The sequence below is a fragment of the Malaclemys terrapin genome, chromosome 9, assembly GCF_027887155.1.
Source record: "Malaclemys terrapin pileata isolate rMalTer1 chromosome 9, rMalTer1.hap1, whole genome shotgun sequence".
Taxonomy (NCBI): Eukaryota; Metazoa; Chordata; order Testudines; family Emydidae; genus Malaclemys; species Malaclemys terrapin.
The window spans coordinates 46,968,994-47,032,621 of record NC_071513.1 but is presented as its reverse complement, the minus strand read 5'-3'; the positions used below and the strand labels follow the sequence as shown (position 1 = coordinate 47,032,621).

The 63,628-nt window shown below is 49.0% G+C and overlaps 1 protein-coding gene across 1 annotated transcript; it reads left to right on the top strand.

Moving 5' to 3' along the window:
- Positions 1–33,161: 33,161 nt before the first annotated feature.
- Positions 33,162–58,474, top strand: LOC128843791 (transmembrane protein 47-like). Its single transcript, XM_054040900.1, has 3 exons — positions 33,162–33,454; positions 55,753–55,893; positions 57,683–58,474. The coding sequence occupies exons 1-3, from the start codon at positions 33,259–33,261 to the stop codon at positions 57,862–57,864; spliced, it is 519 nt and encodes a 172-aa protein (XP_053896875.1). The 5' UTR covers positions 33,162–33,258; the 3' UTR covers positions 57,865–58,474.
- The last annotated feature ends 5,154 nt before the right edge of the window (positions 58,475–63,628 follow it).

The window sequence follows — 63,628 nt, the reverse complement described above, 5'->3', positions numbered from 1 at the left end:
TGGCTTGTGTATGTTACCATTCCTGATGTCCGATTTGTGTCCATTTATTCTTTTGCGGAGGGACTGTCCGGTTTGGCCAATGTACATGGCAGAGGGGCATTGCTGGCACATGATGGCATATATGACATTAGTGGATGTGCAGGTGAATGAGCCCCTGATGGTGTGGCTGATGTGGTTGGGTCCTCTGATGCTGTTGCCAGAGTAGATATGGGGACAGAGTAGGCAACGAGGTTTGCTACAGGGATAGGTTCCTGGGTTGGTGTTTCTGTGGTGTGGTGTGTAGTTGCTGGTGAGTATTTGCTTCAGGTTGGGGGGTTGTCTGTAAGCGAGGACTGGCCTGCCTCCCAAGGTCTGTGAGAGTGAGGGATCATTTTCCAGGATAGGTTGTAGATCATGGATAATGCGCTGGAGAGGTTTTAGCTGGGGGCTGTATGTGATGGCCAGTGGTGTTCTGTTATTGTCCTTGTTGGGCCTGTCCTGTAGTAGGTGATTTCTGGGTACCCGTCTTGCTCTGTCAATCTGTTTTCCTCACTTCCCCAGGTGGGTATTGTAGTTTTACGAATGCTTGATAAAGATCTTGTAGGTGTTTGTCTCTGTCTGAGGGGTTGGAGCAAATTCGGTTGTATCTTAGGGCGTGGCTGTAGACAATGGATCGTATGATGTGTCTTGGATGGAAGCTGGAGGCATGTAGGTACGTATAGCGGTCAGTAGGTTTCCGGTATAGGGTGGTGTTTGTGACCATCACTTATTTGTACTGTAGTGTCCAGGAAGTGGATCTCTTGTGTGGACTGGTCCAGGCTGAGGTTGATGGTGGGGTGGAAATTGTTGAAGTCCAGGTGGAATTCTTCAAGGGCCTCCTTTCCGTGGGTCCATATGATGAAGATGTCATCAATGTAGCGCAAGTAGAGGAGGGGCACTAGGGGACGAGATGCACATTTCACTTCTCTACAGAGGAAAAAGGACTGTAAGCTATCTAAACTAATACCTGCCACTGGGGGCTATAACAATGGTACCCTCAACTCATCTAACAACATTGTCAATCTTTCCAACCACACACTTAGCCCAGCAGAAGAGTCTGTCCTATCTCGGGGACTCTCTTTCTGTCCCACCATCCCCACGAACATGATACAGTTCTGCGGTGATTTGGAAGCCTACTTTCGTCGTCTCCGACTCAAGGAATATTTTCAACGCACCACTGAACAGTGCACTGACCCACAGGAACCTTCCTACCAACACTACAAGAAGAAGAACTCTGCGTGGACTCCTCCTGATGGTCGAAATGACAGACTGGACCTCTACATAGAGTGTTTCCGCAGACGTGCACAGGCTGAAATTGTGGACAAACAACATCACTTGTCCCATAACCTCAGCCGTACAGAACGCAATGCCATCCACAGCCTCAGAAACAACTCTGACATTATCATCAAAGGGGCTGACAAAGGAGGTGCTGTAGTCATAATGAACAGGTCAGATTATGAACAGGAGGCTGCCAGGCAACTCTCCAAGACCACATTCTACAGGCCACTATCCTCTGATCCTACCGAGGAATACCAAAAGAAACTACACCATCTGCTCAAGAAACTCCCAGCTACAGTACGGGAACAAATCTACATGGACACACCCCCAGAACCCCGACCAGGGGTATTCTATCTGCTACCCAAGATCCATAAACCCGGAAACCCTGGACGCCCCATCATCTCAGGCATTGGTACTCTGACAGCAGGATTATCTGGCTATTTGGACACTCTCCTCAGACCCTATGCTACCAGCACTCCCAGCTATCTTCGAGACACCACCGACTTCCTGAGGAAACTACAGTGCATTGACGTTCTTCCTGAAAACACCATCCTGGCCACCATGGATGTAGAAGCACTTTATACCAATATTCCACATGAGGATGGACTACAAGCTGTCAGGAACAGTATCCCTGATGAGGCCACAGCAAGCCTGGTGGCTGAGCTTTGTGACTTTGTCCTCACCCACAACCACTTCAGATTTGGGGACAACTTATACCTTCAAGTCAGTGGCACTGCTATGGGTACCCGCATGGCCCCACAGTATGCCAACATTTTTATGGCTGACTTAGAACAACGCTTCCTCAGCTCTCGTCCCCTAGTGCCCCTCCTCTACTTGCGCTACATTGATGACATCTTCATCATATGGACCCACGGAAAGGAGGCCCTTGAAGAATTCCACCTGGACTTCAACAATTTCCACCCCACCATCAACCTCAGCCTGGACCAGTCCACACAAGAGATCCACTTCCTGGACACTACAGTACAAATAAGTGATGGTCACAAACACCACCCTATACCGGAAACCTACTGACCGCTATACGTACCTACATGCCTCCAGCTTCCATCCAAGACACATCATACGATCCATTGTCTACAGCCAAGCCCTAAGATACAACCGAATTTGCTCCAACCCCTCAGACAGAGACAAACACCTACAAGATCTTTATCAAGCATTCGTAAAACTACAATACCCACCTGGGGAAGTGAGGAAACAGATTGACAGAGCAAGACGGGTACCCAGAAATCACCTACTACAGGACAGGCCCAACAAGGACAATAACAGAACACCACTGGCCATCACATACAGCCCCCAGCTAAAACCTCTCCAGCGCATTATCCACGATCTACAACCTATCCTGGAAAATGATCCCTCACTCTCACAGACCTTGGGAGGCAGGCCAGTCCTCGCTTACAGACAACCCCCCAACCTGAAGCAAATACTCACCAGCAACTACACACCACACCACAGAAACACCAACCCAGGAACCTATCCCTGTAGCAAACCTCGTTGCCTACTCTGGCAACAGCATCAGAGGACCCAACCACATCAGCCACACCATCAGGGGCTCATTCACCTGCACATCCACTAATGTCATATATGCCATCATGTGCCAGCAATGCCCCTCTGCCATGTACATTGGCCAAACCGGACAGTCCCTCCGCAAAAGAATAAATGGACACAAATCGGACATCAGGAATGGTAACATACACAAGCCAGTAAGTGAACACTTCAATCTCCCTGGTCATTCTATCACAGATTTAAAAGTCACTGTCCTTGAACAAAAAAACTTCAGAAACAGACTTCAAAGAGAAACAGCAGAACTAAAATTCATTTGCAAATTCAACACCATTAATCTGGGCTTGAATAGGGATTGGGAGTGGCTGGCTCACTTCAGAAGCAGCTTTTCCTCTCCTGGAATTGACACCTCCTCATCTATTATTGGGAGTGGACTACATCCACCCTGATTGAATTGGCCTTGTCAACACTGGTTCTCCACTTGGAGAGCAGGGAGTTACTTCACATGTGTCAGTATATAATGCCTGCATCTGTAGCTTTCACTCTATGCATCCGAAGAAGTGAGGTTTTTACTCACGAAAGCTTATGCCCAAATAAATCTGTTAGTCTTTAAGGTGCCACCAGACTCTTTGTTGTTTTTGTAGATACAGACTAACACGGCTACCCCCTGATAATAGGAATTGTCAGGAATTTATAGCAGCTACTTGGTTGAAAATAATTCCTCATTGACGTGGTTTTGACATGCTGAGTGCCTTGGCATTTCAGGGAGGAGAATCACAATAAACATCCTCCAAAGGCTTTCAAGACTTTGCTTAGTCTGTCCTCTGAGCCCAAGAGCCTCTCAAACCAGAGAATGAGTTTGTGCCTGCACGTCTCTAATGGAGGGATTATAAATAAGGCTGCGTGTCTGTCACAGAGGTCACAGATTCCATGACTTTCTGTGATCTCCGTGACTTCTGCAGCGGTCACTGCGGCTGGCTCCGGGGCTGCCTGAGCAGATCAGGCAGCCCTTGGGCTAGCAGCACCAGCCACTGCTGAGTCAGTTTAGGTGTGGGAAGGGGTTGGGGTAGGGACTTGAGGTGCGGGGTGGTGCTTACCTTGGGGTTGGGGGGCTCCCTGGAAGTGGCCAGCATTTCCTTGCAGCTCCTAGGCGGAGGGGCCAGGGGGCTCTTCGCGCTGTCCATGCTCCCCAGCTCTGCCCCCACAGCTCCCATTGGCTGCGGTTCCCGGCCAATGGGAGCTGCGGAGTTGGAGCTTGTGGTGGGGGCAGCACGGGGAGCCCCCCTAGCCTTCCCTTATGCTAGGAGCTGCAGGAACACACAGCGCCTGGTAGGGAGCCTGCTAGCCCCACCAACCCTTCTCAAGCACCAGCAGGTATCCCAGGTTGTGTGCCGTGCCCCTCCGCCGTCTTCTTCCCAGCAACAGTGTGGGTCCTGGGCCACCCCCTCCCAGCACCCGTGGCACCCCCAGACCCTCCCCAAGAGCACCCTCAGCCTGAGTTTTAGTTATATAGTACAAGTCATGGACATATCACGGGCCATGAATTTTTGTTTACTGACCGTGACCTGTCCATGACTTACTAAAAATACCCGTGACTAAAATATAGCCTTAATTATAAATCAAGACACAGCTTTGTGGGTACAATGTGGTGCGAATGATCTAATTGTGAACCACCTACTTCCTGTATTTTCAGTTTGGTTTGAATCAGCAGATGGAGTTTTTTCACTAGCTGGCGTTTGGTAGGAGCCATGAATGCTTCAGTCAATGGGACTAGCTTCCTACCTTGTTGAAGCCTGACCAGGTTATCTCTGCTATACCCCTTCTATGCTACTCCATTAGTCATGAGTAAACCAATCTCTAAGCTATACTACTGGAGTGGGATGCTGAAATGCAGCTTCTGGTAACTTGCCACTAATTTCATGATTGTCCACATGTGCTAGAATGCTTTACACTTGCATGGTAACTACTGTGGGTGAGTGTTTTACAAACACTAATAGTGAGCTGCAAAAGATTTTTTTAAAATTTGAATTTATGGCCTGGTGTGTGCATTTATTTAATGATACAAATGCAAGGTCAAGGCCTCCTTTATCCAAAATGTCATTGAATTTAAATTGGTGTTAAAAACAAATTCAAAGGCCCAGATCCTCAAGTACTGTAAATCAGTATAGCTCCATTAACGTACTCCCTGATGAGGAAATGGCCCAGTGAGTTTGAACAGTGTGAGAGGGAAGAGACTTGTAATTTGTCAGGTTTCCCTCCCTTGGGGATTCTGTTTCCCTTGTAGTGGCTCTCCAATCATGCTCTTCCAGCCTGGCCCCCGTCTGGATTTTTAATTAAGGCAGTGGTGTGGTGTAATGATTTTTTTTTTTTTTTTTATGGGTAAACTAACCTCCATACTCACCAAATGAGAAGTAAACTCTGTTTACCCTAGTTTATCCTTGACCATGCTACTGCTATAAGGGCTTGTCTATATGGACAGTGCAGCAAGCTGGGATGTAAATCGATTTGGCACCAGCCTGCTGCGCACTGACTGTCCCTGTGCCCCTACTGCTCTGCACTAGGAGTTCCCTAGCACACTTTGATCTACCCCGCTTAGAGATGGGAGTAGGGCAGCGTACACGAGGGGACCTTTTTAGTGTGCAGTAGTGGGATCCACACACACAGTTAGTGTGTGGCAAATTTGCATCTCACTTGCTCACTGTTCATCTAGACAAACCCCTAATGAACAAGCACAGCTCCCCACCCACACCTTTCAGGGCTTCATGCAGTAGGAAGAGGCACTTTTTAAAAATTAGTTTGCTGTAAATCTTGAAGCCCCTCCTCAGCCCTAGCTCTTAGGTAGATATCAGGAAGCCCATTTTCAAGGTGTGCAGCAGGAGAGAATGGCTTACTCTTTTTCCCACAGCAAATGAGGGCCAGAGTTGTTAATTATATACAAATGTCCTGACTCCAGTCTTCTGCTGTAAGCAGTAGCCTATAGACATGTCATTGTCCAGTACTTGAAGGCTAACAGAGGTTGTTTGCAGTCAGAGCTGGTGAATGTTAGGTTGCTTGTTTCTACATCTGTTTATCTGCTGGCACCCACCCAAGGACAGAATGAGCCTGGCCGGGGCTGCTGAGCTCCAGTGATGATCACCCTCGGGGTGCATTGCTGGAGGAACATGGAACAAAAGGTGCCCCCTCACTTTGCCTGGAGAGTATCATTTGACTTGGAGGCTGCGGTGGCAATGACCTTATATAAAGGAAGAGGGCCATTACTCCTTCTGAAAGGAGTATGATCTTTATAATGGCTGGGCAGAGCACTAGCTGTATTCCTGAACCATGACATTTCTTGAGCTGGTGGAATATTTTCTGACATTTTATCATCAGAAAATACTAATTCAGTGGAATTGACACATTCACAGGAGTGTGTCTATTCCATCAGACCTTGCAATGGAAAGCATGTGGGCAGACTTGCTGGCTCCCCAGCCAACGTGGGCAGTGGGTTCCACAGGTTCTCTGGAATCCCTGGGCAGCTGGATTCCTCAGCTGGTGGGTTCCCCAAGTTGCCCATCAGAGAGGGCTTCCCGGACAAACAACTTCCCACCTCCTCTACTGCTTCCCACAGGAAATTTTCCAATTAATATTTTTGTTCCAGTTCAGGATGGATTTTTTTTTTCAGACATGCATAATTTTCTGAGAGAAGGAAATCCCAGTTCTAGTAATTTCTGTACAAGTAGCTGTGGGGGTTGGCAGGGGTAAATTGCTGCATTTGGAATAAAAGATTCTTTCCGCTAGCTAGGAATATACACAACTCTCCTCTCTCTTTTCAGGGCTCTGCTCTGAAGCATCTCACTCTGCAGTTGAGGGATAATTGCACTGCTTTCCAAGAACCGGCACTAGAAGAGCAGACCCCAGCAAACTCAAAAAAGGATAAAAGTCCTTCAAATTGTAGTTATTAATAATTACCACTGCTCAGAAGGACATCATCATGTTGTGTACGTTCTATGGAGAAGTGTTTTTCTACAGAGCCCCCTGCTGAGACACTTGGGATACTGCACAATATAAAACAACCTCCGCCCCCCCCCCCCCCGCAAAAAACCCACCCACTTAAAATATATACAGCATGAATATATCAGTAGCTTTTAACTAGGCAGAATGTGATTTTTTTTTCTTTGATGTTTATTTTTAATCATTTTTATAGATTTAAAAACTCACAATTACAAGAAACTATGGGAAGGGTCAGATAATAACAATGACAAGAGACACTGAGATTCCATAAGTTAAAGCCTTGTAACCATTAAAACCCAAATTGGCAACATCTCATGTCAAAATATACAAAGTCAATATCCTTAAATCAAACTCTAATAAGTTCTCAAGCTGTATTTTTCTTACTTCATACAGCTGTAAATGTTGATTATTAGTGGAAATATTTTTGCCTGTTTTGTGTGTATGGTGAAATTGATGCTTAGTGACATTTACTGAGGAAAAAAATCGAATCTTTCCAAGCCTATTTATAAAGCGGGGGAATGGTAGTGGAGTTAATGCAGTCGGTAAAAGTGTCAGGTGGGTGTATACTAAAAATACACATGGAAAAGAAAGCCTTGATTGGGGAATGAGATGCTTTAAAGTTGGGTTCTGTCCTCACCCAGTGCAAACAAGTACCTTCCATGAATGTTTGGCTTGGCAGAGGGGGAAGGTGTCAGTATCTTTTGCAACAGCTGAGAGCAGTTGTAAAGACTCAATTATTTAATTCCCTGTGACAGCATAAAAGGATAGTGAAATCTATAGAACAGCCAGGGGAAGGCCAGATGTCAGATTTCCTCTTCTGGAAAAGGAGAGAGAATCTCCCTGCCATTCAGCTATGAAAAGGGTCCTTGTCCTATCTCACCACTTAGTACAGCAGGAGGTCCTGACCCATGACCCTTCTTGGAGGTCAGGTGCAAAGTGGTCATAGGGGTCTGTGTCTGCTGCTCCTAGGGGTTATATGACTGTTGTGAAAACCCTTTCTCTTCATTCTACCACAGCCACAATCTCTGTGTCAGTTTTCTGGCTAAAACATAGCTCAGTTCCATCTAATTTCCAAATACCTGATCTTCAGAAACCAGGCTAGAAACGTTGCTTATGGATGGTCGTGAATGAATGGAATGGTGGCAGAGGTGCTGAGCATCCAGAACTCCCATTGATTTCCATTGGAGTGGGGCAGGCTCTGCACTTCTGAAAATCAGGCCCTGAATGTTTAAAGTGTACTTTGTGAGCTCAACAGTGTCAAAAGGCTGGATCAATAGCACTGAAGACTGAGCCCCAGATCGTAAGAGTGGCCATACTGGTTCAGACCAATGGTCCATCCAGCCCAATGTCCTGTCTCCTGACAACAGCAAACGCAGGGTGCTTCAGAGGGAATGAACAGAATAGGCCAATTTATCAGGTGATCCATCCCATTGTCCACTCCCAGCTTTGGGCAATCAGAGAGGCTTAAGGACACCCAGAGCATGGTGTTGCATTCCTGATCATCTTGACTAATAGCCATTGATGGACCTATTGGCTAATGTCTGTGAAAAAGCAGCATCTTTTCCTGGAGGCCACCAAGGATATGGACACTTCAGGCGTGAAGCTCCTGCCATCTTCTTGGGGCCCTACATTTTTCCACTCCTGCCCAGATGACAAAGCACTGCAAAGATCTAAGTATCCAGCGTGGCCAGGAGGAGGAATTAAGTGGCAAATCAGCAGATGATGATGTTCTTCATGGATCAAGAGCTTGAGAAGCATCCCACAAAAGGTAACAGAGATAGAAGGAGTTAGGCTTACGGGCTGCACCATAGAGCATCACTACAGGGCTAGGACTGAAAACAAAAGGCTGAAATATAGCCTAGACTCTCCTCAACATGCAACGTGAGTGGCAGGGATCACTGGGCCTGTGTGTCCAGAAGAGTTTTAGAACATTGATAGGGCAGCAAATTCTGGGAGGCCTCAGGTACAGTTCAGAGAGAATCCAAGACTTCTTTTAAAAAACAAGAAATCAAACCCACTGTAATCCTTTTCTCTTGGGGGGGAGGCAGAATCTCTCCTAAACCCACTCATAGGAGTCCTCAGCAACTTCTAAACAGAGGCACAAAGCTGCTGAGCACCTTCAATTCCTATTGAAATCTATGGGATTTATTGGGCCAAACACAGAGGTCCAGATCCTTGGAAGGTATTTAGGCACCTAACTCCCATTGAAAGCAAGCCCCAAATCTTCAATCTGAGCTCTGTTGCAAAGCAAGCCCCACTTCCTGATCACGTCCCCCGTTAGACACAGCAGAGGGTCTCCTATGACCCCAGTGGGACAGGGCACTAAGGCTTGGTCTACACTAAACCCCCAAATCGAACTAAGGTACGCAACTTCAGCTACGTGAATAACGTAGCTGAAGTCGACGTACCTTAGTTCGAACTTACTGCCGTCCAGACCCGGCAGGCAGGCTCCCCCGTCGACTCCGCGTACTCCTCGCAGCGAGCAGGATTACCGGAGTCGACGGGGAGCACTTCTGAGTTTGATTTATCGCGTCCAGACTAGACGCGATAAATCAAACCCAGAAGTTCGATTGCCTGCCGCCGAACCAGCGCGGTAAGTATAGACAAGCCCTAAGTCCCCCTCACCAAGCCCAGTTCTGCTGGCATTTAAATCAATGGCCAGGAGATCAGTCCACAGGAGGAAACTAGGTTGAGTCATTTGGTTAGCCACGCAGGCAGGCCTCTCCCACGTCCAGGCAGCACTAGTGATCAGATGATCACACCAAGTTTCACAGGACAGGGATGATTTATTAATACAGCTGCTCCTACCAGAGAAAGGGAGCAGCTGGCAGGGTGTTTGCCGTGAGGGCCCTTCAGCTTTTGAATTCTTCCTCCCCCACCATTTCCTTCCCCCAATTTGAAATAGGCCTAATTAATTGACTTTCCTGACACACTGCAAGGCCCATTTGCTTTCCCTGGATGCAAGGACTCTGGCAAGAGGTGTTGCTGATTGTATTCTCTCTCGGCTCTGGTCTGTTTGTGCGGAATGACTGGCAAACAGGTTTTAAATATTACAAAGCTTTCAGTTTGCTAGTGACACTTATGCTGCTGCATTTTGTAAAATCCTTTCTTTACGATAAAGTATAGTAGCTTAAACTTGGCCCTGGATAAGTGGCAGCTATTCTTCTTGACTTGACTTAACTGGAAAAGTTGCACCCTTCCTGCCTACTAACTGTTCCTCTTTTTTTGACCTGAGCAGCTAGTCCAAGTTTGGGGAGGGTGCCAACTGGGAGTAGAAATTGGTGATAGAACTGGGATAGAAATTGTTTTTTTGGATGCAATCTTCTTTTTTTACAAAGAATGTACAAAGCCCTGTGTCTCTGAGTACAGAAGGAATCAAATAGCAGGAAACAGCTTTTTTCACTCTCAGCACTAGGAGCTTCAGCCTGCATCTCTGACCCAAAACCTCTTCACAGTTTTCTTCCAGTCATCCACTCTGCTTTCAGTGGCTTCTTCAGTCTGTATCTCTCTCTTTTCCGCCATCTTTTTCAGCATGTTCTCTCCCACCCCACTTGGTCACAATACCCACTCTGCTCACCTGGTGCTAGTTTCTGGGCAGATTCTATTACACTTTGTTTTAAGTGTGGCCCCTTAATTGTCTCCTACAACTCACTTAAATGCGGGACTGTGTCAGGTTAAAGAGTTTTTTAACTCCACCCATAACAAGGTTTCACCCAGCTCATAACATATGCTTTTAGGTGCTATTAGAAATAATCAGTTGAGTTCCTGGCTCACAGCTCTGTGCTTAGAGCTTATTTTCCCCTCTCTAAGTTACTGTGTGATGGGAGGAAGTTAAATGTAGTCTCAGGACAGTTAGGCCAGCAATCCATACCAATATACTTGAGCTCTTGTCAAATGCATCTCAAAACAGTCACTCAAGTAGCTTAGTTCCAAAATGTTCCTTGCATTTTAATGCAATGCTAGTGACAGAAAGTCCTTTACATTCTAACAACCTGGGAATGGGTGTTCTTGGGGGTTTTAGTTCTTCTACCAGGTTAGAGCATAGGGTAATAAAACTAATCTATGATTCTATAACAAACAAGAGAACTCTGGGATCTGGCTATTGAATGCTCGGTTCTTGATCTGCCTAAAACATGTACTAACACTAATCCAACTTTGCCTCTAAAGACAAGACCATAGCCTGAGGTGCTCTGGACACCTGCCAGAAAAGTTGCATTTGTCTCTAGTTTCTTCCTATTTATTGTTACCATCGAGACATTGTCAGTTTCCACTCTACTTGCAGACCAAAGTCTGCATCCATCTGCAACCAAACCAGCAGCAAGTGAGATCTTACACCACAGGGACAGATCTATTTCTATTAGGGCAGTTCAGAAGGGCCATGCTCAGCTGTCCATTTTTAACCTAGAGTCAGTATTGCCACCTTCAGTAATCAGAAATCATGTGACTGGCTTAAACGATCACAAGATCATAAAACAATAATTGTTGGGTTCTTTTTATTTGCCTTCTGGCTTTTGCATCTTTAGGGCTCATGTTTCCAGGCTCTTCAATGCACCCCTGAGGGCAAGAAACCTAATTATTTACATTTTCTTTTTAAGCAGGATTCTCCCATAACCGGTTGACTTCAGGAGCTGGGCTTTTCATGATACTTCATGTTCTGTGACCTATGATAAAATCTTGCAAGCTGACAACACAGGCTGCTTTCCAGATACTGCAAACTAAACGGCCAGAATGCAGTTTGAATCGACTGTGGGGGATGGGGGAGGTGTGACATTGCAGTCTATATAATTTTATAAAAATATGCTAATGAGTGAATATAATGTAACTGGAATATGCTTCATGCAAAAGGTCTCTTGTAAGGTATCATTACAAAGCTTATAATCTACTGAGTGTGATCACCCTATTTGTATAAATGTACCACTCTTGTATCTGAAACTAGAAATATGAAATATAACTCTGAGGGCCTATTGTAATTATGCAAAGTGTGGGCCATTAATGGTGGTTTGGAATCTTGATGACTCCCATTAACCAGGACAATTGTCTGCAGATGGATGTGTTTTATACCTGTGAGTCTTCCTGTGTATCTGTGTGCTGGCAAGTGGGCAATGAAGTCTTGCAGTGACATGTGATCATGTCACCTGAACTGGAATCCATCTTTAACCTGGTGTCTTTCCATTGAGAAGGAGGGGGTGGAAACCCAGAGAGGGACAAAGGATTCCTGCCTTATGCAAAAGATATATAAAGGGGTGGAACAGACCAAAGGAAGAGAGGAGCCATCATGAAGAACAGGGCCGGCTTGAGGCCGATTCCCTGGAATCGGGTCCTGCACCTAAGATGCCCCATGCCCGCGCCTAAGAGGGCCCCACACTCTAAAGAAGAGCGCCTAACTTAGGCGCCTTTTTAATTTTTTTTACTTACCCGGCGGTGGTCCAGGTCTTTGGCAGCACGTCGGCGGCGGGTCCTTCACTCGCTCCGGGTCTTCGGTGGCATTTCGGTGGTGGGTCCTTCAGTGCCACGGAAGACCCAGAGTGAGTGAGGGACCTGCCGCTAATGTGCCACCGAAGACCCAGACCGCCGCCAGGTATTTGAATCGGGCCCTGCACTTACTAAAGCCGGCCCTGATGAAGAATCCCCTATCTACCACCTGAGCTGGAACAAGAGCTGTACCAGGGGAAAGAATTGTGCCCAGGCCTGGAAGGTATCCAGTCTGAGTTTTATACAGGGTAAAACGGATTTATTTGGGTTTAGACCCCATTGGGAGTTGGGCACCTGAGTGTTAAAGACGGGAACACTTCTGTTAGCTGTTTTCAGGTAAACCTGCAGCTTTTGGGGCAAGTAATTCAGACCCTGGGTCTTTGTTGGAGCAGACAGAAGTGTCTGGCTCAGCAAGACAGGTTGCTGGGGTCCAGAGCTGGCAGGGAAAACAGGGGTAGAAGTAGTCTTGCACATCGGGTGGCAGCTCCCAAGGGGGTTTCTGTGATCCAACCCATCACAGGAGGATCAGACTCTCATCTGTGAGATTCATTCACCTTCTCCTGTGCTACTAACGCCTTTGCTGCTGGCTCTTGCATTCCCATCATGCTCTTGCTGGATCAATCAGCACTAAAGCTAGTGTCCTGAGCTGGGACCTTTGAACAGAATGATTTTCTGTCCATTTCATAGGGACATTAGTTAATCTGCTCATGGCTCAGCGAGCCCTGAGATGCACCCTCCTGGATTAATCTGCCCATGAGGAAGGCCACAAATATAATCTTTCACCCCCTTGCTCCTTCGCCTCTGTCTTCCAATAGATCACTTCATGTGCATGTGAGCCCCATGTTGGCTGATTGCATAGCTCCCTGCCTCATGGGGAAGGCTTGGGGGGGGGAGGCAGTCTGTTAATGTCTGAGACTGCTTTGGGGCCAAGCTAGCATACAACTGCATGGGAGGGGAAGGGAGAGAGACACTGACACCCGGTCTGGTGCCAGCACTTTACTGAAATATGCCAAAGTCTAACAGGACTAAAACCATCCTTTTAATCCACTGAGATCCTAGATATTCCTGAATTCTTCTTTGAGTGATTGCTCATGTGCATTCCACAATAGGTGTGTGTGCTCGCCACGTGCACCAGTGCTGGAAGTTTTTCCCTTAATAGTACTGGTAGGGGAGTGCCCCAGCGACGCCTGGAGTGGCGCTGCCATGGTGCGGTATAAGGGGAGCTGCGCGCTCTCACCATCCTCAGTTCCTTCTTGCCGCCAGTGAAGGTGCTTTGGAACTGCTCTGCTCCAGCTCTGCTGTAGCTTTCCCTCTTTGCACTTTCTTAGTTCGTAGTTAGTACGTACCTGTAGTTACGGAAAAAAAAAAAGTTTAGTTAGAATAGTTAAGTGCGCCCATGTTGGGGCATGCCCTGCGCCCTGGGCTTTAAGTCGTGCAACACTTGCAAACGGCCTATGCCCATGAGTGAGCCAAACGCAGACTGTTTATGCAGTCTGGGGGAAACCCACCTCAGCGACCGCTGCAAAATTTGCAGATCCTTCAAACCTCGGACCAAGAAGGAGCGGGACATATGGCTCCGAGCCATTTTGATGGAGTCGGCCCTGACCCCGACACTACTGCACCGCTCCGAGTCGGCACCGAGCACCGCTGCATCGGTGCATGGCGACCCAACGGTGCCCTCCAGCAGTCGGCACTGCTCCCTGTCCACGGGACCCTCTAAAAAGGCGAAGAAGAAGTCTTCTCCGCCAAGGCACCGGGGCAAGACTCGGGGAGAGACTAGACCCGTGTTGGGCAGCTCTCGATCCCCATCGGCCTCACGGCCTCCAATTGAAGTCGAGCCGAGTAACCCGGCCCACTCCAAGCTGACCTCCCCAGATGCCAGAGGCCACATTTGGATGCCCTCCATGCCAGAGGCCCTGCAGGCAGCTCAAGACATTATGTCTCTACCAGTACTGGTTGCACCGACGTCAGCGGCTCCCTGGTCCAAAGGCAAGCCGCCACTCGGACCCCCACAGTCACTGCCTGAACAGTACCACTCACAGTCGAGGGAAGGTTCCCAACGCTGTTCTCCATACGGTGACCGTCCCACGTGCAGCCCGCGCTGGTCCCCGTCAACCCCACCAGGTTGTCTGGCTCGGTGTCGAGCAGCAAGGGTTCCAGGCACCATGCTGCCTCAAGGGAACACAGACCTCGCAATGAGAGCGTGCCTCGCCGAGACCGGGACAGACAGCACCGGAGGTTGTTATCTCAGAGCCCCTGTAGCCCCTTGTGGTCCGGACGTCGATGCAGCTCCCGCTCTTCATCCCATTCAAGGTCTCCACCATGGCACCGCTCCCGCAGCACCAGGCGTAGATCGCCAGCACCCTGCCGTTGCAAATCCGCCCGTCGGAGTCGTTCACAGAGCAGCTGCTACAGACGATACTCCCGCTCCTCCACTCCGGGATCACTGTCTTGTGTTTGCAAAAAGAACAGGAGTACTTGTGGCACCTTAGAGACTAACAAATTTATTAGAGCATAATAGTTTCACTCTATATGCATCCAAAGAAGTGGGCTGTAGCCCACGAAAGCTTATGCTCTAATAAATTTGTTAGTCTCTAAGGAGCCACAAGTACTCCTGTTCTTTTTGTGGGTACAGACTAACACGGCTGCTACTCTGAAACCTGTCTTGTGTTTGGCACCGCTCCCGACGCCGTCACTCGTCCCTGTCCCGGGATAGCGGTAGATGGTATGCTAGTCTGGCCTCCCTTCGAAGTCAACAGTCGGTGGGCCAGGCGAGTCAGGCGGGGTAGTCCACTCTGGGCTCCCTGGCCAGTGCCCTGGTACCAATGGGCCCCATGGGCCCCGACGTAGCCCCCGGTGGTGGCTCGCTCGGTGGCCGGAGCCTCGGAAAGACCGTTGGCCTCCCTCTCTTAGCCTCCCAAAAAGGGTCAGCGGAGCGCTCATTCCCAGTCCCACACCTAGAAGGAGACCAAGTGGTGGGGACACAGAACACCGCACCCCCCATCCTTATCCTCATCCTCCCCTGATGAGGCAATCACGGCTCCTCCTTCTCCCGTCCCATAGTAGGACACGAAATCCCATCAGGAACTGTTGAAAAGGGTGGCATCAAGCCTCAACCTACAAGCTGAGGAGGTGGAGAAACCCTCGGACTCCCTCTTCAATGTCCTCTTGGCTTCAGCACCAGCCATGGTGGCTCTCCTCCTCCATGAAGGGGTGGCAAAGGTCTCGAACGCCCTGTGGCAAACCCCAGCTTCCTTGCCCCCCATCTCTAAGAGGGCAGAATGGAAGTATTTCGTGCCCGCCAAGGGGCATGAATATCTGTATACCCACCCCGCCCCCAACTCTCTAGTGGTCGAGGCTGTTAACCATAGAGAACGTCAAGATCAACCCGCTCCTACTCCTAAGAATAAGGACTTGAGGAGACTAGATTTATTCGGTAGAAAGATTTATTCGTCCTCGAGCTTCCAACTGAGGGCAAACCACCAAGCCCTGCTGGGCAGATATGACTTCAATTTGTGGGGCTTGATGCTCAAATTTGCGGACTCCCTCCAGGAGCATGTAGAGAAGGAGTTTAAGGCTCTGGTTGAGGAGGGCATGGCTGCCATCAGGGCAGCCATTCAGGCAGCCTCGAATGCTGTGGATACGGCTGCAGGGTCTATGGTCTCCGCAGTGTCCATGAGGAGAGTGTTGTGGCTCCTGCTGTCTGGATTGTCCAACAAGGCACAGAACTCCTTGCAGGACCTTCCATTCGACGGCAAGGCCCTGTTCGCGGAACAAATAGACGTGAAGTTACACGGTCTTAAGGACTCCCACACGACATTAAAGACCCTCAGTCTCTATGTTCCGGCCCCGGCCAGGACCAAATTCAAACCACAGCCGGCTCCCAGTCAGGCCACCCACTCCAGATACGAGCCCCCTTATAAAAAATCAAGGGACTATAAAAAGCACCCACCATGGCAATCCTGGCCTGCGCCCCAGCCTGGGCCCTCTAAGGGTAAGCAGGTGGGTAAGTGCCAGTTTTGATGGGACGCCCGGGGATGACTTACCAGTTTGTACCAGAGATCCACCCAACCTTCCCTTCTCCAACCACCTATGTACTTTCCTCCTGGAGTGGTTGCTGCTGACCACAGACCGATGGGTCCTCAACACTGTCTCCCAGGGCTATACCCTCCAGTTTCTTTCTACCCAGTCACCCACCCTCCCTCCCCGTCCCTCTTCAGGGACCCCTCTCACGAGAGCTTACTTGAGCAGGAGGTGAGGCGGCTCCTTTGGTTAGGAGCGGTGGAGGTGGTGCTGGCAGAGTTCAGATACAAGGGGTACTACTCCTGCTATTTCCTTATCCCGAAGGCCAAAGAGTGGCTCAGGCCCATCCTGGACCTGCGAGGCCTGAACCAGTACATGGTAAAGCTCAGGTTTTGCATAGTCTCTCTGCCCTCTATCATCCCCTCTCTGGATCCAGGAGACTGGTACGCCACCCTCGATCTACAGGACACATACTTCCACATTCATATATTCGAGGGCCACAGGCGTTTCCTCCGTTTCACAGTAGGGCAGGAGCACTACCAGTTCACTGTCCTCCTGTTTGGCCTATCGACGGCTCCCAGAGTCTTCACAAAGTGTATGTCTGTGATAGCGGTCTACCTCAGGTGTTGCAGGGGGGTCCAGATCTTTCTCTACCTCGATGACTGGCTGGTCAAGGGCAGCTCCAGGTCACTGGTACAGGATCACGTAACACTCCTCCTGTCCATTGGCGTGGTCATGAGGTTTTCCATGACGACCGCCAGAGCGTGCCTCCAACTCCTGGGTCATATGTCGGCGTGCATGTATGTGGTTCATCATGCCAGACTCAGGATGTGGCCCCTTCAGCTCTGGTTGGCCTTGGTATTCTCCCAGTCCAGAGACAGTATGGACAAAGTTCTCACTGTGCTCAAACCTGTGATAGCCTCCCTATGCTGGTGATCCTCCGTGGGGAACATGCTTCAAGGGATCCTGTTCAGGGGCCGATCCCCGACTGTGGAGTTGGTGTCCAATGTGTTGGACTTGGGGTGGGGAGCCCATGTGGGAAACCTCCAGACCCAAGGTCTGTGGTCCGCGCAGGAACTAGCCCAGCATATAAATGTCAAGGAGCTCAGGGCCGTCCGTCTAGCCTGCATGGCCTTTCGCTCGTGCCTAGTGGTCAGAGTGGTCAGAATTCTCACGGACAACATGGCCTCGATGTTCTACATCAACAGGCAAGGCAGAGTCCGCTCCTCAGCCCTCTGCCAGGAAGCCCTCAGGCTGTGGGACTTCTGCATAGCCCACGATATCTACTTGGAAGCACACTACTTCCCGGGCGTCCAAACTCTCGGGCAAATCAGCTGAGCCAGGACTTCTCCTCTCAGAATGAATGGTTGCTGCACCTGGAGGTGATGTTCAGGATTTTCTGAACGTGGGGCACTCCCTAAGTGCATAGGCGCCGACTCCGTGAAAATTAGTGGGTGCTGAGCATCCACCAGCAGCTCCTCGTGGCCCTGCCCTGCCCCCCTGCTCCAGGTCACCTCCGCCTCCTCCGCAAGCGCGCCGCCGCATCCTGCTTTTCCCCCCTCCCTCTCAGCACTTGCACTGCGAAACAGCTGTTTTGCGGGGCAGGGAGGGAGGGGAGAGGAGGGGGAACGCGGCGTGCTGGGGGAAGAGGCGGGACTGGGATTTGGGGAAGGGATCCAATGGGGGTGGAGTTGGGGCGGGGACTTTGGGGAAGGGGTTGGAATGGGTGCGGGGCCAGGGTGGGGAAAGGGTGGAGTCAAGGTGGGGCCAGGGATGGGGGGCGCAAGCACCCACGGGCGCCAGAGAAAGTTGGCACCTATGCCCAAGTGGACCTTTTGGCGACCTGGCAGAACTGCTGGTGTCCCCGTTTCTGCTTCAGGGGAGGGTTGGGCATGGGCGCAATCTCCAATGCCTTCCTTCTGTCCTGGTTGGGTCAGCTTTTCTATGCCTTTCCCCTGATTCCACTGATCGGCAAGGTCTTGGAAAAGACAAAGACGGACAGGGCCCGTGTCCTTCTGATCGACCCAGCATGGCCCAGGCAGCATTGGTACGGAACTCTCACGAGCTCGGCAGTCACCCTGCCCTGGCTGTTGCCAACCCGCCTGGACCTGCTCTCCCAGGACCAAGGTCGTTTCCTCCACCCCAACCTAGCAGCCCTCCACCGCATGGCATGGCTGCTCAATGGTTAGGCCGAGAGGAGAGGACTTGCTCGGAAGGAGTTCAGTCCGTCCTCCTGGAGAGCAGGAGGCCCTCCATGCATCAGGCCTACCTTGCAAAATGGTCTTGGTTTTCCTGGTGGCCGCTGATCGGGGCTTCTTGCCAGTGGCTGCTCCAATCCATCTAGACTACCAATCCATCTTCTACTAGATTACCTCCTTTATCTTAGAGCCCAGGGCCTAGCGCCCTCATCTGTCAAGGTGCACCTGGCAGCCATATCAGCCTTCCACCCGCCAGTGCAGGGCCACACGATATTCTCATGCCATGACCAGTCAATTCCTTAAGGGCTTGGATCACCTCTTTCCGTATGTTAGACCCCCAGTCCCCCAGTGGGACCTGAACTTGGTGCTGGCCAGGCTAACTGGACCTCCATTTGAGCCGCTTGTTACATGCTCCTGGTCACACCTCTCGTGGAAAGTAGCCTTTCTGGTGGCGATCACGTCTGCTAGAAGGGTCTTGGAACTCAGGGCCCTGACCTCCGAACCCCAGTACACGATGTTCCATAAGTAGAAGGTCCAGCTTCGTTCCTCCCTAAGGTGGTCTCTGCCTATCATATAGGCCAGGACATTTTCCTGACGGTGCTCTGTCCCAAACCCCACACGTCCAATGAGGAGCGCCGCCTCCACATGCTAGATGTGAGACGGGCTCTGGCTTTTTACCTGGAATGTACAAAGCCATTCAGGAAGTCTTTGCAACTGTTCATCGCCACAGCCGAACGCATCAAAGGTCGGCCGATCTCCACTCAGCAGCTCTCCAACTGGATCATTTCATGTATCCGTACTTATTACAACCTGGCGGGAGTTTCCCCACTGCCAATTGTGAGGGTGCACTCGACTAGGGCGCAAGCCTCGTCGGCTGCCTTTCTAGCCCATGTCCCCATTCAGGACATCTGTAGGGCTGCCACATGGTTGTCGGTCCACATGTTCACCTCGCATTATGCGATTGTCTCCCAAACCAGGGAGGACGCCAGGTTCGGCAAGGCAGTGATCTGTCCCGAGTGCCTGTGAACTCCTACCCACCTCCAACAGATATAGCTTGGAATCATCTATTGTGGAATGCATATGAGCAATGACTTGAAGAAAAAAAGACACTTACCTTTTCCGTAACTGGTGTTCTTTGAGATGTGTTGCTCGTGTGCATTCCACATCCCGCCCTCCTTCCCCTCTGCTGGAGTTGTCTTGCAAGTAGGAACTGAGGGTGGGGGGAGCGTGCAGCCACTCCAGGGGTCACTAGGGGCACTCCCCTACAAGTACTGCTAAGGGAAAAACTTCCGGCACCAGTGCACGTGGCGAGCACGCACACCTGTTGTGGCATGGACATGAGCAACACATCTCGAAGAACACCAGTTATGGAAAGGTAACTGTCATTTCTGGACCCTCTTCTCTGATAGTGCACTGAGACCAGGGGCATTGCATATGGGCTTAGCATGCTATCTGGTTGTCTAGTGGCTAGGGCAGGAGTCTGCAAATAGAGACTTCTGGGTTGTAGATCTGAACACTACTGACTTTCTGAGGGTATATAGCCTTTGCAAAACATGTCTGATCTTCTTTGCGACTGCTGTTGTAACTCTGGATGTTCTTGTTCAGTCCTCTTTAGAATCCTGCTAAGCTCTCGGCCTCCGTGGTGTCTTGTGGCAATGAGTTCCACAGGCCAACTGCATTTTTGGAGGGAGGTGGCGTGACTTCCTTCTAGTAGCTTTAAATGTGCTGCCTTTTAATTCCATTGAATGTCCCCTTGTTCATGAATTGAAGGTGGAATAGAAGTGCCCAATCTACCTTCTTCATGTACTTTTAACATGTCCCCTTACTCATCTTCTCTCTAAGGTAAATGCCACTCCTTTTCCAACTAACTTCTCCAGTTTTGAGAGACACAAGAAACATGCTAACCTTTATTAGAGCTAAAGAGGCCTCTCTCCTTCAGGAGAACGCCACTAGTATGCTTGCCGTAGGAGCTGGTGGGAACTCTGGGGACTAGAACTCACTGATGCACCAGTAGTTTCTCAAAAAAAAAAAAAAAAATCACAATATTGAAACGACACACAAATGAATCTATGGCAAGAGACTGTTGTGCAACTGTTGCTGGGCGGTGACAAAGGGAATGCTGCGCCTGACGTACACAGCCCAGGGAACATTGGCAAGCGGAATACAATTTCCCAAGCTAGAATTTTTCCAAGCTAACCCCTCTACTTCTGAAGAAAGGGCCACGGGCTAGCCAATAACAAGTAATGAGGACCTCAATTTTTTTACAACTTTGGAGAAATGGCAGCTCCGTCAGCATAATGCCCCCTATCATCAAGCTGGGTTATTATTACTTCATTTAATGTATCCTGTTTGATGAATTGTCTAATAGTGTAGCACCTAAAGGCCATGATTAAGCTCAGAGCTCCACTGTACTAGGCACATAGATATAGTAAGACAGTCCTTTGCCCAACAGCCTCTACAATCTAAAGAGACATGACAAGTGAGGTGGTATCAGATGGGGAGCAGAGACATGGATACAGTGACTTGCCACAGGTCACACACAGTCTGTGGCAGAGGCAGGAATTGAATGGAAGTCTTTTGACTTCCAGTCCAGTGTCTTAACCACAAACCAGGCTCAGAGGAAAGGTGGCCACCTATTAGGTCTTGATGAGCTGTCTCATTTGTGAAGTGTTTTGGGCCCCTCCGGGATGAAAGGTCCCAGATAAATCCAAGCCACATATAGACAGCTGAGCAGCCCTGATGAAGAGAGACCCCCTCTGCTGGAAAACTCACTCCGTAGCTGTGACCAGTGATATGCATGATGAGGTTCCCACTTCCCCTCAACCCTCACAACTCTGCAAAGAGCTCCTGACATGATGCTGTCACCTTCTCAGAGGCAAGGGTGCAATTTGGGGTCTTTGTCTGGTATTCAGGACTCATCAACTGCTCCACCAATCAGAAGCATAACACAGCTCGCTGTCCCGACCTGCCTGAACCTGGGCTTTTATGCATGGTCAGCTGATCCTTTTGTTCTCTCTCTCTCCCTGGATTGTTTGCTCATCTGGCCAGAGACCAATTGCGTTGCTCTGTTGGGACTGAGCAGCACAAATCACACCTCCCCCCCAACACACCTTAAGTCTGACTATCCTGGTTTGATTGAGGTGGGGGCTGTTAGCCATGCCCTAGCTGAAAGGGAACAGAGCTCAGGTAGCTGACAGACAGGCAGCATATGGTGGGCCAGGCCCTGCTCTTCCTGTGCTTAGAAGTGCAGGGAGAATAGCGCAATGAAAGAGCCATAGAACAGGAGGCTATAATTCCATTGAGAGGCCCCTGATTACATCATAAACTATCTGGGTGAAGCTCAGCTCACAGTCCCTGTGAATAGAACAAACGCCTATGTTGCTCACTGCAGATCACTTGTTTTCTATGGGCATCGAAAGATTGTTTAAAGGTTTCCAATGGCCAGTGCACCAGCTATGCTAGAAATGAATGCATCTATTACAGTAAAGCTAACGGAGGGGAAAAGAAAGGGGGGCTATTTATAATGGGTCAGGTTCTTTACTGGGCTGGTTTCTAACTGATGAACGGTGCTAGAATGACAGTCCTGGACACTGGCACCCTATTGCACAGAGCAACATGGGCTGTGATGGTGCAAACTTCCACTGGGTTTAGAACATTGGCCAATATACCTCAACCCTACCTTGGAAGAGTCCCCTCTAGGGATGAGGCAGTCAGTCTCCATGGCCCATGCAGTACTTGGCTTGGCTGCTAGGATGGTTAACAAGGGGGCCAATTGTGGTGTGGACATTTGCTCAACAGAAGCTGGACTGAGATCAAACTACAGATCTATCTACACTAGAGATCTTGACTGAGTTTGCATTATGAGTAATTCCATTCACTGATGCATGTGCTAATATAATGAGAGAATCCACTCTCATGCTTCAGGGAAATTACCTACTGGGATCGGGAAGGAATTTCTCATCATCCCATATACAGCACTGCATGCTTGGCCAGGTACACTAGAATCTGCAGGAATGGCTTATGTAAAAAGCATTAGGTATTGGCCCCTGATGGAGGAAGGTACCAGATTATCTGGGTGAGTTGTACAATCTGATCAGGGAAAAGCCTGTGTTCTCATATTTAAAATGTCATTGGGAGGAGACATACTCTATTTGTATGGAGTGAAGTAAGGAAGGAAGGCTTAATGCCTAGATACTATAGTGACTGGTCCTGTAACATTATCCACTGGGACAGTACATACCAGCTACACAAGGTTTTACATCAATGGCATATGATGAAGGACAGTGCCCACTGACTCAGGTTATCGGTGTTAGATAAATGCCGTGAATAGCCAGATCTCCTACAGGTGGCTTATTGCACCCAGGGAGCTTTCAAAATGAGAAACTGTCTCCTTCAGCATCCTTGAAAGAGGAAAACCCCTTTGTATGAGAGAGAAATTGCCACATGAGACGTGCTGAGGCACATTTAGCTTCAGCTTCTCAGCACTTCCATCTGTTCTGCTATCAGGCTGGATGCTGTATGCAGAGTTCTCTGTCTCATTCTCTCAAAACATGGTGACGTTCACAAGCTTGTCTCTGTTGCTGCCCAGCCAGTATTCCATGTCACTTGCTTAGACCCTGTCAAGGCTGGATCCCCACTTTGAACTTTAGGGTACAAATGTAGGGGCCTGCATGAAAACTTCTAAGCTTAACTACCAGCTTAGCTCTGGTTCTGCTGCCACCATTTCAATGGATTCCATTCCTGGGAAACCTTGAAAAACCTTCACCAATTCCCTGGTGAATACAGATCCAAACCCCTTGGATTTTAAAACAAGGAGAAATTAACCATTCCCCCTCCTTCCTCCCACCAACTCCTGGTGGATCAAGATCTAACCCCCTTGGATCTAAAAACAAGGAAAAATCAATCAGGTTCTTAAAAAGAAGGCTTTTAATTAAAGAAAAAGGTAAAAATCATCTCTGTAAAATCAGGATGGAAACTAACTTTACAGGGTAATCAAACTTAAAGAGCTCAGAGGACTCCCCTCTAGTCTCAGGTTCAAAGTACTGCAAACAAAGATAAACACTCTAGTAAAAGGTACATTTACAAGTTGAGAAAAACAAAGGAAAACTAACACGCCTTGCCTGGCTATTTACTTACAAGTTTGAAATAGGAGAGACTTGTTTAGAAAGATGTGGAGAACCTGGATTGATGTCTGGTCCCTCTCAGTCCCGAGAACGAACACACTCCCAAACAAAGAACACAAACAAAAGCCTTCCTCCCCCAAGATTTGAAAGTATCTTGTCCCCTTATTGGAGAGCTAAACTTCACCGAAGAAGTTTTTTGTTATTTTCTTTGGCGGTATGAAGCCACTGTAGCGCAGCATGGTCTGTTTGTAGTTGGAAACGCCATCCCCAAACATATGGGCGTAGCTTTTTCAGCGCGTACACAATGGCATAGCATTCCTTTTCGCTGATTGACCAATGGCTTTCCCTCTCAGACAGTTTCTTACTGAGAAACACAACAGGATGGAATTCTTGATCCGGTCCTTCCTGCATTAAAACTGCTCCCACGCCTCGCTCGGACGCATCTGTGGTTATTAGGAACGGTTTGTCAAAGTCTGGGGCCCTTAGCACAGGGTCAGACATGAGTGTTGCTTTAAGCTGGTTAAAGGCCTTTTGACACTCATCAGTCCACTGAACTGCATTTGGCTGTTTCTTTCTGGTTAGGTCTGTCAGCGGGGCGGCGATTTGGCTGTAGTGGGGTACAAATCACCTATAATATCCAGCCAAGCCTAAGAAGGATTGGACCTGTTTCTTAGACTTTGGAACCGGCCACTTTTGGATAGCATCCACTTTGGCCTGTAGGGGATTTATAGTTCCTTGACCCACCTGGTGCCCCAGGTAAGTCACTCTGTTTTGGCCTATTTGACACTTTTTAGCCTTAACAGTTAGTCCTGCCTGCTGGATGCGCTCGAAAACTTTTTCCAGGTGCTCCAGGTGCTCTGCCCATGAATTAGAAAAAATGACCACATCATCAAGGTAGGCAACTGCAGATTCTCCCAATCCCGCTAGGAGACCATCTACAAGTCTTTGGAAGGTGGCGGGTGCATTTCGCAACCCGAAAGGGAGTACATTGAATTCATACACCCCTGCCTGGGTGACGAAGGCTGACCTTTCCTTAGCGGGTTCATTTAGTGGTACTTGCCAGTACCCCTTGGTTAAGTCTAAAGTAGAGATGAATTGGGCATGTCCCAATTTCTCCAATAGCTCATCTGTGCGTGGCATTGGATAGTTGTCAGGACGAGTTACAGCATTTAGCTTACGGTAGTCCACGCAAAAGCGTATTTCCCCATCTGGTTTGGGAACTAGAACCACTGGAGATGCCCATGCACTCTTAGAGGGGCGGATTATACCCATCTGTAGCATGTCCTGGATCTCCCTTTGTATAGCAGTTTTGACATGAGGTGACTCCCGGTAGGGTGGGGTTCTAATAGGGTGAGCATTACCTGTGTCAATGGAGTGGTATGCCCGTTCGGTCCATCCTGGAGTGGCTGAGAAAATTGGTGCAAAACTTGTGCACAGCTCCTTGATCTGCTGTTGCTGCAGACGTCCAAGGGTCGTGGAGAGGTTCACCTCTTCCACGCCACCATCCTTTTTTCCTTCGTAGTAGACACCTTCAGGCCACTCCGCGTCATCTGTTTCCTGGGCTGTAAACTGGCAAACGTTTAATTCTCTGGAATAAAAGGGCTTAAGAGAATTAACATGGTATACCTTAGGCTTTATGTTGGAGGTGGAGGAGGCTATGAGATATTAACAGCTCCTAGGCGCTCCTGGACCGTGAATGGTCCTTCCCACGATGCTTCCATTTTATGGGCCTGGAGCGCCTTTAAGACCATGACTTGGTCTCCTACTTTGAAGGACCGTTCTCTGGAATGTTTATCATACCAGGCCTTTTGCTCTTCCTGAGCATTCTTTAGGTTTTCTTTAGCAAGGGCTAAAGAGTGTCGGAGGGTGCTTTGTAGGTTGCTTACAAAGTCTCGAATGTTAGTTCCTGGAGAAGGCGTAAACCCCTCCCATTGCTGCTTCACCAACTGTAATGGCCCCTTAACCTTGCGGCCATACACAAGTTCAAATGGTGAAAACCCTAAACTGGGATGTGGTACGGCCCTGTAGGCAAAAAGCAACTGCTGCAACACTAGGTCCCAATCATTGGAGTGTTCATTTACAAATTTACGTATCATGGCCCCCAAAGTTCCATTAAACCTCTCCACCAGGCCATTGGTTTCATGGTGGTAAGGGGTGGCAACCAAGTGATTCACCCCATGAGCTTCCCACAGGTTTTCCATGGTCCCTGCCAGGAAGTTAGTTCCGGAATCTGTAAGGATGTTGGAGGGCCAACCTACCCTGGCAAAAATGTCTGTTAATGCCTGGCACACACTTTTAGCCCTGGTGTTGCTTAAGGGTACTGCTTCCGGCCATCGGGTAGCAAAATCCATGAAAGTCAGTACGTACTGCTTTCCTCTGGGTGTCTTCTTTGGGAAAGGACCCAGAATATCCACAGCTACGCACTGAAATGGGACCTCAATTATGGGTAGTGGCTGGAGAGGGGCTTTAACCTGGTCTTGGGGCTTTCCCACTTGTTGGCACACCTCACAAGACCGGACATATTTAGCAACGTCCTTGCCCATTCCCTCCCAGTGGAAGGACTTCCCCAACCGGTCTTTGGTTCTGTTCACCCCAGAATGGCCACTGGGATGATCATGGGCTAAGCTCAAGAGCTTTACCCGATACTTAGTGGGAACTACCAACTGTCTTTGAGGATGCCAATCTTCCTGGTGCCCACCAGAAAGAGTCTTCTTGTATAAAAGTCCTTGTTCTACAACAAACCGGGATCGGTTCGAAGAGCTGAGAGGCGGTGGGGTGCTCCGCGCCGCCGCCCAAGCTTTCTGAAGGCTGTCATCTGCTTCCTGCTTGGCCTGGAACTGTTCCCCTGATGCTGGAGACATCAGTTCCTCCTTGGACTGTGGACTGGGGCTTGGTCCCTCTGGAAGCGATGCAGGTGCTGGGGCTGTTTCCACTGACTGTGATCCACTGTCCACTGGTGCACTATGTGGTATCTCAGGCTCTGGCTGAGCCTCTTGGGTAGGGTTATCTGCTGCTTCCGCCAGGTCAGGCTCGCTGGTGCCCTCTGGCATTGGAGTTGTAGACGGGTTTGCAAGCGCTGGACTCAGGGCTCGCAATGGTTCTGGTGCTGGTTGCGTTGCCAGTTCCGGTTCTGGGACTAGCTTTGGCTGGGTCTCTGGGATTGGATCCACTACGGTTGTTGCAGTCGTTGGCAGGGGATCTGGTTCCACCACCTTTGTCTGGGTCTCTGGTAACCCAGACGGGGCCCTGGTGGACGGCTCAGGAACAGGGATGGGGGTGAAAGCTTGCTTAGCCTTTGCTAGTTCCAGTTCATGCTTCCTTTCTTTTTCTCTCTCCTCCATCTCTTTTTCTTTCATCTCCATCTCTCTCTTGTAGGCCTCCTCTTTGGCTTTTTCTTGTCTTTCTTTTAGCTCCATCTCTCTCTTGTGGGCCCCCTCTTTGGCTTTTTCTTCTCTGTCTCTCAGCTCTATCTCTTTCTCTTTCAGCTCCATAGCTCTCTTGTGGGCCTCCTCTTTGGCTTTTTCTTCTTTTGTAGTTATTTTCCTGTTTTCTTGTGCTGGGTCACCCCCTCTGCAGTTGACTGAAACTGGGAAGCTCTCAGCTCTGGCTGCTGCTGAGTTAACAGAGACTTTCTAACTAGCTACTCCCGAGGATGTAAAAAGAAAAAAAAAACAATTCAGCTTGTAAATTATCTTTACCTTTGTTTGCCCGTTTGAACACTTCTCTTAACAAAGGACCTGTTAAAAAAACTTAACACCTCTGCCTTCAGGTATGCATCTATCTACCTCCAGCTGGGCTTTCCAAGCAGCTAGAAGGAAAAAAAAATCTCACTGGCTTTTGGGTTTAAAATGATCCCACCGCTCTACCACCATGTCAAGGCTGGATCCCCACTTTGAACTTTAGGGTACAAATGTAGGGGCCTGCATGAAAACTTCTAAGCTTAACTACCAGCTTAGCTCTGGTTCTGCTGCCACCATTTCAATGGATTCCATTCCCTGGGAAACCTTGAAAAACCTTCACCAATTCCCTGGTGAATACAGATCCAAACCCCTTGGATTTTAAAACAAGGAGAAATTAACCATTCCCCCTCCTTCCTCCCACCAACTCCTGGTGAATACAGTTCCAACCCCCCTGGGATCTACAACAGGGAGAAATTAACCATCCCCCCTCCTTCCTCCCACCAACTCCTGGTGAATCAAGATCCAAACCCCTTGGATCTTAAAACAAGGAAAAATCAATCAGGTTCTAAAAAGAAAGCTTTTAATTAAAGAAAAAAAGGTAAAAATCATCACTGTAAAATCAGTATGGAAATTAACCTTACAGGGTAATCAAACTTAAAGAGCTCAGAGGACTCCCCTCTAGTCTCAGGTTCAAAGTACAGCAAACAAAGATAAACACTCTAGTAAAAGGTACATTTACAAGTTGAGAAAAACAAAGGAAAACTAACACGCCTTGCCTGGCTATTTACTTACAAGTTTGAAATAGGAGAGACTTGTTTAGAAAGATGTGGAGAACCTGGATTGATGTCTGGTCCCTCTCAGTCCTGAGAACGAACACACTCCCAAACAAAGAACACAAACAAAAGCCTTCCTCCCCCAAGATTTGAAAGTATCTTGTCCCCTTATTGGTCCTTTAGGTCAGATGCCAGCTAGGTTACCTGAGCTTGTTAACCCTTTACAGGGAAAAGGATTTTGGAGTCTCTGGCCAGGAGGGATTTTATAGTACTGTACACAGGACAGCTATTACCCTTCCCTTTATAGTTATGACAGACCCTCAGCAGATACACAGGGAAAGTTGAACTGGCCGCAGCATGCAGTCTCCACCATGGCTATCCCATTGGTAGTAGTAGGAAACATGCTGAATGTGTCTCTTCATATTCTCTTGTGCAACTTGCTTATAAATTAAACCATGTCGCCTCGCTAGTAGCTACTCCAGAAGACAATAACCTACCACTGCTAGCTGCTAATGGAGTTGCTCTTCTAGCTCAAGTGGTATTGTTCTAAGCTTTAGTGCTGAAGGTTTTAGGTTCCAACTCTGCTGATGATCATGGGGTGGGAAGGTTACTATGAAACGTATATCTGCACAGGAACTCTAACTTCTGTGCCCACAAGAACTTGGGACAAGCTTTCCCTGTCAGCAGCAGGCAGAAGTCACTAATTATCTTTCTGTAATGTTAATATGCTGCTTGTATCTCATGTGGCTGTAAGCAAAGCAAGCTGCTTGCAGCTTGTGCTTTCCAATAGCCATTGTAGTGATCTCCTGACCCTGATGATGGTAATTGACTTGGTTTTGACCAGTGCAAGTGCAACTCTATTTAGTTGAGTGACTCTAGGCTGCAGTGTTGGGTAGGGAAAGGAGCTAGCCTTGTTCCCTCTCCTCCATGTGAGGCCTCTGAGTGAAGTGACCTTCCTTTATTCCATTGCTCACTCACCCACATTGCCCCCATATTACATGCCATTGGCGTGAGGGAGGCATTTAGCAGCCACTGGATTCTCCACTCTGTCTGGAGATGAGAGGTGACTGGGTGCCTAATGCTCCTGCTGCAGCCCAGCTGGAGTAGTTATGTCCCTTCCCAACAGGCCAAGGAGCTAGAGCATGAAGATGCGCAGATACTGTGGAGATGGGTGCCACAAACAACCTGGATGGGGACTACTGATGAGTGGATTAGGCTATTTTCTTCTTCCAACAGCTGGGGGAGGTGGGGAAAGAGGGGTATTCCTTCGCTACCTCCAGGAAGGGAAGGGGACTGAGAGCTCAGTTCAGTCACCATGAACAGTATCATAGGCTGAGGGAGTCACTTGGCCTGGGATCTACTTGCCCTCCTCAAATGCTTTCCAAGTGGGAATCTCCAAGCACTCCACAAACACTGCCAGACTGAGCCTAGCAACAAGCTGGGGAGGTAGGTCAGGATTAGCCCCATTGCACAGATGGTGGGGGTGTGGGAGACAACCCTCTGAGAGGGTCAGGAGTTTGCCCAGAGCCAGGAATAGAAACCAGGTTTTGGGACTCCCAGTGGCCTACTTTAAACAGTCAGCTGTGTTCCCTCCTGGTGTCTTTTTCTTAGCTCTGCCCCTTTGTGCTATTTGCTGGAATGGTTCTCCAAGCTAGAGGCTGGTCTACCAGGCAGGCATCAATTCAACACTGACAGTTTGGGACAGGAAGTGAAGAGTGAGCGGGGGAATCTTCCCTTTTCTGGGGAGGTGGGGGGTGGGTGTCTAGAACTAGATGTACCTCTTTGATTAAACCCTTGCTTCAGTCACTAGTTCAGTCAGGCCTGGCTGCTAGTGCCAGGACTGTGCAGCTATATGACAGCTAGTGGCCTAGGCAAAGCAAATTGGATCCCGATCCAGTTCCCAGTAGGTGGAAGCCTGCACCAAAGCCACTGTTACCACTGGCATCAGTGGACAGCCTTGTTGGCAGGCTCCACGCGGGACAAGAACTGGCTGTGTCATGGAGCCACATAGAGAAGGTTCCTCCAGAGCTGGATTGAAGATGGCTGACAAGGCAGCATTAGATGCCAGCACTGCTGCTGCTACCCACTTAGCAGACAAGCAGCAGTCTTCTTCAGGCTCCAGTGCTGTCTCCCTAGCCCTTTTTCCTAGCCCTAAACTTGTATGAGAAGGGTTAAAAAAATGAGCCCATTGAACATGTGGGTGTAGGCCTAGCCTTGTGGAGTGAGGGAATGTAGCCACTGATGCGGACTTGGGCTCTCCCCTTCCTCAGCCCCGGCCTGGCTGTAATGGGCAGGGTGTGGAACTTGAGTTATCTGACTCTATGCCAGCTCATGCCAACACCAGGGCTGGGACACCAGTGCGGGCTAGCTCCTGAAGTGTCCCTGTGATAGGGCAGGAGGGGGCTGGTGCTCTGGCAGAGTTTCCCCTTATTTTAGCTCTGGGGTGGGGCACTGACCTACCATCAAACTCCCCAGCAAGAGAAGTCTCCCCTTTTCCTTAAATGCCTTTTCATTGGTTTGGCTTCTCTTCATTTTATGCCTTCTCTTCCTCACGCCTGCATGCTTAACTTTTTCCTACTACTGGCTGTAGCATGAGCTTGGTACTATGGCTTGTCACATTATCTGCCACCCTTGTTCTCTGACCTAGCTACAGAACAGTGTGATCACTGGAGAGAGTCCCATGCCCCCTCCCCCTTACCCTCCACTGAGCCAGAGGCTTGGGGCTGTCCAACAGGAGTCACAAGACTCATCCTAATCCTGGCATGTGAGCTCTCTGGGGCTGTACAGCACCTAGCATACTGGCCCTGCACTGGTGCTTGGATCCTCAAAGCATTACCACAATATAAATGGTTAACAGGGTGGGGGCGGAGGATATAGTAAAAGGAGATGGGAGAGCACAGGTAATAGGGTAGGGGCATGGGGGGGAAGAGATGATGGAGTGACAGCAAGGCTAGAATGAGAGCAAGTCTACACTACAGCAGCAGAGCATCATATCATAGACATTTCCTACAGCAACGGAAGGGGGTATTCTGCTGATTGATAATCCACCTTCCCTGAGTGGTGGTGGAATAATTCTTCAGTCAAATAATTTTCTGTTCATCTCGCCTTGTCTACATTGGGGGTTAGCTTAGCTTACTTCTAGCATTTGTGTGTGTATGGGCAGAGGGAAGGGGGAATTAGCTTAGCTTACCTCTAGCATTCATGTGTGCATGTGTATGTGAATTTCTCTCACCCCTGAGTGGAGGGAGCTAGGGTGATGTAAATGTTAAGTGATGCCCAGGGCTAAGACCAAGTGGGAACAGCAGTGAGGGTTAAGGGTAAATAAGTGGGGGGAGGAGAGGAGAATAAAGACTGAGCAGGAGAATGGGGTAAAGGAGGGAGAGGACTACAAACTGAGCATGGAAGGGGGTTGAGTGATGGCAGTTCGAGGCAAACTGCTGAGAAGCAAAGACCGTTCCCTGCTGGAATACTTTCTGGGGTGGACGGTAATCTCTGTATGATCAAGAGCTCTGAGCAATTCATGAGAGAAAGGAGGCATCTGTATATGTTGCAGTTGCACAATGTCCATGAGGCACTTGACATCCCAGCTGTTAATCCTACAGTACGATATGGTCTGACTTGGCTATTGGCCGTGTCTGGCAAGACAATCCCTTGGATTCCCAACATGGGCAGGCTGAGTATGCTTTCTTCCTGGGTTGGTGAGGAACTCTGTGGGGGAGGGTACATGGAGGGGGGACTTCTTTTTTGTTAAACTGGTATAAACCTTGGATTTCTCCTGGAGCTTCTCTGACCCTATGAATTTCAACTAGCACAAACTCTTCAATTTCATAGCCCAGGATCCAGGAAATATGGAGAGAAGCCATAGGCCAGGTCAGAGCTGTCTGACTCTGCTAGTGCTTGGAGTAGGGAAAAGGGAGCTGGAGTACCTCTTCTCTTCTAACCAATAGACCACACAGCAGGGAGTCTTCTGTGACCAGATTTTCAAGAGCTTAGTATACAACACACCACTTACTTAGGTGACTAAATGGGAGCTGAGCAGTCTTGAAAATGTGGCCCTGCTCGCTGGTTCTGAGCCCCGTCTCAATACTCTAGCCCAGGGGTGGGCAACCTGTGGCACGCATGCCAAAGGCGGCACACGAGCTGATTTTCAGTGGCACTCACACTGCCCAGGTCCTGGCCACCGGTCCAAGGGGCTCTGCATTTTAATTTAATTTTAAATGAAGCTCCTTAAACATTTTAAAAACCTTATTTACTTTACATACAACAATAGTTTAGTTATATATTATAGACTTATAGATAGAGACCTTCTTTTTTAGAAGACACTAAAAAATTACAATGTATGACTGGCACGCGAAACCTTACATTAGAGTGAATAAATTAGACTTGGCACCCCACTTCTGAAAGGTTGCTGACCCCTGCTCTAGCCTGAGCTCTGTGCCGCTCTGTCCCCAGCTGTAAGAGTGGGAGAATACCACAAAGGTGAGTTGTGAGTCTTACTTCAATGTTAGGGAAACTCCTACCTCTCTCCTCCACCAATCTCACTGGTGGGTTGCCTGGTAGGCTGAAGAACAGGGGTTATTTATTTATATCCCCAAAGTTCCTAAGAGGGTTAGTCATGGAGTGAGACCGCCATCTGCTAGGTGCTGTAAAGAGCCAGAGGGAACAGAGAGTGGCCCAATGACAGTGCTTAATTTGTAATGAAAGAGGTGCTGGGGCTCAAGCAATTTTTTTACATTCATTCATAACTGATGTGGCAAGCCTATGGTGCTGGAGCTTCTGAACTGCCAGGCCCGGAGATGGGAGATGTCGGGGCTCAGCCCTGCCAGGCCCAGAGGTGCTGGGGCTCAGCCTGGCAAGCCCTGCCACAAATTCAGCACTGCCCAGAGAGATTCTAATCTAAGTATAGGAGGAGACACAACACGTGTGGGTGGGGGTGGGGGTTACACTGAACGAGACAACGCGGGTGGGGGACGCGGTGGAAATAGCAGCTGCGGAGAGGAGGAGGCCCCCAGGCGAAGGGGCGGGCTGTGTGAGGGCGGCTCTAGGACCCCGAGGGCCTTGGCATGCCCCAGTAACGGAGCACGGGGCACGGGGCTGGGCTGTGCGCTTCGGGACTGCCCAGCTCCCGGCCGGTCCCTGGTGCGGGGCCGGGGCGCAGCGCGGACCCCTGATCCCCGGGGGCAGCATGGCCACGGGCGAGGTTCGCGTCCTCCGGCCCTTCAAGCTAATCGCCCTCGTCTGCCTGCTGGTCGCCCTGGCGCTGGACGTGGTGGCCCTATTGAGCCCCGCCTGGGTCACTTCGGAGCGTGGCTCGCTGTCGCTGTGGGAGGCGTGTAAACGGGCCCCGGACGTGTTGCACTGCCTCATCACCTTGAGGACAGGTAGAGCTGGGCCGTCCGGCTGCCCCGATTCGGCGCTGGCTGGGGCGGGGGGCATGTCCGGGGACCGCCTGCATCTCCCTGCCTGGCTGTGCGCCGGGGGAGAGCTGTCCGCGGGGTGAGCCTCGCCCCGGTGTGCAATGGTTATACTGGGGCTGAGGGCGGCGGGGCTGGCTGCTGTGGCCACCTCTAGGCGCTAAAGCCCCGGGAAGGGGAGGGGGCAGGAGGTGCGTCCCCAGAGTAAACTAGCCTGGCTCCGGCTTTGAGACTGGCCTGAAGAGGTAGGGGTGGAGGGGGAGCTGGATTCAGAGATTCGCAGCAGCTGTGTAAACGGGCTTGAGTGGCACTGACAGCGTGTCTGTAGGGTACATCTACACTACAGCGGGGAGTCGATTTAAGATACGCAAATTCAGCTACGTGAATAGCGTAGCTGAATTCGACGTATTGCAGCCGACTTACCCCGTTGTGAGGACGGCGGAAAAATCGACTTCTGCCGCTTTTTGTCGGCGGCTCTTACTACCACCTCCGCTGGTGGAGTTAGAGCGCCGATTTGGGGATCGATTGTCGCGTCCCAATGGGACGCGATAAATCGATCCCCGAGAGGTCGATTTCTACCTGCCGATTCAGGCGGGTAGTATAGACCAGACCTAAGATGCTGCGCCAGCCTCCTGTGGCACCAGCCAGAGCGAACATGAGCTTCGTTAATCTGCTGGTGGGCTGTACGCTTGTGGGCTACGTCATTCGGAGCTGGAACCGTGTAAACGCCCTGCTTTCAGGAGCACTCTGGATATCGTCACTGCGAACTGATGGCAGCACCATGAATCCTGGAGTGCGGAGGCATAAAGGGGGCCCAGAGATTGTCCCTGAGCCTTGGGTCCTGCACAGAGGGAGAGCGGGGAATGCATGCGTCACCTGTCAGGGAGAAGAAGCATAGAAGGAGACTGTGGGTGGCTGGGAGAAGGGGATGATGTAAAGGGGGTTGCCTTTGGTGATCATGTGATGCCTGAGGAGACGATGGGGTTCTTGGCAGATAGGCCAGTGTTAGAGGAAGGGGGTAATTAGGGATGGGAGGTTCCGGGGAGGGAGTAGAGTAATTCATGAGAAGGTCAAACCTCCCTCCCCTCAACTTAAAGTTGTAAAAGGCAGTATGGTCTAGTGGATAGAGCACTGGGACTTGGGAGACCTAGGTTCTGTTCCCAGTTCTGTCACTGACCTGCTGGGTGACCTTAGATAAGTCACTTACTGCTCAGTGCCTCAGTTTCCCCAGCTGCAAAATGGGGATAATGAAGTGCTTTGGGCTCTACTGATTAAGTGAGAAGCCTGAATCCAATTTGAGGGTGGCTCCTTGGCCTGAAGAAGCTGAAGTCAAAGCACCTGGAATCTACTTATTGGCTGTCAAGGTTTTGGGCAATGAAATAATGCATCTTGAGAGTGCAGTGCCCTCTCTGATGGGACTCCCCCACCCAGCGGGGCATATATCTTGGTGGGAGCTTCATCATGGAAAACTCCTGAAGCTGTGCTGGCCATATGCAACTGCACCTAGCGTAGGGCATCCAATGCAGGGGAGAACAGCACATGTACTTTACAAGGAGGTTGCACTGGTAACTCCAGGCCAAATGGGGCTGCCATTGGCTCACTGGAGAAATGTTACTGACTAGTACCAGCAGAGTTTTATTGGGCTCCTGGCCCAGCCCATCCTATAACTTGGCACTGAGGCAGTGCCCTGGGAGAGAAAGTGTAACCCAGCATTTGCCATCTCAGTGTTGAGTAGAATGGATGGTCCATTCAGGAGGATGCATTGTAGCTGTGTAAAAGACCTATGCAAACAGGGGAATCTGTTTCCTCTGAAGAAACTGGAAAACACAAAGTAACAATAGAGAAATATTTTGCAAATCTTTTGGTTACAGTGATCATTAGTCTGTCTTGTAAGTTTCATTAAATTGAAAATGTCCCTTTAAACAGATTGCAGGCCTGGTTCTCCACTGGCTTTTCACCTTTTGTTGTCACTGAGATCTGTGCAATGTGGATGTAAAACACAGAGTGGAAAATTCTGATTTGCTGGCATTTTACATCCATTTTGAAAACCCAGTGGAGTATCAAGCCCTGCATGTTTATCTGACAAAGAGTAGAATTCACTACAGTGACACTAGCTGGGATAAAATGACAAGGGCTCTCAATCCTCATGCTTCAGGGCAGAAGCTGATCAGATGGAGTCAGGAAGAAACGACCCCTATGGGACAGCAGGTGTATGATGCCTTCTTCTGAAGAATCTGGCACTGGCATGACCAGACAGATTAAATGGACCACACTGATCTTTCATGATAGGAATTCATATGTTGGAGGTGTAAACAGATGTTCACAGCATGAGCCATCTCAACCCAAAGCAAGACAGGATAACAGAGATGAGGTGGCGGCAAACTCCATTCTCTGGTGTCTGCACACCTCTCTGTTTACAGCCATGATAGGTCTTGGTTATCTTGAGGTCTCTAGTTGAATATTTTATGGAGCTGTTACTTCTGGGGGGAGGAAATCAAAACTGGCCTTCAAATGACATGCAGGGATCATTGTCCAGCCGCTAAAAATGTCTCATCTCGGTTTCCTCTGCTCGTTACCCTGATTCTCAGGGGTCCCTCTGCTCGTTACCCTGATTCTCAGGGGTCCCAGCCTCCTGCAAATGAAGTAAGCATAAATGAGGTCAAGTTGTGGTTGATGGGGCAGGCAGGCAGGGAGCATAGCTGAGGTCTCAATATATGTAGTAATGTGTACTAGTGCATTCTGTCTCAACTTCCTTGTCTCCCAGATCCTCTCCATCAGCACATGGCTCTGCTGGGCCAACCAGCCTGGTTTAAAATAAGTCTCCTGAGCAGGGTTGGGGTCACAGTCAGAGCTCCAGGGGTTTGGAGCCTGGCTTTCTCTTGCTGTATCCAGAGAAGATGGGCTGCATCCCCAAAGCTCCATTGCAAGTTGCCTTGGGAACTCCCTGCTATTCCTGTTGCTGCTCTCCTGCTTCAAATGGCAGGGAGTGAGTGAAAGGGGGAAGATGGCTGCTGCTGAGTGAGTGACTAGGGTGACTCACTTCAGCACAGCTTTGCAGGATGTATTGACACTATGGGCTTGGTACAGAAATCACTGCATGAAATACCCTGGCCTGTGCAGGGCAGGAGGTCAGATTATAATGGTCCTTGCTGGCCTTAAAGTCTAAGAAGGCATCCTTACCTCTGAACAAGCACAGAATTCAGGAGAGTTCATAGTCCTGTAATCTGCCCACACAGGGGGATGTCGGCTCCAATCTAGGTGCTTGTATATGAGCTCTTTTCCCCTTCTTGTGGAGAGCAAGCCAGGCTATTAACTTTCCCTTCCTTTATGATCTTGGGTGAAGACGATCAGCTGCTTAGATGTATTTACAGCTTCATAGTGAAATTCTAGTTTTGCTCTCTAACATGAACAGCTGGGCTGTATAAGGGAGGGAGAATGGCAGGGGAGGGGGAAGCTTCTGTGTTCCCCACGCTGGGGTCTGTTTTCTTGGAGAGGGGAAACAATCGGACAGGAATTGTGGCACTGAAGCAATGAAAGGGGGAAGCAGAAGGGGAGCTCACACTGTAACCTCTTTTCTTTTGCTCTTTGTCAGCAGCAACTCAGCCAGGAAAATTGGGGAGGGGCTGAAATGGAGAAGGGGGTTGGAGGAAAGTGTGTTCATTTGTTTCTTTCGGGGAAGGAGGCTGTACTATCAAAGGGAGGGGGGAGCAGATGTGCGCCATTCATTATGCTACCTCCTCTCTTCCAAGCTTACCCCTGAGATTTATACCAAGCCCTTCAGCTGACTGACTGCCTCAGTCTCCCACAAAGCAACTGGGCAGCTGCTGCTCCTCCCAGACAGGACAGCAGTGGGTGTGAACAGGTGACTTTATGGGTCTGACTCCAAACCATGTCAGAGCCTGGGAATTGAGTAACTTCTCTGGGGCTGCCCACTGGTACTTCATTCAGCTGTGTTCATTCAACTAGTGCTCGGCCATCTGGATTTTCTGGGCAGCAGTAGCTGGCCCATATTCACAGTCCTTTCTCTCCACTTATTTGCTCTTGTGGGTTGAATTCAGACTCTTAACAATACAGAAGTTTCACTGTATTAAGGCTCATTCTCTTTTCATGGACTTGCTTGACTTTCATGTCTAGAGCACTGTAGAGTTTAAGGCCAGATGAGAGCATTAGATCTAGTCTGACCTGTACAGCACAGGCCATTAAACTCCACCAGTTACCTTTTTATTAAACCTATTAACTTGTCTTTCTGGAAGATGCTTTAGCCAAACACATCAGTCTGGATTTGAAAACTCCAAGACATGGAGCATCCACCAGTAGTTCCCTTGGGAGGTTGTTCCCAAAGTTAATTACCTTCACTGTTAAAAACTTGTGCCTTCATTTTAATTTGAATTTGTCTGGCGTCAGCTTCCAGCCATGGGTTCTTGTTCTGTCTTTGGGAGATGACAGTGCCAGTAGGACCCAGCGTCTTCTCTTCCTGAAGGTACTTAGGCTGTAATCAAGTCAATCTCAATTTCATCCTTCATAATCATAACATGAACAGAGTGAGCTCAGTCCTTCATTGTAAGCCATGTTCACTTTTGTGGCTCTCTGCATCCTCCTCCAGTTTTTCAACATCATCTAGTAAAGTCTCCTGAATTTCAGACAGGCCCTCCTATAAAGGCTTTAGAGCTGGGGTAGGAGTTGGTACTTTCTAGAAGGTAGACCTCCCTCTGATTCTGTTCAGAACAGGTGCTCCAATGGCTGCTCAGATCCTGGGAGATCGTTTTCTGAGTTAGACTTGAAGCTGAGGTGCTGAAGCACCTTGTGGCTATTAAAGATCCCATCACAGTTCTTGTAAGAGCAGGGGAATGAACCCCAGTGTTCTGGACAAATTCCAGTTTAGGTAACTGCACTGTCTGCTGAAAAACTGCAGAGGGAATTTAATTGGCTATAAAGTTCACTTCCTGTCCTAAACAAAGTAATGCCACTCAGCTTCTCCACCTGAGGTGGCTGCATTTCAGTTTGGGGTGAAGCAATCCTTTATTCTTATAGCTTGTAAAGTGCTTGGGGATCTTTCAAGCCATTAGAGAAATGCACAGTACTGGCTTTTATCTGGGAGTTATGGACAGCTGAAAACTGCAGCCGACTCTCCTAAAGGTGGAACTGTTAGGGTTGGTTGTGCCAGGGGGTACACTGGGAATGGATTTCAGCTGGTGGCTGACTCACTGCTCCCTTAATTGACTTGGCTGCTCTGGAGATGGGACAGTTTGGTCCGCTGGCCAATAAAGCTGGATCCAAACATTCTTTGGACCTCTCCCTCTATGAAACACAAGCTGAGAATTTGGAAGATGTCAGATTCAAAGCAGAAGCAAGTTGTTTGATGGACTCTTAAACAATAGCAGAGAAGCAGTTGGCTGCCCTTGTGGCTGAACTATCAGACTGCTGCAAATGTCAGAGGTGTCTGAGATCTTGAGTGTTGCCCAACTCCTGAATGCAGGTCTGTGAATAGCCCCCCTGTGACACTGTATGGAATCTGGGAGACACTTTATGATATTGTTGATACCAGTATTATAAAATTGCAAGGAATCTGACCAGATATGCCATCTAAGGTATCTGTGAAAATGTTATGATTTGCCTAGTATGATTATCTTGTTTATAAGTTTGTATCACCTTTGTATTGTGAGTTATTGATATGTATGGTATATCTGTATTTCAACACTTGTGCTGTGATTCTGGGTGACACCCCCAGACAGCTTGGCATCAGCACTGCCTTGCCTGCTTTTGATGGCCCATCAAGGGACATCGGCTATACATTGAACCCATTGAAAAAAGCCAGGGACTACACCTGATGATTCAGCAAGACATGTAGGGGCATGTCTATGGACAGAACTCTAAGGCTTTTCCATGCCATGTGCTGTGAAGCTTGTGTTTGGGACATAAGAACCTAAGAATGGCCATACTGGGTCAGACCAAAGGTCCATCTAGCCCAATATCCTGTCTTCCGACAGTGGTCAATGCCAGGTGCCCCAGAAGACAAAGGAAGTACAAGGCACATGGCAAAAGGTATGAAAGACAGCTGCCTCTTCTCCATTTTGTCTTCATTCCTGCTTCTTATATCTTGACTTTAGTAAAGCTTTTGATACTGTCTTGCATGACCTTCTCATAAACAAACTAGGGAAATGCAACCTAGATGGAGGGATAGCTCAGTGGTTTGAGCACTGGCCTGTTAAACTCAGGGTTGTGAGCTCAATCCTTGAGGGTGCCATTTAGGGAGTGGGGGCAAAAATCTGTCTGGGGATTGGTCCTGCTTTAAGCAGGGGGTTGGACTAGATGACCTCCTGAGGTCCCTTCCAACTCTGATATCACTGGTCTACAATTTTTGAGAAGTCGTCTGCTTCAGAGATAAAATGTGCTATTTATTATGTATTTTGATGTGCTGAATTCAAATATGACAATTAAAACAACTGATTGGCTACTGTTTCTAAGATATTTAAGTTTTTACATTTTATGTCTATGTATATTGTGTAGATAGCAGAGTTTTAATCATAAATTGTAAACCTACGTCTTTTCATGTGTTTATGGTTGCTTTACATGATAATATTTCACCTGTCCTGTTTATGTAACACTTTAAAAATCAGCAAAAGGGTTATATAAATAAAATTTATTATGAGACAAAAGGTAAAAAACTATTATATACATAGTTTAGTCCTATTCAGTGTCTACTCGGCGCTTCTTGGCTTGTCTCTTGTATTCATTAAATGGAGCATCTCTTGTCACTGTCCAGCAATAGTCTGCAAGCATTGATGGGCTCCATTTGCCCTGATAGCGTTTCTCCATTGTTGCAATGTCCTGGTGAAATTGCTCGCCGTGCTCGTCGCTCACTGCTCCGCAGTTCGGTGGAAAAAAATCTAGATGAGAGTGCAAATAATGTATCTTTAGTGACATGTTGCAACCACGGCTTTTGAATGCCTTGAGGAGATTTTCCACCAACAACTTGTAGTTGTCTGCCTTGTTTCCGAGAAAATTTATTGCCACTAACTGGAAGGCTTTCCATGCCATCTTTTCCTTGCCACGCAGTGCATGGTCAAATGCATCATCTCGAAGAAGATGGACTAACAAAGACACCTTCCTTTATCTTAGCTTCACTTAACCTTGGAAATTTTCCAGCGAGGTACTTGAAAACTGCTTGTGTTTTGTCAATGGCCTTGACAAAGTTCTTCATCAGACCCAGCTTGATGTGTAAGGGTGGTAACAAAATCTTCCTTGATTCAACAAGTGGTGGATGCTGAACACTTTTCCTCCCAGGCTCCAATGACTGTCGGAGTGGCCAATCTTTCTTGCTGTAGTGAGAATCTCTTGCACGACTATCCCATTCGCAGAGAAAACAGCAGTACTTTGTGTATCCTGTCTGTAGACCAAGCAAGAGAGCAACAACCTTCAAATCGCCAAAAAGCTGCCACTGATGTTGGTCATAGTTTATGCACCTCAAAAGTTGCTTCATGTTGTCATAGGTTTCCTTCATATGGACTGCATGACCAACTGGAATTGATGGCAAAACATTGCCATTATGTAGTAAAACAGCTTTAAGACTCGTCTTCGATGAATCAATGAACAGTCTCCACTCATCTGGATCGTGAACGATGTTGAGGGCTGCCATCACACCATCGATGTTGTTGCAGGCTACAAGATCACCTTCCATGAAGAAGAATGGGACAAGATCCTTTTGACGGTCACGGAACATGGAAACCCTAACATCACCTGCCAGGAGATTCCACTGCTGTAGTCTGGAGCCCAACAGATCTGCCTTACTCTTGGGTAGTTCCAAATCCCTGACAAGGTCATTCAGTTCACCTTGTGTTATGAGGTGTGGTTCAGAGGAGGAGAATGGGAGAAAATGTGGGTCCTGTGACACTGATGGTTCAGGACCAGAAGTTTCATCCTCTTCCTCTTCCTCGTCTGACTCAAGTGAGAATGATTCTGGTGCATCAGGAACCGGCAGTCCTTCTCCGTGGGGTACTGGGCATATAGCTGATGGAATGTTTGGATAATGCACAGTCCATTTTTCTTCTTTGACACACCTTTCCCAACTGAAGGCACCATGCAGAAGTAACAATTGCTGGTATGATCTGTTGGCTCTCTCCAAATCATTGGCACTGCAAAAGGCATAGATTTCCTTTTCCTGTTCAACCACTGGCGAAGATTTGTTGCACAAGTGTTGCAGCATATGTGTGGGGCCCACCTCTTGTCCTGAGCTCCAATTTTGCAGCCAAAATAAAGGTGATAGGCTTTCTTAACCATAGTGGTTATACTGCACTTTTGTGATGCAAAAGTCACTTCACCACAAACATAGCAGAAGTTATCTGCGCTGTTCACACAAGTATGAGGCATCTCTGCTCACTTTGGCTAAACAGAAATGTGTCCCCTTGCAAAATCAAACACTGACACATAAGAGAGCACGACACTGTATGATTTCTAGAGCTGATATAGGGCAATTTGTTCAGCAGAGTGATGTAAGCTTCGTTATGATTGCATCATCCATGACTTCTAGGAATAACATGATGCAATTCATATCATATATGACACAATACCAACTTCAGATTGCATCATTCATTGTTTTGCCTAAAAAGCAAGTTCTGTCCAAACCCAGTCATAGATTTATTCATAGATCCAGTCAAAGATGTATTTTAGTAATTTCTGATTTAAATTGAGATCCCTTCCCTTTATAACTTTATAACTCACTTATCCTCTGCCATTCCCAAGTCAAGGGTCGTATATACGGACCCAATAGCATATCTTGAAAACTAGAGCCAATCAACAATTTTAAGCATCATTTTCATTCTCAGTGACCCATAATTAGTAAAGTTTGACTACATTTATTTCAGAAGCATTCTGGCTGTAGAGCAGTGGTAAGGTGGTTGGAAAACTGTTCCCAGAGAGTAGTTATCAGTGGTTCACAATCATGCTGGAAGGGCATAATGAGTGAGGTCCTTCAGGGATCAGGATCAGGGTCTGGTTCTGTTCAATATCTTCATCAATGATTTAGATAATGGCAGAGAGTACACTTATAAAGTTTGCAGATGATACCAAACTGGGAGGGGTTGCAAGTACTTTGGAAGATAGGATTAAAATTCAAAATAATCTGGACAAACTGGAGAAATGGTCTGTAGTGATGAAATACAATAAGGACAAATGCAAAGTACTCCATTTAGGAAGGTACAATGAGTTACACACATACAAAATGGGAAATGACTGCCTAGGAAGAAGTACTGAGGAAAGGGATCTGGGGGTCATAGTGGACCACAAGCTAAATATGAGTCAACCGTGTAAGGCTGTTGGAAAAAAAGCGAACATCATTCTGGGATGTATTAGCAGGAGTGCTGTAACTAAGGGTATGTCTACACTACGAAATTAGGTTGATTTTATAGAAGTCAATTTTTTAGAAATTGATTTTATACAGTCAATTGCGTGTGTCCCCACTAAGCGCATTAAGTCGGCGGAGTGCGTCCACAGTACTGAGGCTAGTGTCGATTTTAGGAGCATTGCACTGCGGGTAGCTATCCCACAGTTCCCGCAGTCTCTGCCGCCCATTGGAATTCTGGGTTGAGCTCCCAGTGCCTGATGGGGCAAAACCATTGTCACGGGTGGTTCTGGGTACATGTCATCAGGCCTCCCTTCTTCCCTCCCTCCATGAAAGCTGGGCAGGCTCAGGGAAGCAGAGAGGACCTTTAGCCTGATACCTGCCAGACTGCCGGCCCTGAGTAGAAGGGTCTAGAGGGTGCAATGGGGTCAGAGGGGAAGTGACCCAGGGAAGGCTGAAGGCAAGAGGAGAGAAGGAGGGCCAAGAGGCTGCCGTTAGAGGGTCCCTGGGTCGGGACCCAGACTAGCGGGCGGGCCTGAGTACCCCCCTTTCCTCCTTGTCCTGCACCGGGCCATGGAGCAGTGGCCGAGTCAGGCTGCAACCTGCCCCCTGACGTAAGAGGGGCTAGACTTGGGGGTTGTGGCAGGATGCTGAGGCCAGTGCAAAGACTCCTGCTAACCCCACCCCCCGGAAGGGGTGTGGATGGACTAAGGAGCACTGCCGGAGGGCAGTAGTTCGGAACAGGACTCCGCAAGCCGGAGAGCGACGCGGGTCCACATGCCAACCGAGGGCGAGACAATGGACGGGACACCACCAGGAGGGGGCACTCCACTGGACAGAGCTAATTCCTGAGACAACCAGTAGGAGGCGCCAGGGGGTGAGTCCCAACCCCGTCACAGGGACCCAACCTATCCCTTAATGCCATGGCTCATGAAGCAGTACACAGGCACCCTGGACAGTAGTCAGGAGCTGTTCAACTATAGGCTGAACAAGTGCAGAATGGTGGTAGAATGTGCATTTGGACGTTTAAAAGTGCGCTGGCACAGTTTACTGACTCGGTTAGACTTCAGCGAAACCAATATTCCCATTGTTATTACTGCTTGCTGTGTGCTCCACAATATCTGTGAGAGTAAGAGGGAGACATTTATGGCGGGGTGGGAGGTTGAGGCAAATTGCCTGGCTGCTGATTACGTGCAGCCAGACACCAGGGCGGTTAGAGGAGCACAGCAGGGCGCGCTGCGCATCAGAGAAGCTTTGAAAACCAGTTTAATCACTGGCCAGGCTACGGTGTGAAACTTCTGTTTGTTCTCCTTGATGAAGACCCGCCCCCTTGGTTCACTCTACTTCCCTGTAAGCCAACCGCCCTCCCCTCCCCCCTTTGATCTCCGCTTGCAGAGGCAATAAAGTCATTGTTGTTTCAGATTCATGGATTCTTTATTAATTTGTCACACAAATGGGGGGATAACTGCCAAGGTAACCCGGGAGGGGTGGGGGAGGAGGGAAGCACTGGGTGGGGTGGCGGAGGAGGGAAGGACAAGGCCATACTGCATTTCAAAACTTATTGAATGCCAGCTTTCTGTTGCTTGGGCAGTCCTCTGGGGTGGAGTGGTTGGGTGGCTGGAGGCCCCCCACCGCATTCTTGGGCGTCTGGGTGAGGAGGCTATGGAGCTTGGGGAAGAGGGCGGTTGGTTTCACAGGGGCTGCAGCGGCGGTCTGTGCTCCTGCTGCCTTTCCTGCACCTCAACAGTACACTGGAGAATATCAGTTTGATTCTCCAGTAGCCTAAGCATTGCTTCCTGCCTCCTCTCATCACGCTGACGCCACTGATCATCTTGATCCCGCCATCTCTTCTCTTGCTCCCACCACCTGTCCTCACATTCATTTTGTGATTTCCTGCACTCTGACAGTGTCTGCCTCCAGGCATTCTGCTGGGCTCCTTCAATGTGGGAGGACTGCATGAGCTCAGAAAACATTTCATCGCGAGTGCGTTTTTTTTCGCCTTCTAATCTTCGCTAGCCTCTGGGACGGCGATGATATGGGGTTGCACTGAAACAGTTGCAGCTGCGGGAGGAAAAAAAGGGAGAGTAGTATTTAAAAAGACACATTTTAGAGAACAATGGGTAGACTCTTTCACAGTGAACCAAGCTGTTAACATTACATAGCATGTGTGCTTTCTTTACAAGGTCGCATTTTGCCTCTTATATTGAGGGCCTGCCAGTTTGGTGTGAGAGATCACACACACAGGGCCGGCGGGCAACAGAATTAAGCTTGCAGGCAAACATGGTAACCCAGTCTTTTGGCTTCTTTAACCTTCATAACATGTGGGGATGGTTTCAAACTGTAGCACCCTCATTTCCTATACCAAGCACCCATTGGGTTGGCCATTTAAAATGGGTTGGCCATTTAAAAGGAGGGGCTGCAGTTTTCGGGTTAACGTGCAGCACAAACCCAACTAACCCCCCCCCCATTCAATTCTCTGGGATGATTGCTTCACTCCTCCCTGCATCGCGTGGCTAACAGCGGGGATGATTTCTGTTCAGCCACAGACAAACAGCCCAGCAGGAACGGCCACCTCTGAATGTCCCCTTAATAAAATTCCACTATTTCAACCAGGTGACCCTGGGAGTACATCCAGGAGAGCTTCACTGAGATGTCCCTGGAGGATTTCCGTTCCATCCCCATACACATTAACAGACTTTTCCAGTAGCTGTACTGGCCACCAATGCATCCCAAGTCTTCAGGGCAAATTAATCATTAAACATGCTTGCTTTTAAACCATGTATTATATTTACAAAGGTACACTCACCAGAGGTCCCTTCTCCGCCTTCAAGGCCAGGAGCCCACCTTGGGTGGGTTGGGAGGGTTCCCTATCCAGGGTGAAAAACAGTTCCTGGCTGTCGGGGAAAATGGTTTCTTCAACCTCCTCCTCCTCCTCATCCCCAAAATTCACATCCCTGTTGCGTGAGAATCCATTGACGGAGTCCACACACAGGGGTGGGGTAGTTGTAGAATGGCATGCAGCTCATCATAGAAGCGGCATGTCTGGGGCTCTGACCCGGAACGGCCGTTTGCCTCTTTGGTTTTTTGGTAGGCTTGCCTGAACTCCTTAACTTCACACGGCACTGCTGCGGGTCCCTGTTATAACCTCTGTCCTTCATGCCCTTAGAGATTTTTTCAAATATTCTGGCATGTCGTCTTTTGGAATGGAGTTCGGATAGCACGATTTTGTCTCCCCATATAGCGATCAGATCCAGTACCTCCCGTTCAGTCCATGCTGGAGCTCTTTTGCAATTCTGGGACTCCATGGTCACCTATGCTGATGAGCTCTGCATGGTCACCTGTGCTGATCAGCTTGCTATGCTGGCCAAACAGGAAATGAAATTCAAAAGTTCGCGGGCCTTTTCCTGTCTACCTGGCAAGTGCATCTGAGTTGAGAGTGCTGTCCAGAGCTGTCACAATGGAGCACTCTGGGATAGTTCCCGGAGGCCAATACCGTCAAATTGCATTCACACTACCCCAAATTCGACCCAGCAGGGTCGATTTCAGTGCTAATTCCCTCGTCAGGGAGGAGTACAGAAATCAATTTTAAGAGCCCTTTAAGTCAACAAAAATGGCTTCATCGTGTGGACGGGTGCAGGGTTAAATCGATCTAACACTGCTAAATTCGACCTAAACTCGTAGTGTAGACCAGGGCTAAGACATGAGAAAAGTATCAGGGGGTAGCCGTGTTAGTCTGTATCCACAAAAACAACAAGGAGTCTGGTGGCATCTTAAAGACTAACAGATTTATTTGGGCATAAGCTTTCATGGGTAAAAAACCTCATGAAGAAGTGAGGTTTTTTACCCACAAAAGCTTATGCCCAAATAAATCTGTTAGTCTTTAAGGTGCCACCGGACTCCTTGTTGTTTTTAAGACATGAGAAGTAATTCTTCTGCTCTACTCCACGCTGATTAGGCCTCAACTGGAGTATTGTGTCCAGTTTTGGGCGCCACATTTCAGAAAAGATGTGGACAAATTGGAGAAAGTCCAGGGAAGAGTAACAAAAATGATTAAAGGTCTAGAAAACATGATCCATGAGGGAAGATTGAAAAAATTGGGTTTGTTTAGTCTGGAGAAGAGAAGATTGAGAGGGGACATGATAACAGTTTTCAAGTACGTAAAAGGTTGTTACAAGGAGGAGGGAGAAAAATTGTTCTTAACCTCTGAGGATAGGACAAGAAGCAATGGGCTTAAATTGCAGCAAGGGAGGTTTAGGTTGTCAGGGTGGTTAAGCACTGGAATAAATTGCCTAGGGAGGTTGTGGAATCTCCATCATTGGAGATTTTTAAGAGCAGGTTAGATAAACACCTGTCAGGGATGGTCTAGATAATACTTAGTCCTGCCATGAGTGCAGGGGACTGAACTAGATGACCTCTTGAGGTTCCTTCCAGTTCTATGATTCTATGATTCTTACCTTTGGAGTAACTTTTCTATAAATGAAGCTCTGAAAAAAAGGACTGAATGACCCATCCAAGCTGTGGATGTGTTCCAGAGGGACTTTCAAGACAGCAAACTCACCAATACGGCTAAGAACCTGATATATGGATTTTGAAGTCTCTGTATGTTTTTAATTGCTTTACCATTTAATAACTCTCTTCTTGTTCTTTCTTTATAATAAACCTTTAGTTTTAGACACTAAAGGACTGGCTATCAGCCTGGTATTTTGGGTAAGTTACAACCTAATATTGACCTGGCAATGTGCCTGGCCCTTGGGGAACATGTCTTATAGTGAGCAGAGTTTTTAAACAACTTCTCACTGTATTGGACCTAGGTGCTGATTGGGAGCCAGAGAACTGGAATGGAATAAGGAGGCTGTTTTTGTGATTTCTTTTTTTAGCTGCTTGATAACCAGTGTGGGGGATCGGGAGCAGTTTATGACTGGGGGGTGAGTCTAACTTCAGTGTTAACCACCAGTTTTGGGAGAATCTGCTCTCCTTTTTGCATCCTGCCTTGACCTTGGCATTTTCAGTGAGGGGCAGGGCCGGCTTTAGGCGAATTCCACCAATTCCCCCGAATCGGGCCCCGCGCCTAAGAGGGCCCTGCGCCCAGTGGCAGGGCTGCCGGGGTGGGGGCAAGTGGCCGAGAATCCCTTCCCTGGCTAGAGGCTCCTTTTTAATTTTTACTCAGCCGGCTGCGCTTCGGGTCTTCGGCGGCACTTCAGCGGTGGGTCCTTCACTCGCTCTGGGTCTTCGGCAGCACTTCGGCAGGAGGTCCTTCAGTGCCACCAAAGACCCGGAGCGAGTGAAGGACAAACTGCCAAAGACTATGAGTGCCGCCCGGTGAGTACAAGCCCCACATGTTTTTTTACGTGTTTTTTTTTTTCAGTCATCCCTGCCGGAGCCCCATCAAAACTGTTCGAATCGGGCCCCGCACTTCCTAAAGCCGGCTCTGAGGGCTACCCCAGGCGGCACACCAAGTCACACCCCCGCCCAAAGTTTTATTGATGGAACTACAAACCCCAGCATGCAGACTCCACTCCTTCATTGCTGAGCTGTTTCCCTCCAGTTTCACTCCTGCGGTGACCCCCATAGTTCTCCTCTACTACACTCCAGATGTGCTCAGACTGAAACCCTCTCCCCTCACACAGCTCTCACTCCAGCTAAAACCCACTCCTACCCCTGCCTCCAGCAGGTCTTACACTCGGGGAATGAGTCTCTTCTATACAATATTGCAGGGGTGGCCAAACTTACAAATAGGGTGACCAGACGTCCCGATTTTATTGGGACTGTCCTGATATTTCCTTGTTTGTCCCGCGTCCCGACCGATGTGTGGTCGGGACACTGGACAAACAAGGAAATGCTCCAGAGCCCAGGAGGCATCGGCAGCCCCGTTTATTCCCCTGCGGGACCTGAGTAGGACAGGGGGGCTGGGGCCTGCTGCCCCCACTCCGGGGCCACCGCAGGATAGCACCAGCTGGGCAGCAGCCCAGAGGCGACTGGCCAGGGGCTGGGCTGTGCGCAGTGTGCCTGCTGCTGGGTCCCCGAAGCAGGCCCGGGCGCCAGAGCCGCAGCCGCTGAGCTTGGCCATCAGCCGCTTCCTCCCCCCGCGGCAGTGGGAGCTGCAGCAGCGGCTGCTCCTGAGTCCCACTGCCAAGGGGGGGAGAACAGCTGCCACCTGGCCCCGCAGGCCGCCCCTCTACTCTCCCTACCGCCCGACTGAGTCCTGCCTGCTCGGGGCCAGGCCGGACTCTCACTCACCCTGGCCCCGCGCTTCCCCTGTGTCTCCCGGGCCTCCCTCCAGCGCTTGTGGAGGAAGGGTGTTGTTTTTTTTTTGCCCCGCCCCCCTGTCACGCCATCCCCCTGCGTCCCCCTCTCCCGCCCCCCTCCCGCGTCCCGATATTTGACTTGGGTGATCTGGTCACCCTACTTACAAACCTTCTGAGCCGGATACAACAATCTTCAGATGTTTGTGTAGTCGTCTTCCAAGGCACTCCTCTTTTCCATCCCTGACAGGACTGACTGTTTTTCTTGCGCATGACACTTATTGTACAGCTGCCCATCCCATCTCACATCTGGGCCTCATTAAATGGAGCCAAAATTGCTGCATCCATCCTGGATCTCCTATTCCACCAATCTCTTTGGGCTCCCTGATATTCATGGCAGAACTGGCTCAATAGGCCCCTCTGGAAACCCAGAACTGGTTTCCCTGGTGATATTCCATAGGACCTCTGGTTTCCCTCTTTCCAGATGGTCTGTGTGGCTCAGACTTTGCAGAGTCCCCTTCAGGCTGCTGGCCTCCCTCCGTCTCGGTCTGTGGTGAATCCCTCAGATTTATTTTTCTTGCTGCTCTCCTTCCAGACCAGTGAACCTGTCCTGACATGGGGTGACTTAACTGCCATCCACAAGGAGGCCTAGGAGTGTCAGATTCTTTGAGAGGCTACCCCTTTGAGCTATTCCCTTACCTGAGACACAGTAGGTCCTATGCAGCAGGGGAGTTCGTCCCACCCTGCCAACTAAGTTGCAGCTGTGCCTATTCCCTACTCGTCTCTGGCATGAGACACAGGTCTCATGCTTCGACCTCTATAGATATGTCTTCACTGCAGACTCAAGTGATAGGCACCTGGGTCTGAATATCCAGCTTAGCCTAGCTCAGGTATGAGCAGCCACCCTGTAAAGCCATGCCAGAATTAGTGTCCTCACTGGTGCCCTCCTCAGGTGTTGCTAGGACTTCCAAGGCTGAGTCAGGGCTGCCGGGCGGGGAGGGAGGCAGGTGGGGCAATTTGCCCCAGGCCCCGCAGGAGCCCCCACAAGAGTTTTTCGGGGCCCCTGGAGCGGGATCCTTCACTCGCTCCGGGGGCCCCGGAAAACTCTCCCGGGCCCGGGCCCCCGGAGCTTCTTCCGCTCCGGGTCTTCGGCAGCAGTTCGGTGGCGGGTCCTGGAGCGGAAAGACCCCCCGCCAAAGTGCCGGGTCTTCGGCAGCAATTCGGCAGCGGGTAGGGTTACCATACGTCCTCTTTTTCCTGGACATGTCCGGCTTTTCGGCACTCAAACCCCCGTCCGGGGGGAATTGCCAAAAAGCCGAATATGTCCGGGAGTGGGAGGGAGGAGGGGGCGGAGTTAGGGCAGGGCTGGGGCTGGGGCGGGGGTGGGGAAAGGGGCGGGGCCAGGGCCCGTGGAGGGTCCTCTTTTTTTATTTGTTAGATATGGTAACCCTAGCGGCGGGGGCCCCCTGCCGCCAAAGACCCCAGGCCCCCTGAATCCTCTGGGCAGCCCTGGACCAAGTTCCAGGGTTCTGTGTGCTGCATTAAGCTGAGCTGCTCTGATTCCTGGAGTGAATTGTAGGAGACCTTGTCTGTCCTTCTGGGCACATGGAGGAGAACCGGGAGGTCTATCAACACAAGAGTGGCTCAGCCTGCATCCTCCCTGTAGAGAGGGTGGGTCACCAGCCTGAATGAAAGCCTCATTTGGGCATTAGCCCCAAATGAGCCAGCTAGCCTGGGTTGAAAGCACCACCAAACTTATGCCCAAGGTTTATGTGTGTGGAGTCAGACTGGAGAGGGGTTCAGGGCAATGCTCAAGTAAGAGCCCAGGTTAACTGCAGTGAAGACAGACCCTGAATGGCTGCCCAGCTTCTAATTGTCAAAGGAGTATGTGTTCAGTAGGTACAGCAAGGAAGGTGTTTGTTTGTAGGTCTGCTCTGTGTGGTCACTGTAGTTCACCTGCCCCCACAGCTTGCTTTACAAAGGATGTTAGAATCACTACCAAGAGTTCATTTAGTCAGTTGCCAAGGGCACAGCACTAACCATGTGTCCCATAGGACATCCAGTTCACGGGACTGCAGTGTGTGCTGCCTTCCTGCAGCCAGTTTATTGCAAGGCACTTTAAAAGGATCCTCATGAAAAGCAGGTTCTTGGGGCCTGTGGCAGGACAGTAGGGTTGGCTGGGCATTAGCCTATCTGGATATCTTTGGTGGCCAGAAGTCAAAAGTGATTTGGCCATCACCATCTCCTACCATATCACAGAATCACAGTGTTTAGCATTTCCCAGCCATGCTAATGGGTGTCCCAGGTCAGCCTCAAACAGCAAGGGGTGCTGTGCTTTGGGACTGAGGTGCAGTAGCAGAGCTGGGGAAAGGGAAGGAGGGGTAAAACCAGGACAGCAATGAGTCAGAAGAGGATTGTAGAGTTGTGGGAAACAAAATGAGCTATATCTGCAAATGGAATCATGCTGGAATAACTGCATCTACATTAGGGCTTTTGCCAATATAGAAACACTATTAAAAAATTAAAAATTAAAAAAAAAATCACACCTGACACTACTGTACTAGGAAAAGTTCTAATGTAGACCTGGCCTACATGTTCAAGGGCTGAACTTTGAAGTGAGCTTTAGAGGCTCAATATTTTGAGCTGGAGGAGAGCCCCCATCTGCTCCCCTTCCCCTTGGAAAGTGCCAGGAGAAGAGCCACAGGCAGGAAGGGCGGGGCCATGGACTGTACCAGGGCAGGTCAATAGTAGGCATTCCCTGGGGGCAGGAGGTGGGTAAAGGGCCAGACAAGCTTTTATGGAGCTATGGCGGAGTCCTGCTTATGTAAACAATCAGCTATTGGGCTCTTTCCCTCCCCCTGCTTTTGCAGTACAGTTTCCCAAAACCAGGCTGTTTCTTCCCCAAGTAATGCGAGGAGCCCTTTCCCTCCCCCAGGCTCCTCTGTCCTTGCAGCTCCATCTGGCTTATGCTGACATGGGACTGAGGGAGTTTGGGACATGGCCCTGCTAGTAATTGCTGATTAATAGGAGCTCAGGAAAGTCCTTTGTTGTGGCAATAAAAGCCCAACATTTCCAGATGCTTCATTTGTTTGTGTTTCACACAGGCTGCAGCCTGGCTTAGAATGAACTCCCAGCACAGGATTTACTTTCCCCACACCTCTCCTTGGGCAGCTTTTGCCATCAACCTGCATCCTTTTCCTTTCAGGATTATTGTCCCTATCTCGCTGCTGTCCTGCACCCTGTGTGAGGTACATCAGTGCACAGTGAAAAGTGAAACCACATTCTGATTAGGCAGCATTGTACAGTCAATGTTAGTTTCACATCCACTCTGCACTGGTGTACCTAACGCGGGGGTTCTCAAACTGGGGGTCGGGACCCCTCAGGGGGTCACGAGATTATTACATGGGGGGTCGCAAGCTGTCAACCTCAACCCCAAACCCCGCTTTGCCTCCATCATTTACAATGGTGTTAAATATATTTAAAAGTATTTTTAATTTATAAGGGGGGTCACACTCAGAGGCTTGCTATGTGAAAGGGGTCACCAGTTCAAAAGTTTGAGAGCCACTGACCTAACGCAAGGTGCAGAGCAGAAGTGGATTAGCCCCCCAGGGTCTCGAGATAGACATAGCTGTGTTGAAATGCCTGTTGTGACTCAAAAGTGCCTAGCATTTCTGGGTTTGTTTCTTGGCCCTGGAGAAGCAAGCTCTCTTCTATCCTTGCACACGCAACAAATTCAGGGTGAAGAGCTTAATATGGCCGGTTTAGAATCATAGGGTTAGACAAGGGTCCACAAGGGTCATCTAGTCCAACCCCTTGCCAAAATGCAGGATTTGTTGTGTCTGAACCATCCAAGACAGATGGGTATCTATTCTTAGTTAGGAATATAGCAGGCATGGTTTGCACGTCCACACTGCATGACTTGCAAATCCTGCTTGAGTCCTATGAGGGTGGAAGGCCTCTAGCAAAGTCTGACTAATGGAGTCTTCCTTTTGGCTGCCTCATACCTTGAGTTAGGCCTGTTCTGAGAAGGGTAGAATGTACCTGCCAACGTATTTCTGAAATTATTTATTTTTTGTTAATTGCTGCTCTACAAGCTTCAACCTGTCTTGTTGCAGGATCCCATTTCCTTCTGAGTAAGGTCCCTGGGTTCAGCTGTGGGGACCTGCATGAAAGACCCCCTAAGCTTATATTCTACCAGCTTAGGTTAAAAACTTCCCCAAGGCACAAATTCCTTTCCTTGTCCTTGGACAGTATTGCTGCCACCACCAAGTGATTTGCACAAAAATTCAGGAAAGGGTCACTTAGAGTCCCTATCCCCCCAAAATATCCCCCAAGCCCCTTCACCCCTTTCCTGGGGAGGCTTGAGAATAATATACCAACCAACTGGTTAGCAATGTGAGCACAGACCAAACCCTTTGTCTTTAGAACACTGAAAATCGATCAGGTTCTTAAAAAAAGAACTTTATTTATAAAGAAAAAGTAAAAGAATCAAACTGGCAAAATCAGGATGGAAGGTAACTTTACAGGGTAAATAAAAAGATTTAAAATACAGAGGATTTCCCTCTGGCTCAGCTTCACAGTTACAAAACAGGAATGAAACTACCTCTTTAGCATAGGGAAAATTCACAAGCTAAAACAAAAGATAACCTAACGCATTTCCTTGCCTTACTTACAATTTCTGTAATTCTTAAATGGATTATTCCAGGTATATATTCAGGAGATGTTGTCCCTGCTTGGTTTATCTCGCTGTCCAGAGAGGGAGCAACAAAGAGAGTCACAAACAAAATCTCCCCCTCCCCCCCCAGATTTGAAAGTATCTTCTTTCCTCAGTGATCCTTCTGGTCAGGTGCGAACTAGGTTATTTGAGCTTCTTAACCCCTTACAGGTAAAGCGATTCAGTACAGCTGCCCAGGAGGGATTTTATGCTACCCTTATCTCTATGTTTATGACAACTGACAAGAGCTGCCAGATTCCATACAGATATACAGTGACTGCATGTCACCAGGATGTCTCAAGATCACCCCCTCTGAGATAAGAATGTAGTCCAAAGTCCTTTTCTCATCAGGGAAACAGAAGAAAAACACATTAGTCCCCAGTACTCTGCTGTCATCTGGCCATTTGGCTTGAACACCATCTCTGAGAAGGGAGCGAGGTCTAGTGGTTAGAGCAGGGGGGATAGGAGTCAGGAGTCCTGGGTTCTATCCTTTGCTCTGAGAAGGGAGCGGGAGGAGATGGGACATGGCTAGGGAAAGATGGGCAGCATCCTCTGATGCCAGACTTTGAGGGGGCATGGATGAATTTTACATTCTCTGTGTATATACATATTTTTTGTCTGAGCAATAGACTTTGCTATTAAACTGCTAAAAAAAACCACCACCTGCAACAACAAAGAACCCAACGTAACAAAGCAAAGAAAGTCATTCTCCAGAGAGAGTTAGGGGCCCTTTTGCAGCCCCCTCCTCTGCAGCAGAGCCAGCACTGCGGTGAACAGAAGGGCCAGGGTGGGAGTCTAAATTCATGTTTCACCTAAAAGTACCAGATGTGCTCTGGTGTGTTTGAGATCTGATCTAGTAGCATTTTTAAAAAGAAGGCAAACTCCCTAGTTTCCTTGAATATCAGGCAAGACATGGTGGAACCAGGGAGATACTAATGGCTGACCTTGAGATATCAGTGTCTCTAAAATTATATTTTCTTTCTACAGTATAATTGGGAAGCTCTAACCCCAGTGGTTTGTAACTAGTTTGAAAAAGGCAAGATTTTTTTTTTTAATTATCCTCATACAGCTCCTTTATGGGGAGAAATCACATGGACTAGATTGAAGGGTTTTTAACTCTCTATCTCTTGATTACTAAAGCTACATAAAATGTGACTCAGACCAGGTGCTCAGGATGAAATCGCTAGACCCAGAGGTCAGATCTAGAGACAGGCTGGGGTCAGAGGGCCATTCATTTGAAGTAGCTGGAATTGCTGTACCTGCTTGTGTGAGCCATGAATTTGGTCCATGGTCTCTTTGAGAGGCACTACAATTCTTGTGACTCTTTCGAGAATCATAAGAAGAATTGCATTTAACTCTGATTACCTGAATTGCATTTAACACTGATCATTTTGGTGCTATCATAAAATGGTGAACCCACAATGGGCTATAAAACTTAGTTTCTGCTCCTTTTGGAAATCCAGGATATGAAGCATCAAGGAGCTTCTTAAATCCTTCTTTTTCCTAGTTGTGTCCCTATTTTCTAACTTTCTCATAATTTCTTAGTCCTTCCTCGTCTGTAGCTACCTTCTACTTTTCCTCAAAGGCTTCTTCTGTTGCTTTGCTGCAGAGCATTCAATGACCTCCTTCAGTTTCACTTAGTGCCAGATTTCCAGGCTCAGAAATGGTCTTGAGCTAAGGATAACTTCTGTGACTTTTCTTCCGTCACCATCACCATCACCAAACCTCCTCCACCATGAATTTCATTTCTGAAATGTTAATGCTGTCTAATCTATAATGTGTGTGCCGTCTTGGTAGATCATAAGTACTGCGAAACCAGTGGCTGGGCATTAGGATTTTTGAAGATTATGGGAAAATCCAGACCTCAAAGTGGGATTAGAGTGGGGATGTTTTATTGTCACAGCCTGAGAGTATGAGGCTGTTTCTTCATTAACGAGGGGCTCTTCCCCAATTGTGTCCTTTCCTCTTCTAGACTGGCAAGTGGCTACTCTGGTGTTAATCCTGACGGCAGCCACTATCATCTTGCTGTCGTTCCTTGCCTCCCTGGTTTCCTTCTGCCTAGGCACTCCCAGGCAGTACTACAGAGTTGTTGCTGTTCTCCTCTTGGTTGCAGGTACCTATAAGTCACTGCTCTAGAAAGAGAATACAAATTTGGCTACTTTAAAGGATAAAGTGTCTCCTGACTTGTGTCTCCTGCAACTCTATTGAAATCCTAGGGCAGGGCAGGGCAGGATTTGGCCATCAGACTGCTCCAAAAACTGGAGCCTACAGACTAAATAAAATCTGCAGAATTATGAAATGTGACTCGAACCGGCTCCATCTTTAATATAGAAGTGCAGCCCTCTGGCTCAAGATGGGAACCCTGGATCCCTTTCTGGGCTGCAACTCGGCATTAAAGATCAGTGGCATTATTCTGCCCCATTTATGCACCTTAGGTGCAACCCTTAGCCTCCTTCTCACCAATAGGGGCCTCACCAGGGTGTGTTCACACTTTATCCAGCTGCCAACAGCTAGTCATAGCATATCCCCATAGGATGCAAAGAACAGCTGTGGTTTAAATTCCTTACAATGCACTCCTGTTATCTAGCAGGCTCTCCAGAAACTGCAGTGTGGCTGTGATAAGCTGTAGTGTGTTAGTGTGTTGGGTTTCACTGAAGAATACCATGGTACCATTTTGTTAGGGATACGGCCACAAGATTCATGAATCTTTTCTACATTAGGCAAAATAAATCTGACATGGACTGAAAAGCACAATGTTACTGTTTGAGCAGTGGCAGGGGGAAGTGGCAGTTTAGTTTAGGCCCCAGTTTTCATTGTCCATGAATAAAAATGATCTCTTTTTCTAAAATGTTCCATAGAAACTGAGATTTAAATCCTTGTAGTATTGTGAACCCGAACACAGCAGCAGGGTTGTGCTTATGCTGTAAACTGATTAGGAAAAGGACTATCATGCAAAGCTGGCCTGTTCAGGTTCACCCCTGCAAGTCACTGATGTGCAAAAAGAAAACATCAGGGAGCAAATTAGAATTTTAAAATCCTTTGTATTTTAATTCACTTAAGGTAGAGGTCCATTATGAACTCCTTACTTCTTCTTAAGGCTCCTTTTTAAAGGGCTTTGAATACTACAGACACTGCCTTGACCTGCTTTAATGGCACAATATTACTATGTTTAGCCCACCTGTTCTCCTCCAAAATCTGGCTGGGAATGTGCATAAAATAGGATTTAGAATCAACTTCTCCTCGTTCTGGTGTTGCATGGCCGAAAACCCAACCAAGACTTTCCAATACCAAAAAATGCCCTGAGTTACACTCTCATCTAAATAGAGATGGTCTTAAGTCTGCATGGTACACTTCTGCTCTAGACCTTGCAAGTGCCTTAATATGGTACTAGTGTTAAATTTTATCCCAAATGGAAAGTGAGGTGGGGGAAGACTGCTTGAAAAAGAATCCAGCATTGTTTGTGGCTTTACTGAGTGAGAAATGGAAAAGTGCTGGTGGTGGGTTCCAGCATCAAGGCTCTGAGATAAAGAGCTTGAGGCAGAAGTGCTGTGATGCTGGACTGTCAGGAGCAGGGCACTCTTGTGAGGGAGATGACAAGTGAGCTAGAGCAAGCAGTGATAGCTGCTGAGCTTGGAGGACGCTTACGCTGCTGGCATCCTACTAGGCTGACGGCACTGTGGTGAAGAAGTTCACAGCATTGGTACTGTTGACATTGGGCCAGGCACACTAGAGGGAAAGAGGGCGATTGTACTTTGCCCAAGAGACAAGCTGGATGGGAAGGAGGTTGGGAGATCTGTGTGACCAAGACCACCAATAAAGCCACTAACAGCTGCTGCATGAACTTGCTGCATTACTTCTTTCCTCTTCTAGACTTTAACCAGATGTCTTTTCCCCATTTCCAGTGGTTCTGCAAGTGTGTGCCTTGATTCTCTATCCAATCAAATTCATTGATAGCAGCATGCTGAAGAGCTACCACGAGTTCAACTGGGGGTACGGCCTTGGCTGGGGATCCGCTATCTTCATGCTGGGTGCAGCCATCCTATACTGCCTGCGCATGGACGTTTACGAGGACGCCTACTATTAGGGTTGGGCAGAGGAGCTGGTCAGCCCCAGCAGATCACTGGACTATCATTAGATTGACTGGACCAGAGCATGAGGGGCAGGGAAGGGAGGAGGGTTGTTGGGTCCACTGGGGTTTTTAGAGCACCTGTTCAAAGACACCAAAACACAAGTTTTGCAAGAAATCAGCAAGCCTTAATGAAAGATTTGGGTGTGAAGATCTGGAACTGAACACTCATTAAGGTGGTAGGGGGAATGTGGAGAGAGAAATGGGTTGTAGCTCATCAAAATAACCAGCTGTTCTGTCAGTCTCTCATGGTTTTTTCCTTTCCTTTTTTATACAGGACAGTTTTCTCTGAATTGTAGAGAGTGACTTGTATTAGTTAAGAGGTGAAACTTGCTTTTATTTTGATACAATTTTGACACATGGTGCTGTAAGAAATAATTCAAAGTTTGGGTTTTTTAAAGACTTGTCTATTCCATGTGACTTTGGAGTGGCCGCTAGCTCCTGGAGAAGCCAGGCTCTCTTTTAGATAAGTGTGCAGAGTTTGACTGCTGCATCTCGCCTTTAGGTGGCTGAACAGTGCAGAATGTCTTCTGATGCAGAGAAGAATAAATTAGAGAAAGAACCTGCATATATATTTCTTTCAGTCTTTAATGGCTCAGGTGACCTAGCCACTGGAGCATTTGAAGAGAGGTCAGAGCTGTAAAGGTCTGGAATATAAATAGCCAGGCACTGCAGTTTAAGCCCTGTGGAGCTAACATGCACAGCAGATGCAGCAGAGGGAGTGCTGCAAAGCAAACACATTCCTGAAATAGTATGAGGCTTTCTATGCTGAATTCTTTCCAGCCTATGTCAATAATAAAAATGCTTTCCCCTCCTCCCCCTCCCCCCGCCCCTTCGCCCCCCCAAAAAAGGCAAGAGGGAGGAAAAACTTAGGATCTGGCTTAATGGCAACATGTACTGCCAAAAAATACTGTAAGCAATAATTGTCTTACTATTGGGTGAATGGGTTTTTATTAGGATATATGTTGTCATAGATTCACAAACGTAGGTTGAGTTGTCAAGGTGCCCACACCAACTACAACTGAGATAGGTATCCAGCTTAGCTTTTGCAGCATTACAACTTGCACAGTAGATCATGTTTATAAATGACTATATTCCATGGATTTGTATTGACAACTTAGTTGGAATGTTTCTTCTGAAATGTGTTTGGTTCACATGCAGGCCATATCTCAGAAAATCTTCCTATGGCTTAGTACAGGGGTCGGCAACCTACGACACACGTGCCAAACACGGCACATAAGTCAATTTTGAGTGGCACGCTGCTGCCTGCCGCGGTCCCGGCCCCCAGCCCCACTCAGCCCCCCTGCCCACCGCTCTCCCCTGTGGGGGCAGGAGGCAGAAGCTTGGTCCTGTGGCAGCCAAGCTTCCCCCCTCCCCTGCTTCTTCCCCCAGCGTGGTGCTTTCCTGCCCCTCCTCCTCTCCTTCCCTGCGTCGATCAGCTGATGGCCCTTGTGAGGGAGAGGGGGACGAGTGGCAGCGTGCTCGCTGCTCCATAGAGGAGGCAGAGAAGAGGTAGGGACGGGGCCTTGGGGAAGGGGATGGAACAGGGCATATCCCTTCCAGCCCCCTGCCATGAGCCACTGGGCAGGGGGCTGGGAGCACCCCCACGAGCCAAGCACCCCAGCCCTTTGCCCTGACCCCTGAACACCCCCACACACCCAGCCTTCTGCCCTGCACCTCCACAGCCCCCCCTGCCCTCTGCCCTGACCCCTGAACTCCCCCCCACACCCAGCCTTCTGCCCTGTACCCCCACACACACCCAGCCCTCTGCCCTGACCCCTGACCCCCCACACACACCCAGCCTTCTGCCCTGACCCCTCAATCCCCCACACACCCCAGCCCTCTGCCCTGAACCCTCCCACACCCCCACTGCCCTCTGTCCTAACCCCTGAACCCCCCCACACTTCTCAGACCTCATGCTCAACATGTTAATCATCACTCTTGTGCATCCTCTAGCTTAGCATAAAAATACAAAATTCAAAGGTTTCAGGGGGTTATCTGACACAATCCAGGTTGAAACAAAGCAACAGTGCCGCCATGTGGCTATGGACAGAACCCAATCAGTGTAAGTCACCAGTTGAGATCCAAACAAAGGTGGTGAGTACAGGAGCCTGAGAGTGCAATTACTACATATAAGATATATAAAAGATATTATATATCTTATATGTAGTAATTGCACTCTCAGGCTATAATGGGAGCATCCAGAGCCTGCATCATAGAAAGAAATGGTCCCTGCCCTGAGGCGCTTACAATATAAAAAGATAGATGAAGTTGGAGGAATGGGATGCAGCATTCTATCAAAATGATCAGTGAGAGATTGTACAGCTTGCTAGAGGTTTTTTCCTCCTACAAAAATCCTTAATTTTTATATTTCTCTTGCCTTATTCTTTTCCCCATCACGTTTAGAGAAATTAGTTATAAAATCAATCTCCACTAACCCCTCCAGCACCACGTCGTTTTCTAAACAGTTGGCTACTTACCCTTACCCTCCCATCCTAAAGTCATTGCTTCCCATTCCTAAGGCATTTCTCTGAAGGTGATTAGCTTGCCAGATGTCCACAGTCTCAGGCTGTGAAGGTGCTTCCCTGGGGGTGGTGGAGGTGGGCTATTTGACCCACCTCCACTCCCAGGTGGCTGAAGGGAGTAAGAGTATATTGACACTGCAATAAAAGACACACAGGTGGCTGGGTCAGCCACTAAGGATCAGACTGTAGGGCTATAAAATTGCAGCCTAGATAGTCCAGGTTGCCGGGGAGCTCAGGCTCTGAGACCCCTGACTGGAGGTGGTCTCAGAGCCTGTGCTCCAGCCTGAGCCGAAATGTCTACACTGTTCTTAGCCCATGAGTTGGCAGAGCTGGTCTCTGAGCCTTGGTGCCATGCAATGTTGACATAGTCTGAGAGGCTGCCAAACCATCGTTCTGGGGTCTTGGCCAGCCAGGCCCCTCCTCCAGTGTTCCTACTGCTGGCTTCATTAGTATGATTTTGAGATGTCTGCATTATTCACAAGCAAAGCTCACAAGTCCACCCCTACCATGCTGTAAGCTCTAGCATTATTACGCTGTTAGCAGTAGCGACAATATTAGGGCCCCTTCAAAAAGTCAGAGTTCCCATTCAAAAACCATGGATATGTCTCCGCACCTGGTTTGCTGTGTGCTAATGCGATATCGGGAGGGAGTTGTGTGGGTGATCTTTATTGCACTCTTCTGCACTGTCCCCATTACCTGGCCTTGCTGGGATAGGCTCACAAGCCTCTTCCCAGACAAACATACAGGCAGGGCCACACCCAGCTGCACCGAGATACAGAGATCCACTCTGGAAAGATTCAGCCTTAGGGGCTTGCCTCAACACCCTGGTGCCCACTACCTTTATGGGGTACAAACCCAAAGGTTTTATGAATTTTTCCCCCTCCCTCAATGTGGAGGGAGATATGGACAACTTCTCCCGTCTCCCCTCCCCCAGTTAGAAATTACAGAAACTGGGTTGTATTATAAACAAGAAATAAGTTTATTAACTACTAAAAGGTGAATTTTAAGTGAATATAAGAGGTAACAGACAGAACAAAGGAGATTACTGACCAAATAAAGCAAAATACACAAGCTAAGCTCAATATACTTAAGAAATGGGTTACAAAATGTAAATTCTCACCCTAAATGTTATTTTAGGCAGGTTGCAAAGTTTCTGTGGTTCAGCGTTCCAGTTATATTCCTTTTCAGACTGGACCCCTGTCTCAGTCTGGACTCCCACCCTTTGCCCCGCCCCCACAGAGCCGCAGCATTCCAAGCCGCCGGCAGCTCAGCTCCCCAGACCTGCCGCTTTTGAGCAGCTGCCGGCAAGGTAAGGGGGAGCTGTGAGCTCCAGGGCCGCCCGGGTGTGGGGGGGGAGGGCAAGTGGGGCAATTTGCTCTGGGCCCCACAGGGGCCCCCACGAGAATCTGAGGCTCCCCCCGGCCCCACTTCCGCCTTCCCCCCTACCCAACTCCCCCTGTTCCCCATCCCCTGACCACTCCCCAGAACCTCTGCCCCATCCAACCCCCCCCCCTGCTCCCTGTCTCCGGGGCTCCCTGCCCCTTATCCAACGTCACCCCCGGCCCCAGCCTCTTACCAGGCCACTTACCCCACTCAGAGCCACGTGGTAAGGCCGGGGCGGGGCTGCAAGCTGCGGCTGACCAGCAGGAGCTCAGGCCCTGCTGGAGCCACGCCGCTGCAGCACTGTCCAGGGTCACTCCTGGACACCACGTGCTGAGGCTCCGGGAGAGGGGGGAGGTGGGGGTAAGCGGCATGGTAAGAGGCCGGGGGGGTTGGATAAGGGGCAGGGAGTCCCATGGATGGGGTGGGGTTGGAGGGGGCAGAGGCTCTGGGAGGGGGTGGTCAGGGGTGGGGTTGGGTAGGCATGGGAGCTCCGGGGGTCTGTCAGGGTGGTGGTGGATGGTGTCAGGGCAGTCAGGGGACAGGGAGCAGGGCGAGTTGGTTGGGGTTCTGGGGGGCAGTTAGGGTGGGGGGTCTCAGGAAGGAGTAGTCAGGGGACATTGAACGGGGGGGGTTGATGGGTTGCAGGTTCTGAAAGGGGCAGTTGGGGGCAGGACATGCGTGGGGGCCGGGTGAGGGGGATAGGCTGTTTTGGGAGGCGGGTAGGGCTTGTACTCACTGGGCGTTTCCCTACCGGGTCTTCGGCAGCACTTGGGTGGCGGATTCTTCACTCGCTCCGGCACTGAAGGACTCGCCGCCGCCGTGCTGCTGAAGACCCGGTAGAGAACTGGTTCCTAAGATTTTGGCAGCTCATCACTGCCTTCAGGTGACTTTAGCAGTCTCTCTTCTTAGGCAGACAGGCAATGGAAAGGAGGAGTCCCATTTGCCTTCCTCCCCACCCTTAAATAGGATTTACATAAGGCGGGAATTCTTTGTTTCCCAAACTTGCCCCCCCCCCCCCCCCCCTTCCAGTGGAAAGTTACAAGAAGACCCAGGTAATGTTTCCATTTCCAGAATGGACTATAAGGTGGATAGAAAGCTGGCTAGATCGTTGGGCTTAACGGGTAGTGATCAATGGCTCCATGTCTAGTTGGCAGCCGGTGTGACGGGTTGGATCACAGAAACCCCCTTGGGAGCTGCCACCCAATGTGCCAAGACTACCCCTGCTTCTGTTTTCCCTGCCAGCTCAGGACTCCAGCACCCTGTCTTGCTGAGCCAGACACTCCCGTCTGGCTCCAGACACAGACCCAGGGTCTGAATCACTTGTCCCAAAGCTGCAAGTTTACCTGAAAACAGCTCGCAGTAGCGTGCTTGTCTTTAGCACTCAGATGCCCAACTCCCAATGGGGTCTAAACCCAGATAAATCCGTTTTACCCTGCATAAAGTTTATGCAGGGCAAACTCATAAATTGTTCGCCCTCTATAACACTGATAGAGAGATATGCACAGTTGTTTGCTCCCCCAGGTATTAATACATACTCTGAGTAAATTAGTAAATAGAAAGTGATTTTATTAAATACAGACAGTAGGATTTAAGTGGTTCAAAGTAGTAACAGACAGAACAAAGTAAGTCACCAAGCAAAATAAAATAAAATGCGCAAATCTATGTCTAATCAAACTAAATACAGATAATCTCACCCTCAGAGATGTTTCAGTAAGTTTTTCTCAGACTGGACACCTTCCAGGCCTGGGCACAATTCTTTCCCCTGGTGCAGCTCTTGTTGCAGCTCAGGTGATAGCTAGGGGATTCTTCATGAT

Bases quoted from the DNA above. Each gene is read 5' to 3' on its own strand.
- LOC128843791 (XM_054040900.1), top strand. From the start codon at position 33,259: ATGGCCACGGGCGAGGTTCGCGTCCTCCGGCCCTTCAAGCTAATCGCC. The intron at 33,455-55,752 runs GTAGAGCTGGGC...TTCCTCTTCTAG, and splicing joins CCTCATCACCTTGAGGACAG to ACTGGCAAGTGGCTACTCTG. The intron at 55,894-57,682 runs GTACCTATAAGT...CCCCATTTCCAG, and splicing joins TGTTCTCCTCTTGGTTGCAG to TGGTTCTGCAAGTGTGTGCC.